At 29.7% G+C, this 72,089-nt stretch overlaps 3 protein-coding genes across 5 annotated transcripts; 1 reads left to right on the top strand and 2 right to left on the bottom strand.

Annotated features, from left to right (window-relative positions):
* Positions 1 to 22,294: 22,294 nt before the first annotated feature.
* LOC135924841 (pseudouridylate synthase RPUSD4, mitochondrial-like) lies at positions 22,295 to 27,349 on the top strand. The gene is made up of 8 exons (XM_065459966.1): positions 22,295 to 22,423; positions 22,464 to 22,508; positions 22,551 to 22,680; positions 22,725 to 22,832; positions 22,977 to 23,070; positions 24,883 to 25,015; positions 26,139 to 26,287; positions 27,094 to 27,349. The coding sequence occupies exons 3-8, from the start codon at positions 22,661 to 22,663 to the stop codon at positions 27,319 to 27,321; spliced, it is 732 nt and encodes a 243-aa protein (XP_065316038.1). The 5' UTR covers positions 22,295 to 22,423; positions 22,464 to 22,508; positions 22,551 to 22,660; the 3' UTR covers positions 27,322 to 27,349.
* A 3,657-nt stretch (positions 27,350 to 31,006) lies between these two features.
* LOC135925373 (uncharacterized) lies at positions 31,007 to 57,650 on the bottom strand. 3 transcript variants are annotated; one of them, XM_065460653.1, is made up of 6 exons: positions 57,496 to 57,650; positions 49,340 to 49,816; positions 40,940 to 41,037; positions 33,802 to 35,394; positions 32,672 to 33,623; positions 31,007 to 31,785 (listed from the first exon to the last, which is right to left on the bottom strand). In XM_065460653.1, the coding sequence occupies exons 1-6, from the start codon at positions 57,600 to 57,602 to the stop codon at positions 31,050 to 31,052; spliced, it is 3,963 nt and encodes a 1,320-aa protein (XP_065316725.1). In that variant the 5' UTR covers positions 57,603 to 57,650; the 3' UTR covers positions 31,007 to 31,049. The 3 variants fall into 3 exon arrangements, with proteins under 3 accessions (XP_065316725.1, XP_065316726.1, XP_065316727.1); XM_065460654.1 differs by having other exon boundaries at positions 33,817 to 35,394; XM_065460655.1 differs by lacking the exon at positions 57,496 to 57,650 and adding an exon at positions 51,204 to 51,225.
* Positions 57,651 to 70,138: 12,488 nt separating this feature from the next.
* LOC135923259 (dynein light chain 1, cytoplasmic-like) lies at positions 70,139 to 70,887 on the bottom strand. Its single transcript, XM_065457914.1, has 2 exons — positions 70,683 to 70,887; positions 70,139 to 70,319 (listed from the first exon to the last, which is right to left on the bottom strand). The coding sequence occupies exons 1-2, from the start codon at positions 70,865 to 70,867 to the stop codon at positions 70,196 to 70,198; spliced, it is 309 nt and encodes a 102-aa protein (XP_065313986.1). The 5' UTR covers positions 70,868 to 70,887; the 3' UTR covers positions 70,139 to 70,195.
* Positions 70,888 to 72,089: the final 1,202 nt, after the last annotated feature.

Here is a 72,089-nt window from a genome sequence, read left to right as displayed (position 1 = left end):
TTAAAAGGCACGTTTTTAGCCGATTTTTTAGAACGGCTAGCTCGATATTTTAGCCAGAAAAATATTGCCTCAGCCTGGAGATCGCGATAATATATGTTTAGACATTTAATCCTTCTATCAGCAAAATCTTCAGGTTCAAAACAGCCCTCTCTACTCAGAAGAACTAAGAGTACCCCTAACCCTAAAGGGTGGGGAGATATATCCTAATATTATGTTATAAAATTTCTGAATGAAATATTGAGTTAGCCTTTTTTAAAAATCTGCTCAAAGGGAGCCGTTAAAACACTTAGCTGCGATGAAAACCAAAGTTCCTAAGGCAAAAGTGAGCCAAGCCCTATGATTTCAAATCGACAATTTAATATTAATAACTACCCTAAGAATTTTTTTTAAATAGTAGTTTTCTGTTAATATGTACCATTTTTTTTTTTTTTATAAAATTATATATTTCATTAATTTTTTTTTAGAGAAAAATGTTTTATTGTATATTAAGGGGAAATATCTTGAAACAATTGCAAAAATTTTAATACACTTTAAAATTAAAAAATAAATTCTAAACCCAAATGCAAAAAATTTTAATGGAAAAACATGTTGTGCCATGAAAGCATCAATGTTTATAGAAAAAGCTGGGATATCTATACAATTAACAATTGCTGTCCTCGAATATATAAAAATTAGTTACCTATCACACGATTAACCTCGAATACCGAATCTGAAATAATTATATCAAGAAAATAAGCATAAATTGATCACGATTTGGCCTAATCATATAATTGATGTTGTTAAAGGGCTCGATTCGAACCGATACCGGTTTTTTAAAACGGTTAACTCAATATTTCATCCAGAAAAATATTATGCAAGCCCTAAAAATTTTGCTGCTCGTAGACGAAACAAAGGTTCTAAGACATATAATTATCGAAATCTCGAGACTTAAACACTATTTTTCTGGCTACAATATCGAGTTGGCCGTTTTAAAAAATAGGTTCGAAACGAGTCCTTTAACAACAATATATATAATGTATAAAAAGATATTATTAATAACTTAAGCCTAAAACCTATAAACATATTTATTTTTTTTAAAATAAATTGTATTTGGGTGATGTGCATGGTCCATCTTTTATATGTGTTATGATTAGGAATATGGGAATCAATGGGGATTTGGAATTTCTCAATCTTATATCTTTTGCTGAGGTTTAGAAAATATCCTATTTTATCCGAAATGTATTTCAGCAAATGTAAAGTAACTATCTCATGAATTTCAGACAATTTACAGCCATCGTATTTTGTATCTCAAGCAATATATACATGAAAATTTTGAATATAGGGTTAAGTGCGAAATTGTTGAAATTCACAATGTTGGGGAAGGACACGATTAGGTTAAAGTATGAAAAATTTGCAATATTGTCAGCTACCTTAAATGATAACATTTCAATTTTCGGTTAAAAAAATAGGGTATATTGCCTCATATAATGGGGTACATAGGACCATATTTAGGATGTAAGAAAAAAGTTATATTTTAACATGAAAACTAAAGGTTTAAATCTTAGATTTCGCGACAAAATTTTAGTTTTAATCTAGCTAATTGTATCTAAATTTGAATTATTCCCTAATATATGCATTCTCATAAATTATTATATGTGCTCTTCTCTATGATATAATATATTATTGCTTTCAAATATATATTTCATAAATTATTATTATATTTATGCATTATATATTTTAGGGGGGTTAAAACTTATGCAAAACATCACTTTAAATGAATATCGAGAGAAACAAGTTGAAATTTCGATTAACTACTTTGTTATGCCATGTAAAGCATCAGTGTTTTATTAAAGACCTGAGCTAATCCATTATAATTTAAAATACACACACCCTGAATGATGTCAATAATATATTTAAAGATTAGTTTACCTAGATCGGGATTATTCTCGATAACTAAATATGAATTATTATAAGATAATAAAGAAGTAAAAAAAATTGATTATTGACTATGGCCTATTCATATTGAAAATGAATATACATAAAAAAAATTTCTATAGAAGATTAGTATAAATTTTTTTTAATTGTTAATTACAATTATAATAATACAAGTAATTTTCAAATTTCAAATTGTTTCTTGAATTAGCTAAACTCGTAAAAAAATGAATTTTTTAAGCATTTTTTTCTTATATTTGGTGGCGTTTTTTTATATTTACAAAATCTTTAATTTAAATTGTGTCTAGGTAAGCATTTTTTTTAACTTCAAGATATATTTTATGGTGGGGGAAATCATCTTAAGAACTAAATAATTAATCACAAAATATATTTGTAGTTTATAGTTACTTTAAAATGTATTTTTTATAATTTTGAAGGAGAAGATGGTATATTTTAAAGATACAGATTTGAATATTTGGGGTTAGAATTTTTTTATTAAATTTGGTCAAAAGATTGAAGCGCTTTTTTTTCTATTTCACTTCCGAGTTTTTAAATACTATGTTAAATTTTATGTCGTATTTATACGTAAAAAGGCAAATTTACTATGGCTACATAATAACAAAGTTTTAAATCTTAGTTTTAGCCCCTTTAATAAGTTTATAGAGATATTTAAAGGAATATTTGAAAGATTATTTTATAAACTTTACCGTTTGCTAAGACTTTCATATTTAAAGTGATCTCGGATCTGGAAGAAATAGGGGAAGACCAGGGGGCACACCAGTTCAATTTAAAAAATTAACAGGGTATTTTGGCACAAATAATGACAGGGTATATAGGACCACTTATAGGATGTTGATACTAAGAAAAATAATTTAACAATGATCCTCTTTAATCTCGTTCCGACATTGTTTACCAATCGAGATGAATGACGATACAAAAAATCAAAATAGATGAGTTGACACTGGTGATAGAGGAGTGTGCTTAAACTTTTCGGTACCGCTTATACTTGTAAGTCATACTCCACACAAAATTAAAGAGAGGAAGAAAGAATAAGGCAAATATCGATATATTATATAGGATTACATTACGAAAACCTTAAATTAATCGATTGGGACTCATGTAACCCTGGTCTGTTATCCCCTAACAATTGTTTTTTCTTCTTTGTTAGAAATAGAAAAAAATTGGGTGAGGTCGGGTTTTGTTAATTAAACGGATAAATGATCGTCTTCTTGGGAATTCTTATAACTATTTAATGCTATATTTTAGAAGTTCCATATTCTCCTTTTACCCTGATAAATTAAAATACATTTTAAAATAGCTCTTACTCTCCATTAAATCAACAACTCTTATTTAATCGAGAATGGTTAAGTAAACAACTTTTACCTCTCGCGCAGCAGCGCAAATAACTGCAGCATTGCCCAATGGATGAGCTCATTCTCATATGTTTACCACGCCTCTAACTCGAGTGTAGTGTCCTACTAATTTTTTTATATAGCAAAGAGGTCGAAGGCCCTCATCATGACACATGAGTCACATGATTTATGATTTTATAAAAAAGCAAAATCTAATGGGTTTGGCCTCGAATTTTTACATGATTCATTTTAAAAATGTTCGTCAAACTTACGATAGACAATTGACATCTTAATGATAAGGATGACAAGTTTACAGTTTTCGAAATATCTCGGTATAGTAAAAAAAAAAGATATCTTTTATGAAAATGTTTACCTTCAAAATTATATAAAATAAATTATAAATCAAACCTGTAATAAGATTCAAATCTATAATTAAATAAAATATCAGTTGTTAAAGGATCTAGATACTTGCTAGATATATAAATGTGGTATCTGTATTTGTATCTAGATAGATTTTTGATTAAAATATCTGTATCTATATATTATTTTAGACGATATATCTGTATCTAGATCTATTTAAAAAGAATCTTTTGACAACTCTGATAAATATATATAATAATTATTAAAATATGAGTCAAAATCTGAAAATGGAGTGTCATCAGCTGATTTGTATCGATGTACCCTTAAAGAAATTAGTCGCCAGCCCTAGGTATTACTACATGTCATTGTATAGACCCCCCCTCCCCGCGTATTTATAAACCAAAATATATATCACGTGTCTTTTTTTTAAGTTTTGAAAAAAATACACATGTTTTGAGAATTGTAAAATAAAATAAATATCGATTGCATAAATAAATTATTTCCTTTTTCCAAATCAAAAAAAAGATTTATATTTATGATAAAAAAAAGTATAGACCATTAAACCCCTTATAATTTTTTCTTGAATTTTCCCGGCTAGGCCCGTTGGAGTTGATTTTGGAGTAAGTCGGACCGGGCTTTTCCGGTCCTCAATAAATACCCATATATTTTTTATAATTTTTTTCTTAAAATTACGAACGAATAATTCAATATTTAATTCTAAAAATATTTTATGAAACTGAATGAATATTTAAAAAAAACGCCAATTTGTTCAAGACATTTAAGAGGCGGGGGGGGGTGTGGAGGTTTGTAGATGAATTTCCTATCCACCAGGGGAAAAAATATGATTGGATTAAAAATTTCGTTATTTAATATTCTCTGAAATTTTTTTCTTCTAATTTGAAATAAATGCTTGGAAAAATTTTACAAAAATCTTTCTTTCTTTTCTTTCTTTCTTTCTTTCTTTCTTTCTTTCTTTCTTTCTTTCTTTCTTTCTTTCTTTCTTTCTTTCTTTCTTTCAGTGAGAATAAATGAACATTAAATTTTCAGTAATTGTCATATGATTTTTAAAACCGAGAATTTAATACAAATACTGCGAAAAATAAATTTTTTTTTAACCTGAGAGATCATCTGTAATAATTTAAAAATATATTTCATAAATTTTGTTATATTCATGTTTCATATTTGGGAGATAACTTAAATAAATTATAAAAAAAATTTAAATGAGTTTAAATGGAAAATTGAACTATATCAAACTTAAATTTTGATGAAAATATTGTTATGTTAGCCAATGAAAGCATCAATGTTTATAAAAAGACCTGAGCTACTCATTAATATAATAACCTTCAAATATATACAAATTAGTTTACCTAATACGGGATGAACCTTGGAAACTGAATGCGAATTATTGTATAAAGAAAATAAGCAAAAATATTGATTATGACATGGTCTAATCATATGAATGATTATGAATGGAATATACATATATAAATTTATAAAAATATTCTCCATAAAAATTGACATTGAAAGGCGAAAGATTTAAATGTTAATACAATTTAAACTATAATAAAGAATCAAAACTACAAATTATTTCTAAATTCAATTATCTTTAGAAACATTATATACCCAGATGGTGTCACTCATTCTCCTGACAAAGGGTCTCCCGCTGAACTGGTATTGTACTAGTTAGGATTTTGCAGCATCCAACCTCTCATTTTCTGCTATCGAAATGACAAAAGTCCTTTTTAAAAAAAAATGCAAATATGCTAAACCTCAAGATCACAGTGTTCATAAGAAACGTTGCTTACCAATACCTTCTGGCATATTTCAGGAAGTGAGGCCCTCAAGTTTATTAACGCCATAGGAAAAGAAAAGAGACATATCACTGGGGACTCCAAGGATTTTACCTTCTTCAACAGAGTATAAATTTTTTAAGTATTCTAATTCGTGAAGTAGGATGATTCACAAATTTTAGGATATCATTACCAGGGGGGATCACTGCTTTAGAAATATTTTCTATAATTGTCGAATCTTTTTGTGAGGTGTTTAGTTTTTTTATTTTAATATTAGGGATATTTCTGTCTGGAATTAACCAAAGAGCTTCCCCCCCCCCCCAAAAAAAAAATTTAAAAGGTCAAGTTACTAACCTAAAGTTCTTGACTATATAATAAAAAATTTATCTTCCATTTCTAATTAGATTTCAAAACTTTATTTTTAAGATTTCATCAATCATGGTATATATAACAGAGACCTGCAGGCCCAGAGTTCCCGCCCCTGCCAGGTGGTATTATAATTTTTTTTGAATTTACCCAGGCAGGACCTAAAGAAATTTTTTTTAAAAAAATAACCGGACCGTATATTTTAAAACCCATATATTTAAAATCGCCATTATTAGCTGTAAAAATCAAAAATAAATAAAATATGGCCGGGCCTGAATTTTTTTTATAAAATACAATCTGGGCTGAGCCGTACAAATTGTAACTGTTTTCGATATATATATTAATATTAAATATTAAAATATTATAATTAAATATATATGATACTTGTTATTTTTTAAAAAAAAAATAATTTCATTTACTTTCTCTACGCATTTTTTCATTTGCGTCCATTACTTTAAGTTAATAAATTTATTAAAATGATACAAGAATTAAATATATATCGAAAATTCTTTCATGAATTGAAATTGTATAATAATAATAATTAGAATTTGAATAAATCTCCGAGATAAAATTATTTCTAAACTGGAAATTAAGAGCGTTCTTTTCTCATTTAGATTTAACTAGTTGTTTTTTTTAGTAATTAATAGAAACTCTCATATATTACAGGTTTTCTTTTACTCAATCACAAGTGTGAAGTATGTTTCCTAAATCCCTCATCAATTCTATTTAGACACACTTTCTAAGACTTTTATAGAAGATCGGGGTTATATAAGCCATGTTTTTTTTACATTTTAAATACTGATATATCAAATCAATTATATTAATACTAGCCTAGATTGACGAAAATAATTTTTCTCAGGGAACTAATTACCTAATAATTTGATTATAGATCTGCAAAGTGGGTTTTTCCCATTCCTAGTCTGTTTAATTTTTTGGAATCAAGAGATGACACATGCTTTCTCACTTTAAATGCGGCCTAAAACTGCGTTTTATTTTACTTTTTAAACAATCGGCAAAATAGATGATTAAGGAGAAAGACAAGGAATAGTATGATCCGGAAATAAATAATTTTTTATATCTAATCTCACATATTTTCTTCCGTCTTATTCGTGTAAGTGCGTTGGAAATAATATTTTTTTTAAAAAAATGCCTTAATATATCTGACGCCATAATTTCGAATTAGCCCAGAAAAATATTGACCCTAAGGCCCGGGAATTCCTATAATATTATGTCTAGACTAGTATAGATTAAAAGACTCTTTTTCGAGCCCATTTTCAAAAAAGGCCAACTCAATACTTCATCCAGAAATGGCCAAGCCTGAAGATTGCTTATAGAAGGAACGAAGATCCTGGCAGTTATTTTTATCCATGAAAGCTAACGATGTTTATTAAAGACCCCAACATATCCATATAATTAACAATACCACGTTCACCTGATGCGTAAAAATTAGTTAACCTGTTTCGTCTTCCTCTTCTGTAACAAAACATAAATTATTATGCCAAAGAAAAATAAGTTTAAAAAAATTTGGATTTATGATACTTGGCCCTAAATTAGTGTTGATAAAAACTAACTCAAAATTTTACCTATACCTTCCTTCCTTCCTTCCTTCCTTCCTTCCTTCCTTCCTTCCTTCCTTCCTTCCTTCCTTCCTTCCTTCCTTCCTTCCTTCCTTCCTTCCTTCCTTCCTTCCTTCCTTCCTTCCTTCCTTCCTTCCTTCCTTCCTTCCTTCCTTCCTTCCTTCCTTCCTTCCTTCCTTCCTTCCTTCCTTCTTTCCTTCCTAAATGACCCAAATAGTGTTGTTAAAAGTAAGCATCGAGATTCGAGAAATAGATGTCCAAGCATTACTGCCACCTCTGTGCAAAATCTTTAGGCTTACAAAATGTTATTTTGGTTATAATCTTAATCGGACCGGTTTTTAAAAATCGACCCCAATCGGGCTTTTTAACAACACTAGACCCAAATTTAGAGATTTGGCTAAAAGAGATGTCCAATCCTTAGTGATAACTATGACCAAAACCTTCGAACTTGTTATAACTTTTTCCTGGATATAAAATAAACTTAACACTTCATCCAGAAAAATCCCAAGCCTGAAGATTTCGATCATATAAGGAACAAAGGTCCAGACATATGTTATCGAAATCTTGAAGTCTTATGCCATATTTTTCGGGCTTAAATACTGAGTTAGCTAAAAATCGGCTGTAAACGAGCCGTTATCAACATTAGGGCCTAATCATAATGAATATACATGATATAGTATAGAAGAGAAGATTAGCAAAATTTTTGAATTGGGTCCAAAGCGACAAGTTTCTAAATTCCAATATTTCCTTAATTAGCCAAACAACTAATACGCCAAAAATATGATTAGGTGGTAATCATCTTATTCACAAAAAAACTTAATATAGATACAACATAATTCATTATTTAAAAAAAAATTATAAATTCTATCCAACTTTTAAAAAATTGTAATTTTTCTTGGAGAAGATAATATATTTTATATATGATTGAATTACGGGTAAAATTTCATTCGATTTAGCAGTACAACGACAACTTCTTATAGTGAAATTTTTTTTTTTTTACACACGTTCAATTTTTAATATAATCGAATATTTTTCCATGTTAAATTTTATGTCTTATTTATGTAAAGGCAATGTTATACCTAGTCTATTTATATTAATAAAATTTTATATCTATGTATGGATAAGTATGTTGCATAATTTTTTCGTTTATTTTTTTTTGTAAAGAATCTATATTTGAAATGATCGTGTTTGGGAATTAAGTCCTGGGACCAAAGGACATGAATCTGTTTAAATTTTTTTAAATAAAATATGTAAATATTAATTTTTAAAAAAAATATGTTGTCTGCTGCCTTTAAACGGTAGCATTTCAATTTTTCGGGGCTAAGGGGCATATTGGTCCAAATAACGGGGCATTTATAGGAACTCATTTATGATCGTAACTGTATTTTAAACATGGAATCCTTGTAATTAATAAAAACGGGATAACACTAAAAATCTTAGAACCTAGATGTGGTATCTATTTTTGAATTATTTCATAATATATTATTTTCATTGCATTCTTAAATAATTTTTATATTTGTTCTCTATGGATACCTGAGTAGTCATCTGTAATATATTAATAATTTTAAAAATATATATTTCAGTAAATTTTTGTTATATATATATATATGTGTATATACATCACGTATTTAGGAGATAACTTATTTACGCAGATAAAATTTTTTTTATTTAATTAAATATCTAACAATGTATTAATAAAAATGGGTAAAACACTAAAAAAAAATTCTAGATATTATAATAATATTCTTATGCTAATCTAGATATTCTATCTATATTTGAAATTAATTCATAATATTTATATATATATAAAAGGATTCATGTCAGGATAAATTCATGCATTCGAAAATAATTTTTATATGTGTTCTTCATGGATACCAGAGTAGTCATCTGTAATATATTAATAATTTTAAAAATATATATTTCATTAAATTTTTGCCTATATATATATATAATATACGCATCACGTATTTAGGAGATAACAAACATGAAAATTTTTATTTCTTTAAAAATGATAATGGAACAAATTTTGTTAGAAATCTTGTTTCTGCTTTAGAGTCAGAATCAATGCTATATAAAAAAAAATACCTTAGCATTCCCTTATCAATTAATATAATACCCTCTCACTTGAAGGCATGAAAAATTAGTTAAACCTAGTTCGCTAGTGTCTCCGTAAGTCTAAATATGAATTATTGAATCAAGATATAAAAATATGCAAAAAAATTGATTATAACTTGGCCTGATCATCAAAATTGAATAAATATATATGTAAGTGTTGTTAACTTTGACCATCTCTACTGTGGTCTAGTCTCAAGCTTTTAGCCTAAAAAATTTAATTAAGCTTCTACGTCGAGTCTCAAGAAGATTGAGTCTATTTTTGGATAAATACTTAGGCTACTCTGTTTTATAGCTAGGTATAACGTAACAACACTATAATATAACTTTGAAGAACAAAAATATTCTCAAGAAGATTAGCCTAGAAGTTGTGTAATTTATAATGATTAGAATTATGATAAAATATTCATAAGTGACAAGTCATTTTCTGAAATTCAATTATTTTATAAATTAGACGCCAAACTAAATAGTTTGAATCTGGACTCTTCTTACCAAAAGACAGGAAAACTGAATTTTTTGTCTACGTTATCGTAAACAACCGTTAAAATGATGATTTTATGATAATATTTTAATGCTTAGAAATGATCCCTCCTTATCTTCATCGCTCCTACGTGGTTTCCCCAGTGGGGACAGAAGAGCAGATAAGAAAAATAGTTGAGTTGACGCTGTTGATATAGGAGTGTTGTTGAAGTTTTTAGCCCAAATATATTATTAGGTTGTTTAATACTTGTGCTATAAGCCATGCTTCAAAATTTATAAATTTAATTTTCCTTCCTTTTTTTTTTAGAAGCAAATGTTTATGTAAATAAATACCTGTTGAGGTCGAGGTTATATTGATATAAGATGAGATTAAAATAATTAAAGTGATGATTGATGGTCATCTTGGGTAATTATTATTTTATTAAGGGAAGACCGGGGTTAGATAGACCCCGGGGCTTGTCAGACCTTTTTAAAATCTCATTTTAAGATTAACTTGACTAATAGAAGGTTTTAAAATTTTCTCCTCTACTATCGCTTTTATTAGTATGCATACTATAGGGACAAAAAAAAATCTTTGAAATAATTAATTATCATAGCAAAATTTTAAACCTCTTTAATAAAAAGATTCTAATAGTATCTATTTGGCTTAGAGATTATTTCAAAACATGATTAGTCAATTTTAGAGCTAACAGGGCTTGCTAAATCGTGCACGTCAATAATGAATGACAGTTAATATGAAAAAAAGATGTCTTCAAATCTTGGAAAGAAGATGTCATGGCTGTGGCATGATTGGCATTTAGGATTGACATTAAGAAAATCATAATTTCTACTTAAGATCCTTATTTTTATATGTCCAAAAAATTTTTTTTTTTTTTTTTTTTTTTTTTTTCTCTTTAGCTTTCACCTTTTCTGGTGGTAAGCTCCTTCAACATCTCTCTCCACTTTATGTTATTCGTACAATCTCTTTTATCTATTTTATACTTCTTTATATTGGCTCTAACTTTATGGCCCCATTGAAGTTTTGGCCTTCCTCTTTTACGTTTGCCCATCACTTCCAATCTTTCAACTTTATTTCCTATGTAGTTCATAGGCCTTCTCATTGTGTGCCCATACCACCTAAGTCTGTTTACCATTAACTTAGTCTTAATGGGCACTACCTTTAAACTATTTAGTATTCTTGTACTGCGCACCTTATCCTTTCTTGTTACCCCAGCAATCATCCTCAGCATTCTCATCTCCATAGTTTGTAGACTTCTCTCGTCTGATTCTTTGGTTGGCCATGTTTCCGAACTATATAGAATAGTTGGTTGTACTATGGAACTGTAAATTTTTCCCTTTAATTTGTGTGGGATTCTTTTGTCAAATAGCACTCCAGATAAAGATCTCCACTTTAACCACCCTTGATTAATCTTATTCTTTATCTCTTTTTCTATTGTGCCGTTTGTTTGTATAGTGGAGCCCAAATATTTGCAGCTTTCAATTGCGGATATCTGCCAATCATTTATATTAATACTCTCCGTTTCATCTCCTCCTATCACCATATACTCCGTCTTTTCTCTATTTACTTTTAATCCGTGCGTTTCTAGGATATTTATCCAATTCACTAACCTTTCTTTTCATTTCATCCTTGGATTCGGCAAGTATCACAATATCATCTGCAAATATCATATTCCACGGGACTGTTTGAGGTATAGACTGTGCTAATACATCTATTACTGTAATGAAGAGAAGTGGGCTGAGAGCCGACCCTTGATGAACTCCTTCGGCTATTGTAAAGCCTGCTGAAGTACCTGTTGTGCTACGGACCATTGTTGTTATTCTTATATATTTTTCTGGAACTTTTTTGTGGCGTAGCGCCCACCAGATAAGTTTTCTTGGGATTCTATCAAAGGCCTTTTCTAGATCGAGAAAGACCATGTGTAGCTTTTTGTTCTTTTCCCTGTATTTTTCACTCATTTGCCTAATTGCATGGATAGCATCGGTTGTTGATCTTCCAGGCATAAAGCCAAACTGTGTCTCTCCTATTTCGATTATATCTCTTAATCTTTTTTCTATTATTTTTTCGTATAGTTTTAGACAGTGTGACATTAGTTTTATGCCCCTGTAATTTTGACAATTGTGTGGATCCCCTTTATTTTTGAAGATAGGAACTAGATAGCTCTGCCTCCATTTTTGGGGGACCTCTTCATTTCCAAGTATTTTATTGTACAGATTTGTGAGGAGATGTATTCCATCATCTCCTAGTGCTTTAAGGCTTTCTATTGGAATATCGTCTGACCCCTAGCTTTGTTGTTTTTCATATGCTTGAGGCATGTGATTATTTCTTGTTCTGTTATAGGTTGTACAAGGTTCTGACAAGGGGAGTGTTCGTCGAGATGCAATATGTGGGAATTAAAGTTGAGAAGCTCCTGAAAATATTCTTTCCATCTATTCATTATTTCTTTTTCCTTTATTATCAATTTCCCATCTTTATTTTTGATTACTTTCGGAGCTCCGTTTATATCCCTAGAGTTCTTTTCTCGCTGTTTGGCTAATCTGTATATTTTATTTTGCCCTTCTTTGGTATGTAGATCTTCGTACATGTCATCGTATGCCATAGATTTGGCCCTAGCCACCGCCTTTGTAGCTAATCTCTTGGATTTTTTGTATCTTGACTTGTCATCTGCATTTTTGGATTTGTACCATATTTTATAAAGGGCTTTTTTTCTCCTGTATAGTGGTTTGTACCTCTTGATTCCACCACCATAGTTCTTTGTGTGATTTGTTGCCTCCTCTTGTCAAGCCTAGCGTCAATTTTGCAGTGTCTATTAATCTGGATGAAAGGTCTGTCCATATTTTTTCACTGACTTGTGAGCAATTTATTGTTTCAATGTTTGCATTGATTGCAAAGGCATCTGTCATTGTTTTTAATTTGCCCCATTTGATGCATGGTTCCAGTTTTATCTTATTTTGAGTGGATTTATTTGAGATTTGTAAATCCATGACTAGTAGTTTGTGTTGTGCGGCGATATCTTCTCCTGAGATGACTTTGAAGTCTATTACATCTTTTAATCTTCTGCGAGAGATTAGCATGTAATCTATCTGTGTTTTCCTAGTACCACTTTCATATGTTATTAAATCTTCTTTTTCCTATAGTAGGTGTTGGTTAAGGCAAGGTCGAAGGCTTGCGCAAATTTCAGTACGTGCTCTCCTTCATCATTTCTTTCTCCGTATCCAAAACCACCATGATGCCTTTTGTAGCTATCTCTTGCTTTCCCCACATGCGCATTTAAGTCACCACCAATTATGACTAGGTCATCCTTAGGGATTTCCATTACGGCTTCATCAAGGATAGCTCTAAAGTCATCTTTCTCTTCTTCCTTGCAACCCGTTTGAGGAGCATATACTGATAGGATGTGTAGTATTGATTGACCAATGCAGAGTTTTATCTTCATTAGTCTATCAGAGATCCTGTTGACTTCTACAACTGAGGAGGTTAGATCTTGACTGAGGATGATGCCGACACCGTTCCTATTGCTAACAAGTCCATTATAGTACAATTTATACCCATCTCCAATCATCAAAGTCTTCTGTCCTTTCCATTTCGTCTCTTGTATGCACGCTATATCAACTTTTCTCCTGTTCAACATTGATGCCAATTCTCTCGTCTTACCTTTAAGCGTCCCAATATTCAAACTTGCCAGTCTTGTCTTCTTTGCTTTGACCTTTACTTTATTTTTCACAGGATGGAGGTCTACACCCTGCGCGTCGCATGGAGGGAACGCCCTAGCTTTCATATTCATATTTTCATTTGTGTCCTTCATTTTGTTTATTGGACAGGTATCCTTAGCACCCGGCTGTCCAGGCCTGTTGGTGACCGGGGTGTCATCTCTAGGCTCCAAAATTCATCATACCATATGTCTTTACACATCAGTCATCGAAGAAAAACTTGAAAGTTTTTATGGTTCTTACCAGGATTGAACCCGCGTCCTTGTTCATGCTCGTGTTTCCAAGCCTACATCTTACCCATTAGGCCACCCCGGCGAATGTCCAAAAATATATTTGTTAAATTATAATCCAAATTAAGTTTTCAATTTTAATATGTGTAATTAGCTTCAATTTAAAAGAATCATGATAATTTTGGAACAATAATAAAATAATAAAATTTATTCTATTACGTATATTATTAATAAATTTAAAAAAATGCATTTTATTATAGCATAAAAAAAATCTAATGGTTTAGGAAGCCCCATGCAGGGGTTTGCAACTTCGTTATTGGGGCTTGTTGGATCAAAATTTATACCTTTGCATAAAATAAGTTATCAAAAATATGATTATAATTTTGAAAAAATATTTATAAAGTATAGAGTATATTTATAGGTATCGATTCACATATTGTTCTTCATAATATCTATAAAAAAATACAGAAGTTTATTTTGCAAAAATCGGTTCTATTAACTCCTATTCCCCTATTATTTAATCCTGTTGTTTAGTTCTAGGTTCTCCTTAGTGCAAAACAATGTTAAATAAAAGTAAATTTTAGCATTTTATATTTCCCATGGACCTTTAAGTAAGTGGCTTTGCCTTACGAGCATAAAAAACTGCAGCTCACCCATTAATTTTGGATGGTTCTAATAGATTAACAAATTTCTATAACCAATTAGATGAATAGAGAATAGAGTTAGCATAAGGTAGCTCTGCTATTTATTCTAGAAAGGAGTAGATAAGATCTTACTGACTCTAAGCTAACAAATAAAGACAACTCTCCTCCAAATTTTATAAATTAAAAAAATATTAGTGATTAAAAAAAAAGTATGCGTAATAGAATGATATCCTGAAATCTGCATAGATACATAAAATATTATATAAAAATAATATATATAAATTAATATATAAATGAAATAATCAAACCTAGAAAATCCAAATTTAATATAAAAAATATAAATATTAATTGAAATTTGAGTTAAAATCAAGATTAGAATTGTAAAAATATTTCAATGAATTGGGTTTTATTAATGATTTATATTTTTATATTATATTAAAATAATATTTAAAAATTATAATATTTTTTGAAAATAATTGTCTATATTAATATAAGTCTAATTAATATTATATCCATTAATAAGATTTCATTCATTCGAAGAAGAGGTTTGTGTGCAGGACGAATTTAAGAGTTGAGAAATGATTGTTGGCATTGTCATATGCAGCATATTCCTAGAATTTAAAATCATTTCACATTCTTTTTTTGAAATTTGGTTTTAGAGTTAAGGCTTCCTCCTGTAGTGTCTACATAATAAGTCTTTCCTTAAAAAGTAATATCATCTAGTTTTTAAGGTTATTTATATCTGTATAGACAAGATTTTATTAATCTTTGTTTCAATGAATAAACATCATTTATAGTTGGGATGAGAATTTGCGCTCTGATTATTCTTTGAATATTGACAGTAATAAATTTTATATCAAATAATCTATCTATTTCATCATATAATTTTAAGAAACTTTGTAATTTATGATATTGTCATAGCTTCGCTGTTCACTGCAGATTGCTTAAAAAATATTGAATTTTTATATACCAACTATACTTATAGCTATTTTCAAGTAATCAATTATGAAAAAATATAATAATTCTTATTAATGAACATGGTTATCCTTTTATTTATCATATTTGAATGCAATCATATTATTCCATATATTTTAGATAGCACATGTAATAAGGCAATTAGCGTAAAATATTTTTTTAGATTTCTAAAGTTAAATATCAGAAATTTTAAAAAAAAAAAATAAATAAATTATTAAAAATTGTTTAATTTTTCTTTCTATTTAAACTTATTATTATTAATATTTAATAAAACAAATTTCCATTTGCTGAAACGTGAATAGAGAGTAAATCGAAATTTTTATAAGTCGATTTAAAAAATGTTGTTTATTTATATAATATATAATATTAATTTTTTTTTTGTCAAACTATTAAATTAGAATGACTAAATATTACATGTTCACCAAAATCATTCACATCATAATAAATTTTGCTAACGAAAACGTTGGTTAGCATTAAATTCAGGGTCAATGAGAATATATTGTATTTTTTTTTGAGATCGGTGGAATCTCTCGATTTTAAAATCCTCGGAAATGTATTCTAGCAAGTGTAAAGTAACTACAGTATTTACCCCTTAAATTTCAGCCAATTTCAAGTCATCAGACATTTTTAGTATTTTTTTTTTAGAATTTCCATGAAAAATCTATACATAAATTAATATAAATTAGAAAAGTGGCTTCTAAAGTTCATGGCAAAATTGGCTGAAATTTATGGGTGTAATATGCTCTACACCTGCTAGAATACATTTTCCGGTTAAATTAGGATTTTACTCGGTAAAGGATTTATAATCAAGAGATTCGGATCGGAATACACCCTATACGACATATATGTATGTAAAATTAACATAATAATAAAATGAATATTTTTAAAGAAACCTGACTTAACATCCAAATCTTTAATAATAAAAATAAAATATTATTGAAAATTGAAAATTTGATTTTATATCACATATTGAATTTTAAAATAATAAATTAAGAATAATTTGGATTATATACTAATATATATATATGAAAAAAAAAATTTCTTTCTTTCTTTCTTTCTTTCTTTCTTTCTTTCTTTCTTTCTTTCTTTCTTTCTTTCTTTCTTTCTTTCTTTCTTTCTTTCTTTCTTTCTTTCTTTCTTTCTTTCTTTCTTTCTTTCTTTCTTTCTTTCTTTTTCTTTCTTTCTTTCTTTCTTTCTTTCTTTCTTTCTTTCTTAAAATACTATTTTAAACATTTTTGTTAACTAATGTTTAATGTATATCAGATAAATTTTGCCTTCAAAATTACAATAGTTACCTGCGCTCTTCGTGATATCTGTGGAATCTATGAAATATTTAATAAAGATAATTAATTAATTTATATTCTCGTATATATATAATCATTATTATTACAATTATTATATAATAATATATATTATTAAATATTATTAAATATTTGGATTGTTTTTAAAATGAAAAATCGAACGAAAAAGCAAAGTTAAAATTTGTCTCAAAAACTTGTTACATATAATATAAGAAAAAATAAATAAAATTATCAATATAGCTTGATTATTTCCAGAAAAATGTGAATTATTAAGAAAAAAATGATATTAAAGAGTAGAGCTGGTGAGGAGTTCCTTTTGCCCATACACTAAGGGTTGGGGGGGGGGTCCTTCTCATACCCTAAGGAGGGGTTCTTTCTGCCTCTCCCCTAAGGGGGTTCTTTTTGCCCCACCCTTTGTCTCGTTACATAAAATGGGGATTGTATTCAATCTGTTTTTATTTTTCTTAGAATTTGAAGAAAAAAAAATCGTAAATGTTTTTTTTTGAAGATTTTTATTAGAAAAAAAAAATTCCTTGATTTTAATCATTGACGGATTTATTTATTTTGTGAATAAAAATCACCAAAGATTTGATTTAAATATAACATCCGGTAATTTTTTTTTATTGTTTTGAACAGCATTTTTAAACTCTAATTTTTCCAGTTAGGGTTAGGGTTAGTGTTAGGAGTTAGGGTTAGGGTTAGGGTTAGTGTTAGGAGTGTTTAGATCTTAAAACCCTATATTATTTTTTTCATATTTATATTGTTTTTTTCTGAATGGGCTTTTCTAATTTTAAAAGTTTAATTTTTGTTGGAAATTGTTATTTCGGCCGAGTAGAAAAATTCGAAGGCGGATTTTAATTTATATTAGTTTTGGTCTTGGATTTTATAATATAAAATTTTAATTTGATCTTTAAAAAGATCAACTGGCGAATTATCTGATAAGGGGAAATATTCTAAAACATGGTGTAATGTATTTCCGGTTAAAAAATATCATATTTTTTTTTTAAAAAAAGAAAGAAAGAAAAAGGAAGAAAGAAAGAAAAAGGAAGAAAGAAAGAAAGAGGAAGAAAGAAAGAAAGAAAGAAAGAAAGAAAGAAAGAAAGAAAGAAAGAAAGAAAGAAAGAAAGAAAGAAAGAAAGAAAGAAAGAAAGAAAGAAAGAAAGAAAGAAAGAAAGAAAGAAAGAAAGAAAGAAAGAAAGAAAGAAAGAAAGAAAGAAAGAAAGAAAGAAAGAAAGAAAGAAAGAAAGAAAAATAACACCTTTTGAAAATGAAAAAAATTCATTGATTTCTTATATAACATTAAATTTATACAGCTAAAAATCATAAATAATAAAAAATAAAATCTAATAAATAGGATACACATACTTATGGTAAAGTTTTGGCCGAAGCATTTATGGAACCATATATCACCCTTAACGTACGGAAAAACGTCTATTTCATATTTACTCTTCTCTAGTTCTCCAATAGACAAATCGTTATTATTCTTTTTAGTCTACAAACAAAACAAAAATAAATATTCATTTAGTAAAATTAAAATGTATTTTCTAACCAAAAATTCTTTTCTTGAAACAGAAATTTTCTTGTAGTGATAAATTTCTACATAATAGCGTTCAGCTATTGGATACTCATCCCAATTTAGGCTATAATTTCCATGAATTTTCTTCAGAGTTATATTTCTCTCCGTCTTACAGACACTCTTCGCTGACGACAAATCCTTTGTAGCACAGTAAATAGCTATAGAAAGGAACAAGATCTTATTTAATCCTCTTGATGCAAACATTATCCTATTTTTTTAGGAAAAATTAAAAAAAAATTTTTTAATAATAATAATTTTTTTTAAAAAAACAATTTCTTCTTCTTATATTATATATTATGCTAGTAATAAAATATAAGTTTATTATGTTTATTTTTTGATATTATTTTAGAAAAATATTTTTTGAAAATCCTGCAAAATTCAGATAAAACCTGTAAAATCTAGAATGGCCCTATCTCTATCTCTATTTTTATTTTGTAAAATTGTATTATTTTTTCTTCTAGTAACTTCTATAGGGGGAATTTTGTATATTGTTTTATTGTTGTTATGACTGTAATAAGCATCCTAAAATTATTTTTAGTTTTACTTTATTTTCTATATCATATAATTTATATTCGTTTTTTTTAAATATTTTGTTAGCTATCTTCCTTCTTCTGATTTTTATTTTTGCAGAATATGCAGAATCTGCAAAATTTTTTTTAAAAAAAATTTTATATACGTTTTTGAATAATATCGTTTCCGTTTTAGAAAGTAATGTAATAAATGATAAATTATATTATTTATTAATCTAATATTGAGCATGCGCATCTAATCTTGGGCGTTCGTTAAAAAAAACGTGGATAGATATCGAATTTAGATTAATTTAAGTATACGCGCTTAACAGGTCGATTCAACTCGGGACCGTAGTTAGAACCATTTCGTTTTTGAACATCAGGGAAGGGGGGCAACACAGTTTGCATCATTGAAGTTTCCGGAAGGGGGGGGGTAGTACAGTTTAAGATCAGCAAATCACGACTCCGGTCTATTTTTTAAAAATAAAAAGTTCGGTTATGGGTCGTTTTGGGCTAAAAAAAAATTTAAATATGAATAACATTAATAAATTTAAATATATTTTTTAAAAAAATTCTGGCACAAAAAAAATAAGGCCGCTAATATATTTTTTTTGATTTTAAATTTTTTTTTCTTATATTCAAACTTAAATTCGGGCTTGGCGGAAGAAATAATTTTTCATTTTCTTTTTCCGGTCGAGCTTTTCGGTACAAATAAAAAAAAGTATCGTTCGGTTTCGGGCCGGGCCGGGTTTGCTGGCCCGGGTTTGAAAAATTAGTCCCGATGCCTGTTAACCAAAGGTACCCTCAGTAATAAGAGATCATAGTCAGTCATTGACGTAGGGGTAAGTGGGTGGAATTCTTCCTGTTATTTTTTCCTCGTACACTAAAATGATACACGAGGTTCGCCATTTTTATATGCATGGGATTCATGAACAGCTGTTTGGAATATAAATTGGGATGACAAACACTACGCGATATATTATATTTAATCTAGAGACGAAACTAGGAAATTTGTGGGGAAATTGTATTTTTATTTTTTTAATTTCCCTAACCACCAAAATATTTGTCTTTATATTGTCTATTTGTTTTCTAATAAGTTTATTAATATAATATAAATCGGAGACCTCGTAGAGGTACCATTTGCTCGGCCCGGCTCGACTCGGCCCGACCCAACCCGACCCGGTTTGGCCCGACCCGGATTTTAAATTTTTTATAGCGAATATGGGAATTTTTGGAATCTTCCAGCTCGTAATTTATTTACCAAGAGCTATTCGTAAATTTTGTAAATTTTTTAAGATGCGATTTAACCGGATATATATTCCGGCATATCTTCTCCTGAGGTTATAATCTACATGCTAAATTCTCTGAATTCAATAAAATTGGAACAACCAATGGAGATATATATATATATATATATAATCTAGTTAATGTATTTATGCTTTCTGGGGCTAATTTTTAACCATAAATTCAATTCTATTTTGAATTGTATTTTAAAAATTTTTTTTACACATATCATATATTAGAACAAGTACATTCCAGTAGCATCACTAGGAGAATGGTGGAAGAGTGCAAAGAAGGTCTATCCCACTGAAAAATTTGAATAGATCCTTGAAACGAAGAAGGATTTTTTTTTAATGGCTCCCTAATATTCTCCACATGATGTAATCTAATTATAATTTTGTTTTTAAGAAAGCTATTTTTTTTCCTTCTTTGTAAAACAGTTTTGAGTTTTTTTGATATTATTACAAACTATATTATTATTTTAAAGACATACTGTTACCAACTAGAGGTGGTGCGAACAACATTAATATATAAAATCTTAATTGCTTTCATCATATCACTCTGGGCTCATTTTATAGTTACAAAATGATTCATTTCTAATATGGCATCCTTACCGTGTAAAATAACTCGAGGCTTCAATATATTTGCGTAATTATTTCTTCTAATGATTTTTAGCGCCTTTTGCTTTATCAATTTATATAACATAATAAATTTCTGATATGAGTGTTTAAACCGTGAGTGTCATGACTATGACAAGAAAGCGTTCATTATTTGTGTGGCTATGTAATTTAAGAGTATTACTCATGCTGCTGAGAGCATTTGATCATTGCAGAATTTAGACGAGAAATAACTTCTAGTAGTTCATAGATCCTTAAAAATGGGAGATAATCTATTATATCTCACAATAATTTTCTCGATTACTTATCTAGCTTCCATAATGTTATCTAGGTCTAACTACTATATAGGTTTATGATTATGATTTTTTTGATTTTACCTTTATATTCTCTTCTTCAAAAATTATTGATTTGGTTAGGCCTACAAATTTTTCCTTATTAGTAAATAACCTTTTGTCAATGTAGGTTGTTAAAAGTTATATTGCCTTGTGTGGTTTTTAAAAAACCCTATTAACAGATGTTAACCTTTTTTTTCTAATCACTTGAATTCTTTAGATAAAAAATTTTTTTTATATGCGTAATCGAAATATTAATATTTCAATGAATGGATAAATATTTTGTATTAAAAATATTATCTTAAGAAATGTCTTGTATTGTTTTACTTTCATTATTTGTAAGCTTAATAAATGACAAAATATGAAATTCAGAATAGTTCTTCTGCAAATTTCAATTAAAAAAATATAATATATTTATACAAAACACGGTTCGAAGGCCAGGTAAAAGCAGGCCGAAAACCCGCAAAATAGAGAACTATGAGGGACGAAGCCCCCCATAAATATTTTTTTAGTTGAGCCCCTTGAGATTGTAAAGGCTAGTGACACCCCTCCCCTGGCTACATTTACAAATAAGTTATATCATTGATGCTCTCTATTACATTAGGTAGTTAACCTTATATATTATTATATTAATGATAAATATCTACATATATAGTTATTATAAATCAAATAATAAATTCATAATTAATACAATTATATTGGTTTATATTGTATATATAATATCTCCAAGTGCTCAACTTCTTATTTTCCCGTTTATTTTTCCCGGTTTCCCCAATACTGAGATTCCATGGAATTTTACATAACTAGTCTATATTCATATATTACTATCGCGATGTTGACCTGACCTTAACTTATGGTTAAATTTAATTTTTTTCGGTCGATTTTTAAAAATGGTCCGATCAAAAATATAACTAAAATTATGAAAGTCTGAATATTTTGTCCATGCCTAATATGGACAGCTCAGTAATACCGTCTCACCTCTTTTCTGTATTGACAATTCTATAATTTTTAAGTTCAGAAAATACAAATATTATAAATTAAGTAATTTTAATTATATTATTATCCCTTTTATTTTAACCATTAAAATAATATTTATTTCTTTGAGAGTAATTGACCTATATCGCATGCACTCATTATTTTAAAAAATGAAAAAATTATTATGGGTAAGAAGATTTTCATCACATGTGAATGTCAAAACGCAGCCATCAGAAAGGATTTACCATTATAATCCACATCTTATAGAATGGAATGATAGGGAGAATTTATTACGACTAATAGTAGATAATATTATTTATAATAAAGGTATATTATTCCAAATTTTAAATGATAATATTGCTTCTAGACGGAATTATCGCTATCAATAAACCCTGTGGATTACCAATTTCGGGTACAAAAATTGTTAATAACAAATAAATATAAATTTTATTAGGGTCAAGTGCAACGATAACTGAGAAACATGACATAACTCCACCCGAAGTGTTAACTTTATCTGACATAGCTCCAGATTTATGTAAACATTTACAAATCAATGATATAATTATGGTTAAATCATTATTGAGGTATAAATAATGCATTGATATTAATTAATTTTCTTTTAATGAAGAAAATATTCTGGTATTATATTGTTATCCACTGATAAAATAATTGCTGAAAAGTTACAAAAAGCACTGTCCTATAATAAATGTCAAAAATTGTATAATCAAATATTCTGGTAAATGTTATGATATATTTACTTTAATATGTTATCATAATTTTTTTTAGCATATTACATTCTCTTTGGAAATTTGTATTTATATATATAACATTAATTGTTTAATATTCTTTTTGATTAGTCATATTTATTTGATTTTTTAAGGGCCTTATGTGTTGGTGTACCAGTTGCTGGATTTTCTAATGGGCAAAAGGATATTTACCTAAAAGAAATTAAGACCAAGGAAAATATTAATAGAGTAATTAATTTTTTTTAATGTCAAATTTTTCTTATTTTATATATTTTTAAGTAGAGTTACATATTTGACCAAAAATATGTTTCAGTAAATGACAAATATTTGACTGTCAAATTCAAATATTTTAAAGTCAATATTAACTTTAATTTGCATATAATAATAAAATTAATCAATAATATTAATTTTAAAATATTTTTTTAAAATTTATTGTCATTCAAATAACCAATATTTAACTCTCTTTGGCAGAGTTATTATTCTAATTCATAATCCATATTATCATTTACTTTAATATTTTTTAATGAATAATTGACCAATTTCTTTCTGAAGAAGTAGAATAAGTAATTGTTTGAAAAATGCCACTTGCATGGTTGGGCAAAGCTCATTCCACTCACTTGAGGCCTGAATTTGATTGTTTTTTATAGATGCTACTGCTTTCCATATAATTTTATATTTAACATGCTGCCTTTACTTCTTAAATTCATGATATCACTTGACATATTTTGATCATCACCACATTCTAAAATGCCTAATTCTTGTATTATATCACATACTTCATTAAATTTATTACAGGTGAAATGATTTACTTAGGGACCCAATAAAAAGTGGAAGGGAACCAAAACTTGTGAATAAAATGGGGAAATTAAAAATAAAGCCAAACGATTTATAAACTATTTTAGATTTTTTTAGGTCAAATACTCCTCTGGTCAATTGACCAACTTGCCAATCATGTTCCTTAAGGTCATGATTTTGCTTATAGGAGTATCATTTTTGAAAATTTCTATTGAATCAATTAGGGTATCTTTTATGTATATGTTATACTTCAATCACATAAATTAGCCAATATACGCATTGCCATAGTCAAATCGTGTAATATCTTTTAACCTTACAGAAAAATTATATTAAGTATAAGTTGATAAATATGACACATTTTGCCAAAAAAATATTCCAATATATAACGCCTATAAGAATTTTGCACTGATCATTATAATATATTTAAATGACATATGGAATATCGTCTGTATTGGAAAATTAATTTTTGGAAGTATAAGTGGTGGTAATACTGTATTGTATGGATAAATCATCAACAAAAAATAATACTATATCATACTGAGACCAGGCAAATTTTTTTTATTTAATCATCTTTATTTACAGATTCTATGAACCTTAAACCTCAATCTTGATAGCAATCATAAAGACTTACATTAAAGAATATAAACTTAAAATCAGCCACCACCCACCTTTAAAATAATTAACTTATACTGCAGTTCTTGGCCTTAGGCTCTTTTTCTGCTCCACTCTTTTTCTTAATGCCTATGGACATCTGTAACATTTTTCGAAATGTTGCATGTACAAGTACATGCGGCTTGCCCACAAACGTGTAAAGGGCTCCTCATATTTTTTTAACTTTACACCCCAATTAACTTATGTTCCAAATAGATGGAAATGAGGAAAACCTAGCGTAGCTCTGTTGTTTATTCAACGTCAGAGGGCATATGCACTATATATCACCGATCATGGAAATGACATATGTTATGGTATAGTTAAATTATAGATGCTTTACTAAAGTATAATAAAAATTGAAACCATTGGTATCTTTACAGAATTCAAAATTAGATATGATATCAGATCGGTAATCGGCCAATCTCAATTTAATATTGGGAATTTCGGATTGTATCGGCCTATAAAAAGTGGTATCGGTAAACCCCTACATTAGACATTATTCATAATGTTTTAAATATAGCATTACTTTGTAAAAATATTCCTTTTAAACATGATATTTTATCAATCTGTTCATTTAAAAAAAACACAAATCAGTATACGATGACAGATCAGATCAGTAATTCTCTCATAACCAGGAGGGAAGTTCACAAGCACGACATAGCCTGCGAATGTATTTCGCGCAATGACGATACCAATTCATCTTACTTTAAATTTTCCACTAATTCAAGTAAGATATTACAATAAAATGGCTCATATAAGTAAGTAAGCAAGCAAGACAAATTGCTCCCTCACCCCTCCCCCCACTCCTTTACCAAAAACACAAACTATTCTATATGCTGACAAAAATACTAAATTCAAATATATCCAGCCCTTATAATTAAAATGATAAAAAAAAATTAGTTGATATTATTAATATCTTTCATTGATTTAAAGGAATATTTATATATCAGATCAAAGCAATCGTATTTTTTTAAAAAAATATTGGTTATTGGCTTGTATTTTTTTACTATCAGCACGTTCCATGAAATGTTGTCTTAATTTATTTATGAAAATACAATTTTATATAAGTTTAAGATAATCTTATATAGTTGAAATGATAATTTTTTGAAGAAACTAAATAAATAATTGGATATTAAATTTATAGGCCAATAAGAAAATAAAAGAAGAAAGGGATGTCAATCATTTATTTTTCTATTTCTTTTGATTTTTATGATATTCCCTAAATGTTAATATTGATGAATTATATTTCCTGTTTTTTTTCCAATGAATATACTACATTATTATTTTTCCTATAGATGATATTGACCAATACCGTGTTAGTATCTGTTTGGTTCAATAATATTGGCCAATACCGTGTTAGTATTGGGTTGATATCGAAGTTATTAGCCAATACCGTGTTAGTATCATTTTGATATCAATGATATTAGCCAATACAATACTAATGTCGATGGTATTAGCCAATACTGTATTAAGTAAGGTACGATGGTTATTGATCACAATATCATTTTAGTATGGAATTTACTTCCAGCTCAGATTTGAGAGAAAAGGAAAAAATTATTTTAGCTCTCTTCTAAAAAATTTCCAGAGAGGGGGGAGGGTGGGTGAGTTATTTTGCACTAAGCCCATAATTTTTTTTAAAATTATTTTTGTCATTTTTAATAATTTTTTGCGAACCGTTTTTTCCACGAGGGGAAAAATAAAATGCCAGCAGTTGAATGAATGATTTAAAAGTTCCATTATTCATATGATTTTCCAGCTGATTCTATCGTTTATATTTATTTTAAAAATGGCCGGCTCATTCCGGAATGTTTTAATTGAAATATTTAACTACTAAGTGTTATTAATATAAGTTAAGCATCATTGCCTCAACATATTCGCTGCTCAGAAATTGTTATGCCCAATCCTCGGAGACCATTTCTACTCCCAGCAGCTGAAATTTCTGAACACTTTTAATAGCCGAGTCTTGATTCATCCATCCGAATGTGAATACAAATCGCAGGTTAAATTAATTTATATTTTTTTGAAAAATAAAAATAAAAAAAACTTTTTTTTTTCGTGGAACTATACTGGTCGGTTTAACCCAAAGACATGTAACGATACCTAGACTGACATAGCATTTGAAATTGTCGTTGAATGCGAATCAGCTGGACACGCCATTTTTGGTAAGCCATATAATAATTATTCTCGTGTGTTTAAAACTACTATTAAATTGATAACTCGCTCAATTATTTTCTCGATGATCAGGCTATTCTTTAATAAAGTTTGCCTCAGTTAAATAATGATAAGGGTTAAAATGGCGTCCCCAGCTGTTTTTCACTGATGTATACACTTTTAATGAATGTCATCGTCAGTCTAGGTATTATTATATGTCATTGGTTTAACCAAATATCTTGTCCAATATATCGATTAATTAAAATTCACCAAATATCTTGTCCAATATATCGATTAATTAAAATTCTTTTAATTTCCCGCCATTTTGGTCTATAATTTAGTTATATAAGATTTAGAATATTTCTAAAACAAAAGTGAGGTTAAAACTAAATGTTTTCCTTACACGATAAAATTTATTTAGCATAGGCGGGCCGGATCTAATTTTTGATTTTTCGGGTAGGCTGAGCTGAAAATTTTTGTCGGGAGTTCGGTCAAACTCGGACCTATAAAATTTGGACCGGGTCTAGCCTAAATATAATGTTTTAATATATATACGTAGGTAGTGAAGGAAGATATTATATAAACAAGTTATCGTAATGGGTCATAAAAAATAATTATTATTATCAACTCAAGTATAAAAAAATAAATATAAAGCATTTGCCTCCTCAAACCAAACGAGCTTTGTCGCCATTGTTTCCCAAAATAGACTCGCCTAATTCTTCTAGCGGCCAGACCTACGATATCCCTTGCATGCTTCATCTGGGTTCCTTGACTCTCAGAATTCCTTGGGTAAATGATAGCAATTCTGCAGAAGATTTAACTATCAGCTGCCCACCACCGCCCCTTTTCACCAAAACTAAAAGCTTATTGGAACTCGACTAAATTTTTCCTGATTAACTTTAATCGTGAAAGCAGATTGTTGTGTATATATATATAAATAATAATTTATAAAATAAATGAAAAATTATATTTTATAATTATTTCTTTAACATGATGTGCCAATCATGTCTAGGGACATTACTATGCGAGTTGGAATCCTTGAAACCTATCCAAAATATTTTTAAATTTAGAATTTTAAAAAATGATTGACAAAATTATTTATATTTGACATTGTAACCTTTACCTACTGAGAAGGGACAGTTTCAATCTCGCATTGCATATTTTGATATAAAAAAAATGGCATAAGGTTATATCTTAACCAGTGACATATAATAATAACTTGATTGACGGTGCATTCATAATAATGCATTTAAAAGCGTGCAAATCAGCTAGGCCTGCCATTTTGGTAACCCATATAGTAAATATTTCTCATGTTAAAGACTAATATTTAAATTGATAACTAGCTTCCTTTATTATCTCGATGATCAGGCAATTTCTTTAATAAAATTTGCGTCAGACATTGGAAATAAATTGAGGCTCTCTGTTAAAATTTTTTTAAATAATGATTATGGGTAATCAAAATGGCGTCCCCAGCTGTTTTTCATTGATGTAACACTTTTAATGAATGCATCATATTTTGGGTACCACTTCTTTGGTTTGCTTTTTTTAAAAAAAAAAATATATATAAATTTGATTAAGATATCTTAAGTAATACGCTTAAAACGAATCTCATTATATTCGGACCTCTGTATATAACCCCTAAATGACAAGTTAGGTGGCTATTAATTGACAGTTCATCATTTAAACATGCCAATTTATAGTTTTATATTTATAAATATAATAGAAGGTTGATGATGCAGCATAAGTTGCCGATAGTAATGTTAAACGGCTCGTTTTGGGCCGATTTCTAAAAACGGCTAACTCACTATTTTAGCCAGAAATATATTGTCTAAGCCTTGAGATTTCGATAATATATGTATAGACCTTGGTTCCCTCTATGAGCAAAATCTTAAGGCTTGCTTAATATTTTTCTGGATGAAGTATTGAGTTGAGCCATTTAAACAACACTAGTTGCTGAGAAGTTTTTATTTGTTTTGTTTTTTTAAAAAAAAAAACATTTGGATGTTAGCCTTATTAAAATATCATAAACGCGAATAATTTAAGACGTATTAAAAATAAATATTATTCATATATATATATATATATACGAGGGTAGCGTAACCATATTTTTATCCAAAAAATATTCTAATCAATCTTCAAGTTGAGACTTAAACTTAGAGGCTTAATTCATTTTTTTAAGGCCTAATAGCTTGACCAAGCCTCGGTAGAGATATTCAAAATTAGGTACCCTAACAACACCACGGTGTAGGAGAAGGAGGGAGGATGGGGTGGTATAGGTTTCTAATCATAAGGTATTGAGAAAAAATATTGTTTATATGAGAAACAATGATATTGAATAAAATAAGATTTATCTTCTTCTCCGTTTTATAGCGATCCAGGTTTACCCGGGCCAATTTTTCCCTCTGATATTTTAAAGGGAAACCCATTTTTTTTTAAAAGATGGATTTTAAAAACGGGAATAGACGTTATCTTAAATTTATCATCGCCCGCCTTACGTCGAGATCTACACAAAAAAAGGTGTTGGAAGTTTAAAATAGGCGCGACTTATAGCTGCCTAAAGGGGGATTGATGTCAGGAAAGGCATCCGATTGCTAAAAACCTTGCTACAAAATATCCTAATGATTAAATCAGGGGGAAAAACTGGCCAACCTGGTAATCGCCATTAAACAGAGAAGACACCGAGCAAATTTCACTCATATTTAGATATGCGATGCAATGTCAGTCATATTTAGATATACGATTTTGGATGTTGAAATTAGAAGTCTAGATATAAAAGAATTTTTTTTTAAAAAAAAATTTCTAATACCTAATTTGATCGATTCACAGAATAAAGAAACTTCAAAATTGTTGAAAATTTAGTATAAACGGAACTACGTAAGGTAGAAAATGGATTTCTAAAAAAATTGATACGATAATAGAAGTTATCTAAATGTCTCGATGTATATTGCCTACTTGTAGATTTCGACAAATATATGCCTAAACATTTGTTTCCTTCTACGAGCAAAATCTTCAGGGATGGCGTAATATTTTTCTGGATGAAATATTAAGTTAGCCATTTTTAAAAAATCGCCTAAAAATTAGCCGTTTAACAACACTAGTTTGAATGACCTCTCTTTTTTTTTAAAAAAAAATAAGAATAGACCGTGGGTTTTCCTTGATACAAGATAGACAACCAATTTATTTTCGAATTTATTACAATTTTAGAAAAATAAAATACGATTTTCTTCGAGTCATTAAAAGGTCCGAGGAATTATCCTAATTTAAAAGAAAGTCAAATTTATTATATAAATATAATTTGCGTAATGTTGTGGGCGCTCCGCTATAACAAAGCAACGCTTGGTTCTCTCAAAAAACTAGTGTTGGCACATTTGAAGCCGATTTTTCAAAAACAGCTGACTCAGTATTTTAGCCAGAAAAATATTTCCTACGCCTCGAGATTTCGATATTATATACGTCTTAAACCTTGGTTCCTTCTATGAAGCAAAATCTTCAGGGCTGGCGTAATATCCTTCTGGATGATATATTGAATTAGCCGTTTTCGAATATCGGCTCAAAACGAGCCATCTAACCGGGAAACAAAATGAATGGGGATGCCTACGAGCAGGACCATCCACGTTTTGGGGGGGGGGGGGGTAGGCCGCAATTACCTATAAGCGCAATAGGGCTAAGCTATTTCCTTAAGCCCCCCACCGGTAGAAGATTGATAAAAATGGCCATACCCGACTAAATAAAAGTTATGATTATAGGGGGGGGGTAGTATTAATTAGCACTGAGGCAAGCATATATTGACTAGACTAATTATCTTTACACCTTGAAGATAATCCATATTTGAAGATTCAATATCCATTCGCACTGCTGGGAAAAATACCAAACATCATAAAATTTGCAAATGATTTAAAAAAAAAATATGAAGCTATAAGATAAATCTACTAGAAATATACATTAGCTAAAAAGGCAAGATCAAATGGTTATTTTCTTGAATTATAATAAGGTATATTATTTAATTTTTGTGAATCCAAGCGGATACTTAGGATGTGGCAGTTGCGGCACACAAATTCATACAATATAAAATACGAAACTATTATAAGATCTAGCAAGAAGGTCTGTTACTTATGAGTAGCGTTAAACGGCTAAGTATTATGCAAGCCTTAAGATATTGCTCAATAGGTGGCAACAAAGGTTTGAACATTTATTAACGAAATCTCGACGCTTAGAACAAAACTCATCTGGCTAAAATACTGAGTTAGTCGTTTTCAAAAACCGGTTCGAATCGAGCCGTTTAACAACACTATTCGTGCCCACTTTGGAATTCGATACACCTCGTGGATGCATTTGTACACTGACATAATATGTCGCAATTTAGAGGAAACAAATAATTTTCTAAAAATTTTCATATTTTTTTGATTTGATAATAATAATAATATATTTATGATTAAATTTGAAAAAAAAAATTTAAATTTTACTTTCTCTAAATAATATAAATAAATAAATATTGACAAAATGAAAATGTGATACAAAATTTGTTTTTATATATAAAAAAAATTTATGTATATAAATAAACTACGCATCTAATTACCGACAACAATTTTTTTTTTCTAAATAGTTAATTTTCAAAGGTTTATCGAATTTTCCCGATTTTTGAGTTTGTACCACTTTGGGAGCAAATCTTGAAATTTGTAATTATTAAGGTTGATGATCACTTGGCCGAGAAAAACGTTCTTTCCAAATATTTCCCTGTGGTAGACTCCTATCTCGAGACTTCGATTTCTTAGTTCATCTATGTAAACGGGCCGGTATTCCAGCATTTCGTTGTAAATGGGGTTACCGGTTTTGTGCTTGACTCTCGTCTTCCTCTTGGAGGCTCGTGTTCTATCGGGCAACAGGTACACCTTGACGTAAGGGTTGGGGACGCTCATGGAATGCTGAGTTTCGTTAACATCAGATGTGAGTAGCGTGCTATGGGATCTATCGTGATGAGGGAATACGGTGCTCGAGACAGGGGTAACGTTAACGGAGGGAATCGTCTTGGATGTGGATTCTCTCCCGATGTTAGATGCGGAGGTTGTAGGCAGCTTCTTGTCGGAGTCCTGATAATCACTGGCAGACTCGGAATAAACCGGAACTACGCGAGTCGCAGATACGTCGGATCTGGGAGACGTATGGGCTTCCGATAATTTTATTTTAGAATCCCCTTGATCGTCATACTTATCCGCCATTTTATTGCGCCGGCGGTGAGGTAAAGGGGAAGTTTTGCTCAAAAGAACGGACATCAGATGAGATGTGCTAGAGGAGGCTTTTACGGTGGCCTGAGGAATCAACAGGTTTGTTTTAGACATTTCTGATTGGCTTAAAAAAAAATTTTTTTAACATGCATTATTCTTAGTAATTATTCCAGGAGAGAAACATATACTTTAAATAATAACAAAAATTTTTTTTAGTTTGTTGTAACTAATTTTAAATGTAACTGCCGCCCGTAACTTATTACTTTTTTTTAAAGGGGGTTATGTTATCTTGACGCTAAAAAAGTAACTGAATAAAATTTAAGAAAAAGGATTTAACCGCAGAAACGGGATTTGGTTGATAAGGAATTCCCAATGTATAAGATTTTCGAGATCTTACTAGTCATAAAAAATATTTAAAAAAGTATCTAACATTTTAAAAAGTAACTAACATTTTTTAAAGAAGTATTAATCTTCAAATGATATTCCTTTTCTCTTCTATGCGAAAAAAAAAGGGAGAATCAATGAATCCAAAAAAAATGATCATTGCAAGGGGTTTGCTGATGAGATCGACAACGATATTTAAAGCGTTTTCAAATTAAATGTCGAACCGGCCCAATATTTTTTTTACGGGTCGGATCGAACAACTTACATGTAATATAATACGGGTCGGGCTTAAAAACCGGAAAATTTTTTTTAGCCGCCGATCCTTAAAATATACCGACGATTTGTTGTTGTATCAAAATAAATATTTATTTTTAATGTATAGCTGCTTTTTGTTCGCAAACTATAACGTAAATTATTAGGATTTATTTGACTAATTTTTATTGGTCACATTTCGAATAAGGTAATTTGTACAATGTAACTGAATTACTTTTTTTTTGGACGATACTTTTTTAAAAATCAAAGTTACCTAAAATTCAGGTCTGTACATGGTTCTTAGAAAAAGAAAAAGTGGGTAATAGTGAAACCCGCTTGTACCCGTGTAAAAGAAAGGGGTTAAATATACTAACACGCTTATATCGTCGGTCCTATGGGGCGAAGCTGTTGAATTAACGGCCGAGGACGAGGTAGTATGCCTCCTTTTTCGTGCTTTGAGAGAGTCGGAACCGATGGCTCGTTTAAATTTAAATGCCGCGAAGGGTGAAATCGCGCCGGCAAAATGATGGCGAGAGCTCGTCGAGGGCGGGGACATGGTAGATATCCTTCCTCCTATGGAGTGACCGCTATGATTGCTCGGGAATTCTTGGGACGAGGGGGAGACGACTAGTCCGCGGCACTCAAGGATGTGGACCTCGAGGGATTTGTGGGTCAGCTTGTAATGCAAAGCGAGCGAGATCTCGCCGAATGCCAGTTCTAACGTTCTATCACGGCTGTGCGCGAAGCTGTCGAAGCGGGGAAGAATGTCCTGTTCGCCGCTGGTGAGAGAGTCGGTTGTCATGCGGTGATGAGCGGTGGACGGAGGGGAGGAGATCATCCCGCTCGTATGATCGATCCCCCCCAAGACAACGGAGTTGTGTACGGTGGTAACGGGGTATACTCCCGAGTGGCTTAATCTTTTGTCAGAGGATCGAGGGGAAGGTGAGGCTAGGGAGGCACGGGTTGGAGCCAGGGAGGCGAATGCTAGTTCTATGTCGGTGTCGGTGCTATGAGAAGATTTAACTGAGCTGGCAGTGGAGATCTGACGAAGAGCGGACATCTCCGACTTGGCGCGCCGTGTCTTATCAAACTGGTTACCCTGGTCCACCGCGATCTGTTTGCGGAGCGTAGAACGTTTTCCAGTTGTCGTCGCACTGCTGTTTCCGCTTTCCAACGAGGATTCGTAATTGGAATCTTTGGCAGCGGTATTGAAGCGGGTCCTGAGATAATTTTCTTCAGACTTTTTGTTTAAATATATTCCTTCGACGGGTTCCGGACTGCTGGTATCGCGAGTGTCGGATGATTTTTCCGATATTATTCCAAATTCTTTTTTTTTTTGAGGAATGTCGATTCATATATAAAATATATAAACGTAACAGAATTTGATTATAAACATAATAAAATTTGATTAGAAACAATGAGAAAAATTACCCTTCAAATTAACTTAAAATACTTGAATCACGTATTTTAAACACTTTTCAATTTTTAATTTCTTTTATCTAACCTGATAGAGAGTTACCTTCTTTCGAGCCACCCGAGATGGAAGTCTTGGAGCGATGAGAAGGGAACAATATACGGGAGAACAGATTGGTCCTCGGAACACAATGCCCCACTTGGAATTGTTCTGTAGCTTGGGGCATGTTGATCAATTGCTTGATCGAGCTAACGCACCTCGAGGTGGCGTTCTGTATGGACAGGTTCAGCTTATTCTTCATAGAAATAATGGAATCGCTCAATTTGCGTTGATTGCCTCTGGCTTTGTGAGTTTTGGATAGGTGGCTCGGTTGCGAATTATTGTGGGTCATGATTCCGAAATCCCCGCCTGAATTGTCGTCGCCACTGTCATTCTCGAATATCTTGTATAGCGGTTCGGGTAGCGAAAACCGGTAAGGAATTTTGGCGGACCGAGAGTTTGTCGTAGATTCCGAAACGCTGGAAACATTCTTAGATACAGGCTCATCGCTGCTCTTGTAGAGCTTGTTGAATGCGACCAACCTCACCAGGGAAACCTTTCGAGCCCTGGCGGGTAAGGCCAATTTCTCGTTAAAATTTTTAACAAGTGAGTGCTTCAAGTATTTTATCGGCGATGAACTGATGGAAGAAAGTTTTTTCCTGTATCTCAGCGGGATGATAACGTGAGATGACGGTTTGGTCTTAGAATCGGGTTTGGAAGCAGTTATAACTTCTATATCCAACGATTCGGAGTTGACGGGCATTTTGGTAGTACAAAGAGGGCGGATAGGGTGCGAATACGAGGCGGCCTTCATCAAGTAAGGTTGAGAAATGGAAGGGCAATCCGAGGCCTTAGTGATATCGGGCTTGAGGACCATACTAGGAGGTTCTAACATCTTAACCACACCCTGTTCGAGTCTAGGGATCGTGTTGGAAAATAACATATGGGTAAAATAATCATAGTCCAGAGTGAATATTCCCATGGAATTCATAGTAATACCGGCGGGGAATTTAGAAGATACGAGATTTTCCGGATTCGATTGAACTTTGGCGCTCAACCCGATGGCAGTGGAATAAGGATTCTCCTCATTTAGTTCGCAGCCTTTAGCGCTACCGTCTTCCCACCACCAAATCCGCCTTCTAGGTTGTTCGATCGCGGACCCAGATTCACTGTCGAAACTCTTGCGCTTGGTCCCGAAACCAAAGCTGAAACTATTTAGTAATGATCCTTCCGCATCCAACGAGCCTGTCGTCCCTCGGTATAACATAGTGTCGCTGTGAATGGCTTTTATACTATCCCCGATCCCTTTTTTATCCTCCAGGATATCTGGAACACTCCTAGTTTCTTCGATATCAGAAAGGGGCCGGTTTTCTATGATTACGCTATGGCGTGCCTTCACACCCATTTTGGCATCTTCATCGTCCATTTTCTCATCGTCGCCGTAATTCGTATATAGTATGTCCTCCCCTTGCGGCTTTGCGAATTCCTGGACAGGAGTCAATGACGAAATAGGGTCATCGCCTCGAGAGTTACTGTGATTGACGGGTTGACTCGTTTTAACGAGATGGAGATCATTTATGCTGTCGTGGTCCAGGGTGAACGAGATCCCCCCTAATCGTGTTGGGTCGACGTTTGTTAGGTTATCTTAATTGCAGAGTGGGGGGGGGGGATGTGAAGATGTTCATATATTTTTTTTGAGGAGCAAAAGCAAAAAGAGAATGGAATGGGAAGATTATAGGAAAAAAAAAGAAGCTCTTAGCTGAATTCTTTCAAAAAAAAATAATCGCTTTTGACAAATGATTATGGATCCACAGATTATCAGCATGAGTGATTTTATAAGAGTTTAAAAAAAAAAAACAAATTACTTTTTCATGTTCGGTTAATATCTAACTTTTGGTAAAAATTTTCATAGACAATTGGCAGAAGGTTTTAAGAAGAGTCATTTTTTCGGACTCCCGACTGACAGTTGGAGGTCGATCCGCGAGATTTCGGTTTCGGCTGCGCCGATCCCTACCGAATAGTGTTGGTTAAAAAGCTCGATTTGGGTTCGATTTTTCAAATCGGCCCGATTAAAGATTTTAGCTAAAATCTAATATTATTGTTAGCATCGAGATCTGTCAAATAGATGTTCGATCATTTTTTGACAGGTATCAGCAAAATCTTTAGGCTTACACTATGTCACCCGGATTTTTTTTTTCGCGCAATATTCTTTTGGCGCAAAAAAAATATCGGGTTACCCGTTTATTGGCAGAGTTTAAAAAATCCGATGCCGCTTCGGATTTCGAATTTTCCAATGAATTCCCGGGTAAAAAAATTTGATCAAAAAAAAAATCTTCAAAGATTTTCCGTTACTTTTTTGAAGAGCATTTTTGAAAGTTTGATTAAGAGTTTAGAAAAGATTCTACAATTTACCGGTTAACCCAATGACATGTATAATACCTAGACTGACGATTCATTCATTCATTTAAATGCATTTTTAAGCGTCGTCAAAAGCAAATCAGCTGCACCCGCCATTTTGGTAACGCATAATAGTAATTATTCTCATGTTTAAAAAACTACTATTAAATTGAATAACTTGCTTCCTTTAATTATCTCGATGATCCGGTAATTCTTTAAATAAAGTTTGCATCAGTTATAGGAATATATTAGGCTCTCGTAATTGGTGTATCCAAGATGGCGTCTCCAGCTGATTTTGCATTGATGTGTACACTTTTAAATGAATGTCATCGTCAGTCTAGGTATTATATAAGTCATTATGATCAAAATAACGTGATGTAAGCCCGAAGGTTTTGCACATAGGCTGGCAGAAATGCGATGCCCACGCATAAGATTATTTTAGCTAAAATCTTAGCATCTAGCGGTAGTGTTTGTTAAATTAAACTAATTTTAGTTCAACTATAAAACAGCGAAGCCATGTTTTTTATTCAAAAATATTCGAATCGATCCTGAGACTCGCACTCGACTTGGAAGGCTCGATTCATGTTTTTAGCGCTAAAAGCTTGACTGAGGTCACGATAGAGATTGATCAAAGTTAGGACGTTTAACAACACTAGACCCAAATCGGGTCTTTTTAACAACACCAGCAAGGGGTAATATGCCATAAAAAATATCTTTTCTAAAACCTATCTTATATTATTTTTTTAGTGGCGTTAAAACGAATAACAAATTTCGGAAAACGACACCGTACCTATAATAAGGTGTATATATCCTTTTCTTTCAAAATTCTAATTGATTTTAAAAAGCATCTGTCATATATGATTTTTGACGGTTCCGAGCGTCAATATTTGGCGGATATGAGAAGCGATGAATCTTACAAATATTGATGCTCAGGACCGTCAAAAAATGGGAAAAGTTAAATCAGAGGGAAAACTGGCCTACATCCTTTTAACTTTCCCCTATTTGAGGGAAAGTAGGATGTAACTGGATACCGCCTTTATAGCTTTGGTATCCCTATGCCTTTATTACTATTAATCAAAAATTTTCGATATTACAAATATAGAAAAGAAAACAATAATGTCTATAAACAGATAATATAAGATTATTTATATAAATAAATATCGTGGGGATGAATCGTTCTGATGTTTTATTATGGTTTTGAAGATTTTTGATTAATTTGTTGCAAGGTCACCAGAGTTAATTGAGATGGCGTCCCAATGGTATGATATCGTGGTTTCCATGCTGGGTAGATTGAATATTAAGGTAGGAGTTTCGATGGGATTCCCCCCCCCCCCGAAGAGAAAAACTTCCTCCTGCTGTAGTGTTAATTGTGCCGTTAGGATTCTGTCACCGAATAGGTCGAGATGTTCCCGCTGGGCCATCCAGGTTCGCGAGGGCTCATCGGCTGGGTTATCCTCCGATGGGATCCATTTAATATTTTGCGAGACACTGGTGAAGTTGGCTAATCCGAGTTTCTGTAAAATTTGCGTTACGACGATCTCTATGGACAGGGATCTTGATCCTCCTTTCCTACCGTTGACCGTGACTAAGGGCCAATATAGCGCCCATTCCTGCCGCCAACACCTCCTTAGACGGCGGCTCGACAAGTGTCTGCAAATATTCAGAACACTCCTACCAACAACTCGAGCTAGGACGAGATCTAGCGGCCAAGGTCCTAGGAGTCGTCAACCATTATGCATATACCATAACCGGGATGTCTAGGCTATTCTCACCATACTACATCACGATAAACAATGCAGCCCTCACTCCGGTCACTGACACTTACCTCGCCTTCCGAAAGGCTAGCATAATAATCGAGGCAATGAAAGAGCCCCTAGCCCTACGATACTATGTAAATACACCGGTCTATACGGACGCCTCGAACTCGCACATAGGGATTTGTCTATGGGACTCCGAATTCACATCCGTTTCTTACAACGAAGCCTGCCTCTTTTTCAACATCCCTAGTCACGCAATCGGGCATATCAACGCAAAGAAGGTGTTGGCGGCAGGAATGGGCGCTATAATGGCTCTTAGTCACGGTCAACGGCCCATGATTTTTACCGACTCTACTGTGACATGCTACTCTGGTGACCTTGCAACAAATTAATCAAAAATCTTCAAAACAATAATAAAACATCAGAACGATTCATCCCCACAATATTTATTTATATAAATACTCTTATATTATCTGTTTATAAACATTATTATTTTTTTTTCTATATTTGTATTATCGAAAATTTTTGATTAATAGTAATAAAGATAAAGATACCAAAGCCATAAAGGCCTAGGTATCCAGTTACATCCTACTTTCCCGCAAATAGGGGAAAATCGCCCTGGAGAAGAAACGGAGAAGATATGGGGTGACATTTTAGAAAAAAAAGAAGAGATAAAAAACAGAAAGAACGTCGAAAAAAAATGGTGAACTCAGCTGTTAAATGGCTCGATTTGAGCCGATTTTTATAAAACGGCTGACTCCATATTTTAGCCAGAAAACAATATTGCCCATGCCTCGAGATTTCGTTTAATTTCGATGTCCAAACATTTAGTGCCATCTATGAGCAAAATATTCAGGGCTTGCGTAATAGTTTTCTTAATATATTTTTTTTAGATGTAATTTGCAATTACATTCATTTTTTATTTATTTTTATTTAGAGATATTACATTTGTGTTCTTTAAAAGTATGGGATAAAAAAAAGAGAAGTATATCCTTAGTAAAGTCATTTGCTAACAATTTCGAAATACAAAAAAAAAGTATCGTTTTAAATTTGAAGTGTAACATTATTTTTAAAAACGATAGAAGTGTAACATGATAGATTTTAAAACGATACTTTTAAATAGTATCGTTTTAAACTTGAATTGTAACATGATAGATTAAAAACGATACTTTTAAATAGTATCGTTTTAACCTTGAAGTGTAACCTGATAGATAAAAACGATACTTTTATATTAGGTCGCGTATCACAAAATGGCCATTAAAAATTAAATTATTTTTTCAAAAAAAATAATAAAAGTTTCAAAATCAATTGACAATAATGAACTTCGCAATACAATTTTTTTTTTATCGATGTCCCAATAATACCTAAGGACTGACGATGCAATTCATTAAAGGCGTACATCAGTAAAAAAAACAGCTGGGGACGCCATTTTGGTTACCCCTGACGCAAACTTTATTAAAGAAATTGCCTGTTTCGTCGAGATAATAAAGATAACAAGTTATCAATTTAAATAGTAGTTTTTTTTTAAACACGAGAATAATTACTATATTATGGGTTACCAAAATGGCTGGTCCAGCTGATTTGCATTCAATGACGCTTTTCAAATGTAATATTATGAATATACCTTCAGTCTAGGTTATTATTATTCGTTCAAATCAATATTTAAAAAAAATTTTCGGGATATTATTTTCGAGTCAATGATCAAGAATCATGTTTTCGGGGAAAAAAAATTATTTTTCTCTTTCTTCTAAAAAAAAAAAGAAGATTAGATTAAAAGTTTGTTTTATATCACGTGATACAAAAAAAAATCGACATTTTTAAAATAAATCACTATAAAAATGAGAAAGAAAATTAAATAGTGGTATTAGGAAATGGGAGTTGCTTTATTCGACATTCTGTTTTTATATAAAAATTGAGTTGATATTATGACCTACCACCTGGTCCCCAGATATACCGAATTTGAAATATGTTGTAACCGATGACATATAATAATAACTTAGGACTGACGATGGAAAATCAGATTAAAAGATGTACATCGATAAAAAAAAACAGCTGGGGACGCCATTTTGGTTACCCGTGATAATCATTATTTTAAAAAAACATATTTTAAAACGAGCGGCAAATTTATTCCCTATATCCAGACGCGAACTTTTATTAAAAAAATTACCTGATCATCGGGATAATAATAGTAGATTTTTTAACATGAGAAATAATTACTACACGGGTTACCAAAATGGCGGGGTCCAGCTGATTCGCATTCAACGACGCTTTTCAAATGCCTTATTATGAATGCATCGTCCAGTCTAGGTTATCATCATATGTTTTTACGCCCGACCCGCTTCTTATTTCCTAAATCCTTTACTCCTTTTCCCAAAATCTTCAAAAATCCATCATTCCAGTCCCCGGGCGATGAGTAAGAGGACTCCGCCGTAGTGTGACGATTTTATTTTCTCCGACCAATCACGTGTCCGAGCTCAAAAAAAAATATCGCGCAATATTTTTGGCGCTAACTCGACATTGCTAAACTATGCCACCCTACCCTTTCAAAACTTTTCGGATGCATTATGTCTAAAGGCCGAAATTTAAGATGAGGGTCGAGATTCGTTTTACAGCTGATCAAATTTATTTGATATTTTTTTAATGGGGATCGATTCCCTTTATTTTTTAAATTATAATATGATTTTTAAGGAAAAGTTCAATCAGCTGTTAAATAATAAGCGGTATGGATTATAGACGATTAAGCCAAAAAAAAGAAGAAGAAAATCAGCTGTTAGATTGAGTAGCGCAAGTGTCCACCCGTCAATTCATGTCTCTAAATATTTTAAAAATAGAAAAGGGAACAAAAACATATATGAGTTTTAAAAAAGTTCGATCAGCTGTATAATAACCCGCCCCAGGGGTAAATCGGGATCATAGAGATTTAATCGAAAATCAGCTGTTAAATTGAGTGGCGTAAGTGTCCATTCTCTAAATATTTCAAAATAAAAAAAGGAACAAAATACTAATAATTTTCTACAATAAAAAAAAATAGAAACCTAGATCGATGTTGGGAGTAGGGTTTGAGGAGTGGAGAGAATATTTCCGGTTCGTAGGATTCTGATAGAACCATTCTCCTGATCGACAGGCGTAATCCCTTTTTTTTTAAAAAAATTATTTATTTGAAAATTAATATAGGACAAATATTTTATTGATTTTGTTTTTTTTTTATATATAAAAATTGCGGGAAATTAATCAGCTGGGCTGGTTTGGATATTTTTTTTTAAAAAAAAATAAATAAGCTAACTAGGACCCCAACCAGTTGAAATCACGTGATAAATTCTCCTTCTCGAAGGTCTGCAAGACTTCCGTTTTTTTCGCCTAATAATACCTAGACTGACTATCCATTCATTAAAAGCGTACATCGACGGAAAAACAGCTGGGGACGCCATTTTGGTTACCCATGACGCAAACTTTATTAAAGAATTTACCCGATCATCGAGATAATGACGGAAGGTAAGTTATCATTTTAATAGTAGTTTTAAACACGAGAATAATTACTATTATATGAGTTACCAAAATGGCGGATCCAGCTGATTTGCATTCGAAGACGCTTTCCAAATGCATTATTATGAATGAATGCATCGTCAGGTCTCGGTAGTTATTATATGTCATTGATATATATATATATATATATAATATTATAATTTCAATTTGGTAGTGCCCATCCAAAATGAAAAATAAACGAAATACAATTTTGATATGTTAATACATTAAGGTAGTAGTGGCTATCATTTAACCCCGTTCCTATAAAAGTAAAAATAGTAAAGTTAAAATAATATTTACAATTTTTTTTTTGTTAAATTAAACAGAAACACTTAATGAAATGGTATGTGATAATACAACAATTAACTTCCTTTTTATTTCTTTCCTCCCACGAAAAATGAAGGAACTCGACAAAATGCAATCAGTGAAAATGGTTTTAATAATTTAAGTGATAGTAAGGTAGCAAAAAATAATGGATATTATAAAGCATTTCGATTATTTTTCGTTCTTTCTTTCTTTCTTTCATTCTTTTCTTTCTTTCTTTCTTTCTTTCATTTCGATTATTTTTCGTTCTTTCTTTATTTATTTATCTTCCTTCCTTCCTTCCTTCCTTCCTTCCTTCCTTCCTTCCTTCCTTCCTTCCTTCCTTCCTTCCTTCCTTCTTTCCATCCTTCCTTTCTTTCCTTTCCTTCCTTCCTTCCTTTCTGTCTTACTTTCTTTCCCTCCTTTCATATTTTCTCATTAAAATCGATCGTTTTCCTTCCTCTTTCTCCAATTCCTCTTTTTTTGTCATTATTATTTTTATTTTTTTTTTTAAAAAAAAAAACAAACCATTCAAAATTCAAAAAAAACCGAACATTAAAAAGTTTGTCAATCCTTTTTAAAAAAATTTTTTTTATAGTAGTAGTAGATTTTTTTTATTCTCTCTTTTTTAATTTTTAAAATATCAAGAAAACGCCATTAAAAAAATATATTTTGGTTATAAAAAATAAAGATTTTTTTAAAAATTTATTATATTTTTTTTTGAAAAAAATTTTTTTAATGACTTTCAAAAATCATTTTTCGGGACAAAAATATAAAAATTTTTTTAAAAAAAAAATATGGCTTCTTGCAAATACGAGTTAGAGGTCTACAATGAGCAGGGGCAAAATGGCGTTCTTAATATCAAACATGAGGTGATCGATTTAAAAGGGTGAATAACTTTGGCCGAGTGGTTAACTGTTAGAGGTCTAAGATGGGCGGGGCAAAATGGTGTTCTTCATAATATAAATTCGCAAACATGAGGTGATCAACACATAAGGATAACTAACTTTGGCCGAGTGGTCTCACTATTCGAGGTCAGCGATAGACGGGGTTTTAACCCGAATGGCCGCCCATCCATTGTTTTATGAAATATTTCTAACCCGCCAACCGCCTTATGTTTAAAAATCTTTTAGCCCCCCCCCCCCCACCTCTTCCACTCCGGCTAGCGGAATTGATGGGCGAGTTGAGATTCGCACTTCGCGGGTTTGGGATAAAAGCTCGCTCCGCTAGCCTGGTTAAGAAGAAAAAAAATAACGAGCTGGGCAATTTGCGAGAAACATTTTTTTAGGGTCCAGACCGGATAGAGAATAATTTTACGGTTCGTCTTTCGGGTCTGGCCAAAGTTTTACGGTATAAATTAACGGGTCGGTTCAAAACCGGTTCGGTTTTAATCAATATAATATCGTCGAAAAAAAAGAAATTGCGTCGATCACCTTCCCATCCAATAAAATTAAGATATTTGGGAAATGATCTCGAAATCGAAAGAAAAACAATGGCGGATCTCTTGAGGGGTGGGGGGGGCGGGCGGTTTCCGGGACATTTTTGACCATTTAACCCATTCCCTTTTAAACCCGTCTGTTATAATATTCCAACTGTTTATAATCACGCCAATCCAAATCATAATCATTTTTTTCGCATTTTGGGTAGAGATCCATTTTTTTTTTATCTTCTTTGATTTATACGTTAAGGGGAATTTGGACAAAAAAAAATTTTTTCCTAAATTCAAAAAATAAAAACATATGGTATTTTCCCTAGCATCTATCATTCGCGACGCGAAAAACCCCGCTAGCCGATTTTTTTTTAAAAAAAATGGCTTCTAACTCAATATTTTAGCCAGAAAAAATAATATCGCCCACGCCTCAAGATTTCGCTAAGATGGGTCCGAAACCTTTTGTGACCATAAAAGTAAAATCGTTCAAGCTCGGATATCATTTTTCCGCATAAAATACGGACTTAGCCGTTTATAAAAAAAACGCGGCTCAAACGGAGCGATTTTTGAATCGCTTTACCTGATCGCTTATTTGAAAAATTTTTCGGATCGAATTTTTATCATTTTTCCCCGAAGGATTTATTATTCGATTCCTAATCATAATAATGGGATAAAATTTGTTATTTAAAAAAAAATTCCGGATATTTTGTCGGTTATATCATACCCGATCCTATAACCGATATTAGAAACCGGTTCATAAATTATTATTACGAGTTAAGATATAATTTGTATTTTAAAAAAAAATTTCGGATATTTTGCCGGTTATATCATACCCGACCCGATATTTTCGGATATTTTGTAGGTTATATCATATTCGACCCGATATTAGAAACCCGATCATAAATTATTATTACGAGTTAAGAGATAATTTGTATTTAAAAAAAATTTTCGGATATTGGTCTTATATCATACCCCTAAACGATATTAGAAACCGGTTCATAAATTATTATTACGAGTTATGATATAATTTGTATTTAAAAAAAAAATTTCGGATATTTTGCCGGTTATATCATACCCGACCCGATATTTTCGGATATTTTGTAGGTTATATCATATTCGACCCGATATTAGAAACCCGATCATAAATTATTATTACGAGTTAAGAGATAATTTGTATTTAAAAAAAATTTTCGGATATTGGTCTTATATCATACCCATAAACGATATTAGAAACCGGTTCATAAATTATTATTACGAGTTATGATATAATTTGTATTTAAAAAAAAAATTTCGGATATTTTGCCGGTTATATCATACCCGACCCGATATTTTCGGATATTTTGTAGGTTATATCATATTCGACCCGATATTAGAAACCCGATCATAAATTATTATTACGAGTTAAGAGATAATTTGTATTTAAAAAAAATTTTCGGATATTGGTCTTATATCATACCCCTAAACGATATTAGAAACCGGTTCATAAATTATTATACGAGTTATTCAGGATATTTGGTCGGTTATATCATATCCGACCCTATAACCGATCCCGATCATAAATTATTATACGAGTTAAAAGATTTATAAATATGATAAAATTTCGGATATTTTGTCGGTTATATCATATCCGACCCGATAACCGATAGTAGAAACCGGTTCATAAATTATTTCCACTAGCAAAGAGATCCAATATAGGCCACGATTAATTAATCTTTATTAAGCAACAACAAAAAAAACGTATATCGATCATATATAGTAGATTTTATTTTAGCTCATTATTTTAATTTTATATATTTATAGATATAATATATATAACACCAATTATCTATAATTATATAATGTTGTCATTAAAGGGAAAAATTTTTTTCGGATATTTTGTCGGTTATATCATACCCGATCCGATAACCGATATTAGAAAGCGGTTCATATATTATTATTTTGAGTTAAGAGATAATTTGTATTTTTAAAGAAAACTTCCGGATATTTTGTCGGTTATATCATATCCGAACCGATTTTAGAAACCGGTTCATTAATTATTATCGCGAGTTATAGGCCACAATTCATTCATCTTTATTAAGCAACAACAAAAAAAAACGTATATCGATCATATCTAGTACATTTTATTTCAGTTCATTATTTTAATTTTTAACACCAATTATCTATAATTACACAATGTTGTCATTAAAGGCAGAAAAAAAAAATTTTTTTTTTATCGCAGAGGAAAAATGGAATATTATTTTTTTTTAAATTATTTTCTTTACAAAAAAATAATAACACGTAAATTTATTATTTATAAATTTATACTAAAAATTACCTTTTCTATCATTTTTGTAAACTATTATCCATTCCCTTTTCCGCTCACGTGACCCGGCACCTTCCCCCCCCCCTCAGCAAATTCTGGAATTCTAAGCTTTTCTTCCTGGGCTTTCTAACATCTTACAACGCGCATCAAATGACATAATAATAATACCTAGCGAGGTGTTCGTTAAAAGAGTGCATCGATGAAAAACAGCTGGGGACGCCATTTTGATTACCCGTGATCTATATTCTGACGCAAACTTTTATTAAAATAGTAGTTTTATAACATGAGAATAATTACTATATGGGTTACCAAAATGGCGGGTCCAGCTGATTTGCATTCTACGACGCTTTCTAATGCGTTATTATGAATGCGTCGTCAGTCTAGGTATTATTACTATGTGTCATTGCCATGCATACACAGTTAGGCGCGAAATTCGCGCCGATGTATATAAAAATAGCATATATCGTATAATTTGTCGCGAATTTCGCATAACTATGAATGAATGAGGGAGAAGGTTAATAGATTTTAAAAAAACAAATGCGGTTCGAATAGCACGAAGGGTTATCGAATAGAATTGACGGACGATTCAAATTTTTATCAAAATCTTATTATAATAATTATCCCGAATTATTCGAATAATTAATCGAATATTCAAATTATCCGTCGAATAATCAAATTGTGGAATTAAACAATTTCGGTTTTTGTATTCGAAAAGAGCGAATAAATTTACTATTCGGATTCTAAATAAATCGAATATTTGATTCGTTTTCGAAATAGGCCTACATCGGAAAATGATGACTATGAGGATGGACTACGTTCCTTCCATTCTTTCCTCACACCGTTCTTCTCCTTCTGTCATGATTCCTCCATTTGCAGTTGATCCCCCTTTCCTCAATCAATCTAGATCTATCTATCATACCAATTATTATATAAATGATCTTGATTAAGGTGTCAGAAACGTCCGTCATGCTTCCCCTAACAAGATACTTAATTTTAAAATTTTCGAGGTAAACGGTGAAACGTTCTTGCAAGGAATACGATAATCTGGATAGGTTGCCCATTGGATGCATCGAGCATGATTCCAATATTTAGAAAAAAACACTAAAGGACCTTATATCAGCGCTCTCCCTCTTAACCCCTCTCCCCCCTATACGCTAAGACCGACCTGATGACTAAATTTAAAAAATGGATGCGGACTAATGTATCTTGACTAAAAAAGCCCCACCTCCACCCCACCGAAGTTATTTCAATGAGGCACCTGACTCGTTAGTGTCAGAGGCAGAGTTCGAAATGCTATCTAAAATTGATTTCTAAATTTCTTTTTTCGAAAATGTTATATATTTGGATGATTTTAATTTTAAAATTATAATTTTTTTATAAATAAATCTTTTGTGAATTTTAATGCAAAACAAAAAACAAAAAAATCTTTCATGATTTTAATCAAAAATTTAGGAGGAGAAGATTTTTTTTTGATTTTTTTAAAAATAAATCTCTCAATTTTCGATATTCCTAGACTTTTTTGCTGCTGAGGGCTCTTGGCCAAAAGGAGATATTTGACACCTAATTATCATTTCTTAACTATTAAATGAAGTTATAGTAAAATGTACAAACTTAGTTTTGTACCAGGATATTCTTTCAATTTATTCTTAGACTTTTTGGTTGCTGATAAGAGGGCCCTTGCCCTAGAGAAGATATATATCATTTCTTAACTATTAATGAAGTAATAATTATCATTTCTTAACTAATAAAAGAAGTACAGTAAAATGTACAAACTTAGTTTTGTTCCAGAAAATTCTTTCAATTTTTCGATATTCTTAGAACTTTTTGATTTGCTGGTAAGAGGGCCCTTGCCCTAGTGTAGATATATATCATCTCTTAACTATTAATGAAGTAAATGAAGTATATCAAATAGCAACTTAATTTCACGAAAAAAAATAAAATCGATATATACACCAAAAAAATAAAATAAGAAATTTGACAAATTAACGGGGGAATATTCTGAGATTTAATTATATTTTTTTCGTTTCGATCTGACACGCCTTTCAAATTTAGCGGAAGCGTTTTTCCATAAAGCGTTTCTTTAGTTTAAATCGGAGCGGATAACGCGAACTTTAAAATTCGAAACGCGTTATTTGAATCGCTCGTTCATAGTATTTTTTTTTCACGCCCCATCCCCATTTTTGTTCCGCCATTATAATTATAAAGGATAGTTTCTATTCTATTCTTTTCATTTCTTTCTCTCTTTCTTTCTTTTCATTTATTTTTTTCGCTATGTTTTATATAAATTAAAGGAAAATTAATATTATATTTAAAACTTAGATTGTGAATTTTTTTTAAAGCGTTCTTATAAAAAGCAATTAATGTTTCCACCGAATTAATATATATTATTATTTTTTTATATATATATTATAACAGTGTTCTCGTTTGAAATGAGCTTAGCTTTTAGGGGGGTGATTAATTCCCAAAAAAATGGGATTATGGAGGGATTTAAAATATTCCATACAAGCGAGAGAGAATTTTAAAAACAACTTTTGATTTGCCACAAAATAAAAGGAACGTGATTGGACAAAATTTAGGGAAAGAGAGAGATTTCGACCGATATTTTTTTTTATGATTTTACCATTCTCATCATTCCCTTAGCCAGAAGGTCTTCCGTTGAGGGAAGCGCCCAAATGTTTGCTCTCGGAGACCAATTAATATTAATTTTATATGTATATCGGAGACCTGCAGGGATACCATTTAAGCGGCCTGACCCGACCCGTCCCGGCTCGACCCGGAATTTCTTTATCAAAGATCTTTTCGGTCCGGTCCGGGTTATATATTTTTAGGCCCGACCGGATTTTTTAAAAAAATATATTGTATAGGTTCTGACTGATATATATATATGCCATTAGTAAACATAACTTTTAAAGGGGCTTACAAGTTTGATTGGCCGAAATAATGTTGTGATGGATTGGGGGCCCTAACCCTTTAGAACCCGTCACCATAGGCTATTAAGCTAATTTTAATAAAAAATGGATCTAGATACAGATACATCGTCTAAAATAATATCTAGATACAGATATTTTGATCAAAAATCTATCTAGATACAGATACAGATACCACATTTTTATATCTAGAATCCTTTAACAACTCTGAAAAAATAGAGATTTTTAAGTCTTGAAGTCAGAAGCAGAACTAATATAGAAAAAAAATTAAATTTACTCAAAAAAAAAATGTTCTAAATCTAATTAACTGACAAGTGAGAAATAAAATTGAGTTTTATAAATTTCATATTTATGAAAAATATAAATCTTGGCTTCAAATTAATATAATATATCTTTTCGGATATTGGGTGTCATAATGTCGGATGTATCGGCCGACCCCGCACGATATCGATTATCGGGCCAAAGTATCGGATCGGCTAAATAATGTGGCATCAGCTGATCTTCGTTTATTTTACGATTTTAAAATAAAATCCCTGCCCGGCCCTAACCCAGAGGTATATAATACTAATAATATCAATCGCTTTTGATAAAAAAAAATAATTCTTATTTTTATGAAATCTGATTGGCGGAGAGAGGATTCTTCCGGTCTCCTCCCGCCCCAAGCCATTGACGATTTTAATTTTAACCCCCATCCAAATTTCTTTTAAACCGAAAGTAGTCTCTAGATAAAGATACGAGAAAGCTACGAATTAATATGACACAGGAGACCTGTAGAGGTCAAAATTTTAGGCCAGGACCGAATTCCAGGTTTTTAAAAGTCATATGTCATTTTTTCGGTCCGCAAAGTTTGCAGGTCTTCGGTATAAAACAGCTAAATGAACTAATGTCGGCTTCTTAATCAAAAATTTTGGTTTTTTTTTTTAAAAAAAAATTATTAATTTTATATTTTTACATGAGTTTGTAGCACAACACGCAAACCCATCTATCGAATGAGGGTTGTCGATCAAAATTTCGCGCGTTCGACGAATCGTAGTCCCCGCCAAATTGTTCGGACCCGAAATGGCTAAATCTTCGAGTCAGATCCCTGAGGAATGTATGATCATTCTGGAGTTTTGCCTCACCCACGCCATTCGCGAAAGTTGGGTTCTCCTCCTCGTCGTCGATGTGGCCGTTGAGGATTGGTGAGCCCTTAAACTCCGCCGACTCGGGGTAGTCTCGTTGGGCGACGTACGCCGCGCCTCTCCCGTTGGTGGGTAGGTAATAGTGGCGGCACTCTTTGCAAACCTTAGCCAGGCACCTGGGGCATATCGCGCCGGTATCGAATATGTAACCCAACCTTTTACGGCATCGCCTGCAGGATCGGTCGCCATCCGCTCCCGGTCTAAGAGCCCCCCTCACCTTTAGGCGCTTTATCTCGGCCTTCAAATCTCTTTTTTTTTAAAAAAATAAATAAATATTGTAGTTAAAATTTAAAATTAATTTTAAATCTAGCCGTGTCGTTAAGGGCCAATTCCCAATTTTATATAAAAAAAATGGGGTTTGGTCCTGGCGGTTCCAGATAGGCTAAACCCCAGCTGGTTAGACCCAGGGGGGTCGGTCCAAACCATCTTACCTCCGGCTAGGTCGGATATAACTGTAAATTGCTAGTAAATCCCTTATAACTATCGATTGAATAAGTAAGTTTATTATAGAGTTTTACAAAAAAAAAGCTTAAAAAAAATGCAAACTCTTCTGGGTTTCCTAATGGTATATTTCGTAGACCATTAATATATATATATAACATATCAATTTATAAATACAAATAAGTTTAATAAAAATATAATTGGTATACAAAAAACGAAAAACAATTATTTTTCCTTCAACCTTTACCAACCAATTAACGACTAAATTAGATTTTTAATTTAAAGTTATTAAAACAATTTCTTTGCCCCTATCCTGTCCAATCATTTTTATCTAAAAAAAAAATATAAATATCGGTGATTGGTTGGTTTACTTTTGAGATTACATTTTTTTTTCCAATATTAATTAGATTCATTAATAAATATATTATTAAATTTTAATATAATAAAAATCATTAGGATTTTAGATGAATAAAATTAATCTTTTAAATCAGATCACACACACACACATATATATATATTATATTATATTAATCCATTTTTAATATATTTTTTTTCCTTTCTAATTTGATATTAATTCAAAAAAACTAAATTTTCCCAAATAATAATTTAATTTGGCAAAAATATAGGGTTATATTATACCAAAAATACTTAGTAAATTATTAGTAATTATTTTCATTTATTAGATTAGCGATAAACACCTCTTTTCACGCCTTAGTGCCTTTTTTTATTATGTAGGAAACCTTGGGAAAATTATGACGATTTCTAATTATTATTATTATGATGATTATTATTATAAATTTTATTTTTGATTATTTAACGAATATTAAAGATATTATTCGTTATTATAATTATTTATATAATATTTTTAATTGATGTTAGATTCCTTTTTCTGGTTGGTAAGCTCCTTCAATCTCTCTCTCTCTCCACTTTATGTTATTCATGCATGCTATCTCTTTTAATATAATTTATTATACTTCTACATATTGGATCTAACTTTATGGCCCCATTAACGTTTGCCCCATCATTTCCATACTCTCAACCTTATTTCCTACGTAGTTCATAGGCCTTCTCATTGAACAAGAAAATATCATCTATCCCATATAATAATGATCTTTCCAAAATATATATATACATATAAATAGTCATTTTCCTCTAAAAGCTTTAAAGGCAGAATTGTTAAAGTAAAAGCGATACTTTTTAAAGTAACGGTAGCTAATAGGAATAGCGGCATCGGTAGCGGTAACGCGCTCCTATCTAGAAAAAAGTAATCAAGCAATGAGCTATATATATATAAAAAAAAATTCACTTTAAAAATTTTATTTATAATTTTTAATTTTTAAATTTATATTTTAAAAACTTGCTTTATAAAATTATATTTAAATTTTATCGAGCAATTTTTGAAATTATAAAAAAACTTCAGGAAAGTTAGAGATAGACATGGGAGAGAATTTTGGAGAAACAGATGATAAACCACGTGATTCCACCTAGAAAAATTGATACTCCTAAATCCTCTTTCCCTTCATAAAATTTAGATTCATAAAATAAGCCAAGCATTCAACCCCCCCCCCCCCAAAACTCATTATAATAATCCATCCTTTTTCTAAATTTAGAATGTCCCACACCTAAAATTTCTAGATAATATTGGTGTGGTAGAAGAGCTACGTCAGATCAATGATTGACGGTACATTCATTAAAAGTGTACATGAATGAAAAACAGCTGAGGACGCCATTTTGATTACCCGTAATCATTATTAAAAAAAATATTTTATAAGGAGAGGCCAATTTACTTCCTATAACCTGACGCAAACTTTATTAAGGAATTTGCTCTGATCATCGAGATTAAAGGAAGCAAGTTATCAATTTTAATAGACGTTTCTTGACATGAGAATAATTGCTATGCGGGTTACCAAAATGGCGGGCTCCAGCTGATTTGCATTCAACGACGCTTTTCAAATGCATCATTATGAATGCATAATCTATGTAATTGCATCAGATAGATCAAATGTAATTAAAGCTAAATCAGAAACCAGGTGTTTCGCGAAAAAAACTAGCTCGTAAAGTGATAATCCATTTTAAAATTTCCTTTTGTCAATTAATCCTCTTATCTGTCAATCTTATTGCATCATCACTTCGGTACCGAGATATCCTACCTAACCTGTTCGCAGAATTGGCGACGAGGACTTTGGTACAATCATCAAGGAATGAAGGAGTCTTTAAAATTAGATCTTTCGGATGTCTATTGCATCTGCGCACAACAGATATTCGATATCAGTGTTACGTATTCAATATTTTATCCAGAAAAAAATATTACCCTTGCCTGAAAGATTGGTCTAAATATCTATTAGAGAAAATCTCGAGGATTAGGACTACACATTTCTGGATAAAATATTGAGTTAGAGTTGGGACTCATGAAGTTAAAATACCTGATCTCATATAAACTTAATTGGATCCAAAGAGAAGCTAAATGAGGTTAATCGGTAACGTTGACTAATTCTAGAAACAAAACGAGGATTCAATTCTAAAAAAAAATACTCAAATGCTACTTTGCACACCCAATTCAATTAAGCTAACCATTCATTTACATCATATTTTTGAATACTTTTTTTCACCGCGAATTCGCGCTAACCGTAAAATAACAGGGGGTTAAATTCTCTGTATTTTTCCCCTCAAACCCGGGATGGATTGGTTATCCGAAACCGAAAACCGGCAACTATCCGTATTCACCGGTTTTAATATTTATTTAATTTTTTTTTATAAAATAATCGATTTAAATAAGGTGTATTCGACCCTAATTTTAGGGGTGGGTAATAAATAATATTATATTATAAATTATCTATCGGAAACCAAATAAATTTAAATATTTTATTTAATATTTAATATATCGATTATTTTTTACCTATTTTTTCAATAAAAAATAAAATTAATTATATTTATTTATATATATAATTAATATATTTTTTTTTGATTTTTCATTTTACCTTTTGGATTTAAAAATAATATAATTTTTTTATATTAATAAATAAAATATATAAAAAAATATATCTAAATTAATTTTCGAATTAAAAAATGAGAAAGAAAAAATAAAAGGGGGGGAGGGGAAATTTTTTTAAAAAACGTGACAAAATAAATTAACGAAAATTCAATATGATTTCTACTTTCATCCCTCTTTTTAAGGGTTCGGTCGGAATCGCTGGTTTTTGATAGAGCCATAAAATGTAAAATATAAACGCGGAAAAAATGACTCCCTGGCGTATTGGCTGATTTTTTTTTGTTTTTGGCCAAAAATAAGGTTATTTAGATTATTCAAGGAAAACGTAACTGATCGATAGTGATGCTAAGTCTGTCGCGGGAGATGGGCTGACAGTTAATCTTAAGATAGCCTTACTGTGACATTCATTGAAGGGACCAATGAAATCAGGAGGAATGAACCCTGACCGGTCCGAAGATTCAAGGCATCTCTAACCCTAAGCCAAACTTATTTCTAAACTCAGCATGATCACACTAACCCCCGAACTAAACACCCCCTTAAGATTGTTTCAATTCCTGTTTTTTTCATTTTTTCAGCCAATTAAATAGGAGAATTGTGGAGGTCTTAGGGCTCGGCCATTTCTCTTGTTCTTAGTTTCTTGATAAAAATACCTTTTTAGTGACTGACATTATTTTTGATGATTTTTCGACACCTTTCAGCATGTAATGTTAGAATGTCGCTAACTCTAGGGAACTTTTCTAGCAACTCTTCATATTTATAAAAAAAAACAAATTCAATTTCTTCAATTTCTTCCATTTCACATTTGTATTTTATAATCATTCACATAACCAATCGATAACTAATAATAAATAATCCCATATCAATATTTATCAATAATTTTTCGATATTATTATTTGAGTCTATTATTATTATGAATTATTTGTCATTAATACTTTTTATTTCTACTAGTTTCTATTAATACTTATCATACATCATACAAAAATAAAATATTAAAAAGGCATGGGAACATACAAAAATATTATATTATTATTTTTGATTATAATTTATGGACATGTTTTGTGGTTTATTATATATATATGTATATTCAAATAATAGCAAAAAAAAACTTAAAATAACCATTAGCAAATTTAAAAGAGGTATAATTAGGTGGTGGTAAAAATCGCAAAATATTTTTCTTTTCTCTTTCTTTCTTTCATTCTTTCTTTTAATTTCGTAAAAATCGTGAAATGTCGCATCCATATAATAGTAATAATAATTTAAAAAAATGAGTGCTAGCGATTTGTTGCCTTTACGCTTTTGCGTCAGATAAGTCGCTTCGTTTAAATCCTATTTTTTGAGCCGAAGGCGTCGACAAGTCTAAAGGACGAGGCAAATCAGCTGATTTGACATACACACAAATACGAATTCTCGTAATATTTATCAAATCTATGTAACTCCACTCGAAACATCCAAAATCTAATTTTATGTATCAGTAGAACGATACCTTTGTGTACAGCTCCAAAAAGCGGGAATAGGGGGGTAGTAACAGTTATCCTTTACAAGACCGGAACAGTTATAACTATTTTTTTTTAGCTTGAACCGATTCGAACCGCTAAATGAAAAGGCTTTTAAACCGGTTCGAAGTCCAGGGAATACCCTAAATGTTTCGAAAGATTATTAGTTATATTTGTGGGCGCAATAAATAAATTAAATAATCTGTAGTGGCTTTTGTGTAAGGGTCTCGGGTGACCTTTCTCTGCACATAATTCTAATTCTTTTCATTATGCGAAAGAAGTCCAACCCGGTTTATAAAGGTTCAACTCGAACGGATATTACCGAAAGCATAACCCGTTATTTTTATCCAAACCGAAAATGGCTACGGTTCGAATAATTAGAGTTGTTGATTTGAGTGGCCAGATCAATCTTTCGGGTCGGTTAGACTTTTGGGTTCGATGGGAATTCGTCTCCTAAGATGGAATGAAAAATCTTAAAAAATGGGGTGGGGGTTGGCGAAGAGGGGGGGGGTTATAGCTGTGATATTTGGAATTGGTGAAAAGATTTCTTTTTGAATACAACAATAAGAAGCCAAAAATTTTGATCCTCCTCAATTTTGACCAAAAAAAAAATGAAGATATCGTATATCAGCTGATCCGATAAAAGAAAATATATAATAGGTATGGGTTTTTTGACCCCCCCCCCCCAAAAAAAAACAACTAAGAAAATACTTCTGTTTCTTTACGGAATATAATTAACACATGGAGATATCTTTGCAGCATTCATAGATATTTAAATTTATCGTGCAAATGGATAAGAAAAATTTCTTCGTCTTTTCTTTCCTTTCCATTCCTTCCCTCCATACGGATTTTAACGAGAGTGGATGGGAGGGTGGGGGGGGGGCTGCCCTTTTTTCAAAAGACAGCTGGCTCACTACTTTATTACATAATCTATCTTTGAATTTATTTTATCTTTTTTTTTAAAATAATATTATCATAATTATTATATTTATCGATAAAAAATTCAGGTGCTTCTTATATAGAAAAATAAAATAAAATAAAATAAAGCCAATTACAACAAAGAAAAAAATAAATAAAATAAAACCAAATTACAAACAAAGAAAAAAAAAATAAAATATTATAACACGTTCAAAAAAAAAAATTTACATTACAAAAAAATAATAAATTATCTAATTCAAATCAACGAGCTATTCGTATTCGAAAATTTCGGATAAAACCAGTTACGGATAACGGATATTTTTTTATTTGAATAAAACCCACAAGAAAGCATAAATCGTAGTTGGGTAATGCCACTCTAATCTATAAGGCGCGTTCGATAAGCAAGAAGACGATTTACAATATATGTCCCACTATGCCCCCACCTTTCTATTCCATTTTTTTTTAAAAAAAATGTTCTTTATTCTTTCGGTCAAAAGGAAGAAAAATAAAAAAAAATATTAAAATAATGTAATAAAAAAAAATTAACATAACGATAAAAATCAATATTTTATTGAAAAAAACGAAATAAAATTACAAATACAATATTATAATTTATTATCTATACAATAGATAGTAAAAAAAAAAAGAATAACATACCGAACGTCGACAGTTAAAAAGCAATTATTTATTTTAAAAAAAAACTTTTTGTTTAGAGGATGGATATGTCAAAGTTTGCTCAAAGAAGTTAATGATGTGTAACATGGTAGGTCTTTTTATTTTTAAAAACCTGCTTTTTTTAAAAAAAAATAACTGATAATGGCGTAATATTATTCATCCTTAATTTGTGTAAAGGCAATAATATTTGTTGTAAAGTTTAGCTTGCAATAAATTTAGATTTATAATTCCTATCTTCCTATTTTCTTCTTTTTAAAATATTCTAAGATAATAAGCGTAAGAAAATTATATATTAATTACATTAATTTGACCTAAGTATAACCCAATTATCAATCTTATTATTTTTAATTTAATTTGCATTTTAGTGGATTATATTTTTAATGCCGATTATAGTTATTGTGCATTTTATAGGCTAGCTTAAAATGGTTTAAAAAAATTCTTTTGTTAATTTTGTATAAATTGTTGATAAATTTTTTATTTTTTTTATACTTTTTATTTATTTTAAAAAAAATGATAAAACACTAAAATATTAAAACAAGTATAAAAGATATGTAAAATTACTAAATAATATAAAATAAATATATATATATGTTATAAATATCGAAGGCTCTAAAAAGGGCTTAATTTTATCATGAATATGTACCTAAAAAGTAAGTATAATTGTGTTTAAAAATTTATAGCTGGAGTTTTTGTTTAAGAAATAAGGAATATATGTTAAACTGGAATTTGAACGGGTCCAATTAGGATAAGGCTAACCATATATTGGAGCACCTACAGCCAAATTTTTCAAAATAACAATAGTTTAAGAAACAATTTGCTCCCAAATTAACGATAATTTTTGAAACTTAATAATAACTTTAACTCAAGTTGCCCCTTAAAAAATGCAAGATACCTATAAATAAAATAATAAACAGGGTTAAATTCATTCAAAAAAAAAATAAATGTTTGGAACTGGAATCAGAACTTCTTTTATATAAGTATTTTTTATTGTTTAAAATGGTGTTTGATTCCTTTTAATTTATTTATTGTTTAAATTTTTTTTGATTGCTTCGTCAGAATTAGAAGCATTGTAACAACATCAAATTTAGGCATCTGATCCTGCCTTTCAAAATTTTTGGAACCAGAAACAGTTTTTAAAAGAATATTCATAATCAAGACCCTATAGAGTCCATATTCAAATCTCTGAAAATAAAACTACATAAGTGCCAGAATCCAGAATGAATAAGATAAATCTATTAAATAAGAGAAAATTTAGATTTGCATATAGGTTTTTCAGTAATTAAAAAAATACTATTGTTAATATATATATTTTAAGGTAACAATTAATGAAATCTATAAATATTAATAGGATCAGGGGATGTTCAAAATTTTATATATTATAAAATCGTTTTAATTAATTTTATTGGCTTACACTAATCTTTGTGAATCTTTCCTTTGCAAATCGGCATTCCTTTTTAGAACATTTAGAATTTTATCTCGTTCTTTTTCATCAAGATGCTTTAGATCAAGAACTAGCATTTATATTATTACATAGCGCTAGTTTCTTAAACTTTTCCAAATTTTAAATTTTTGTTGAACCGAATTTATTAAAGGTGTATGAGATCAGCTGTAATAGTTTTTATTTTTGCTAACAATAATAATAGTAATTATTAACTATTTTATAGGTTTAAATGCCTTTATTTGAAAATTAATGGTATTGTTGTGTTCGATTAATTAAATAAATTTTACTCATAATAATAATAGTAATATAAATTTTATATATAATCCTTGCAATAGAAAGAAAATGTGCCTCGCTTTATCATGGATTTTATTTATTTTTTTTAAATTAATTTTAAATTAAATAAAAAAATTTGCTCCATTTACTCAGATTTTTTATACTTTTATACAATAAATATTGACTCAATTTTTTGAGATTTTTTAGTTACAAGATTCTTTTATTTTGTGATTCTTAGTTTTGTAAAAATTTTGATTTTAGTTAAATGATTATACTCGTCAATTAATTAAATTATTAATGATTTAATGGTTTTTCTATATATTGGATTCATTATAATAGATTATTATTTGTTAGTTGTATATTGAATTGGATTTGGTTAAATAAACTATAATAAAATGACAATTAAATTACGATTGATTCAATGAAAATAAATACTATACGAATTAAATAAGGTTAAATTATATAACTTCATATATTACGTTTTGAAAATACATAAATAAAATTAATATTTATGTTACAAATATATTAAGCCTGGCCAATTATGAGGAAATGTAAGCGATCATAAAAATTAGGTATTAAATTAATGTTCTTGTTAATTTTATATTTATTAATTACTATAAAACAGCCTATTTTATTTATTCAGGGGATTGTGGGGGGGGGGGGTAGGTGTTATTAGATTAATTTTATTTTATATGCAAATTCAGTTTCCGTAGGATTTAAAAATAAATGATAATTTTAAAAAAATATATAAATTTCAATGAATGCTTAGTGTATTACTATCAAATTTTTCTTTTATTACAAATTATTTATATTTTACTATAATAAAATGGCTATCTGGAGTCTTGGTCATCATGCTGGAAGATTTTTTAGAAAATCTTAAAATTAATAACTTTTTATACATTTTATTTTAATACTTAATAAATCATTTGCATTACATATTATTAATAATATAAGAAATTGGATATCATCAGAGTTGGGCAGTACCGCGAATACTAGTATCTAAGATATAAGATCCTTTTGCATTTGTAATCAGTAACTTTTTACATTTTTAATAAGATACTAATCTAAGATGCTTTATTCTGAAAATAATCCTATATCTTTTTCATTTTCTTGACAAAAAATACATATCCTTTTTAATATTCATGTTTAAAAATTTAGATATAGTATATATATCTTATTTTCTTCGGAAATCTTGTATTATTTTCTTTATTTTTTCCACCATATTAAAATATATTGACAACCAAAATTATCTGAAATTTTTTAAATTCATATTAAGACAAATAGATATAAAATAACAACACCAAAACGAAATAAGTAAAGATTATATTTTATATATAAATAAATGTAACTCAATAGAATAACACAATATTATATAATATTTTTTAATTTGTAGGATGATTAACACTCATGGTAGTGAAGAAGAAGGTAGTGAAATTTAAATTATGAAAATTAGTTCCCCTAGATCAAATCCCAAAAATTTTGGATGGGAATTTTTTATATAAAAGTAAAAAAAAATATTGTACAGTCTGAATATAAAACCTGTATAGACAAAAAAAGGATAAAGGGTTAAACACAAATTTTGTTAGACATATTAAAATATATATTTATATGTCGTTATAAGGGACATAAGTTATCTTAAAAATTCAAGTTTATTGTGTACCTTTAATAAAAGCTGCCAAAGATTTTAATTATAATGAAACTTTTTTGACATCTATATTACGATTTAGTCGGATGATATAAAAAATACTTTCATATATTAATAAGAGAAGCCCTAAATATAATATCAGAGTATATAATCAGGCTTAAACTATAACATCAATAAATTTAACATCTAATAAAGAAAATGATGATTATTTTTCTTTTGGAGAAACAAATTTTGCAGAGTTTGAACTGGAGGCTTTATATTATATTTAAAAAAGTCGAAATACATTTATTTTCAATGCTTAATTATTATCCTTTCATTAAGAAATTATTTTAAAAATATAATACTACAACCTTTATCGGCTCCAATTGAAAGGCTATTTAGTATTGGCACAATGTTAAGAACGATGAAACGGCAAAGGTAATGATAAATTATTTGAAAAATTTGACCATCTTATAAAATAATAAATCATTTTAAATACCCTTTTGCAAATTAATATTTCAACTTTCTTTAAAAGAGTCTCACTTCCCTATCTATGCCAAGAATGGGCTAATACTAATATTAAAATGTCTGATTATTATAAATAACTCATCATTAAATATTATATTAATTATTGTAAATATTTATTCTTATTATATGCGTATGTTAGGTTTTCACAAATAAATAAAAAATAACTGTATTCTATTTTATAAACTATTCTTATTTAATTGGTAATGATAATTTTAAAGTATCTTATATTTAAGATATTCTAATTTAGCAAAAGATACAAGTATCTTTTATCTTTTTGATATTTTTTTTATAAGAATTTGTATCTCTATCCAGATTCTTCAGCTAACAACAACTTTAAATGTTACATTTTGATAATCCTCTATTTTTTTTATAAAAAATAATGCTAATTGTTCGATCTAAAAGATATAAAATTTAATATCGTTTTAGTTAAACAATTTGTAAAGTGATTGAACGCATAATAATAAAAATTTTGAACCAAATAAAACCCGATTATAACTTTTAAGGCACAACTTAAATTTAACAAAAAAAAAAATAAAAACCAATTATATTAACAGACAAAATGTTCAATTCATACACTTTGTTCAAGAAGGCCATTTAAAAATTTATACATTTACTTCTAGTGACGATGGAAATCTACTACTCTAGGAATGCTAATGTTGTAAAACGGCTTGATTTGAGCCTATTTTTAAAGACTAACTAAATATTTTTGTAAGAAAAATATTGCATACCTTGAGGTTTCGCTAATAGATGTCTAAACCATTGTGCCATCCAGCATCTATATGAGCGGAGGAGGGGGCTGGGGTTAGATTCAGTTTGCCTCCAATTTTTATAAGGGGAGAGAGGTAAGGGGTAGGCATTTAGGTGGGGGGAGGTATAGGATAAAATTATTAAGGAGGGGGGGGGAGGGGTTATCATTAAATTTTTTAATTAAATATAGCAAAATGTATTGTTAAAAAATTAATAGTTTTATCATAGGCTTAGCCAAAGGGGGGAGGAGCAAGGGGAAATTCCCCTTCCCCTTCAGAAATTTATCACTTTTTGTAAATGTCATTTTTAGCTAATAAAAAATATCCCCTTTAGACCTCATGTATGCATATATCTTAAACAATAATTTGAAAGAAAGAATGTAAAAGTTGATATTTTTTTATAAAAATATTCATCGTAATTTATACATTTTTGGGAAAATAAATATAAATAAATAAAATGAACCAAAAATGTTTTTAATAGATGGAATATAAGCCAAAGATAAGTCTTAAGACAACAGTGATATGTATTATAATGTTAATATTAGATCCATAAAATTACTAAATAATATAACATATCAAATATAATTTTTTATAAAGTGAGTAATTTTAATTTATTTATCTAAATAAAAGTAAAATATATTTATAAAACTATTGATAAAATTAAATAAAAATATTAAAACACAATACAAACAGTGGAATATTATATGTCGTAGATTTTCAGTATATCTAATTTTATCAATTGTCATATGACAATCAAGTAATTTTTACCAATATAGCGAATTATATATTTTACAGAAAACTATAAAATATTGATAAGGACATCAGAAAATATCTTTTAAAGACATTGTGGGATGAATAATATGAAGATTAAATTTTAATATCAATTTTTACTAAAAATAAATAAATGGCGTTAAAGCAAATTGTTGCTATATTATTATCAAGAGCATTGATTAGTAAAACTTGTTAAATTATTAACTGTAATATATTCTCTAACTGTCAAATATGTCTGTAAAAGTAGAATTTTACCTAGCATTTTGTAACTAATTCTTTATAATAGAGGAATATCAACTATATATCTATTTACTTTTTATAAATAAATTTCTTATAATTGTTTGGGAATAAATTATTACCATGCTTTTATATTAATGTATATACAAGTAATTTATTATATTTTATGTAAACTAATAAAAATATAAATCATATTTGTTCCAGGCTTATTTTTTTATTAAAATTTTTAAAAATATAAATCATATTTGTTCCAGGCTTATATTTTTTTTATTAAAATTTGTAAAAATATTTTATGACTATATATAGACTAAAATAACCCGGCCGAAGGCCCCACCAATAGGGGGTCTGGAAGCGAAGCCCCCAATAATTTTTTAATCCCCTTCCCTCTTAGGAAAATCCTGGCTACGCCTATGAGTTTTATTATATATTAAAATACTATAAAATCTTAGACATTAATTTCCATATAAAACTATTTCCGCATAATTTTCTATTTGAAAGTATATTGGACATTCTATCAGCAAACTCATATTCGTGCCAAACAATTTATAATGATGCATTGAAGGTTTTTTCTCAAATGAATTCATGTTTTAAAAAATAACTCTTTTATATTCACAATATTTTATAGTGTGTGAGTAATAGATCATTAATAATTTGAGTTATTCTTTTTAAAATTTAAAAAGGATAGAGTACCATTATAATTCAATGCGATTAATAATGTATAAACGATAATTTTTTAAAGGTAATGGGCATAAGTTTGGAGGGGTAGCATCCAGTGAGTATTCTGTCATGTAGACGTTGTAGCTAATCGATGACCAAAATCTTCAGGCTCGCTTAATATTTTTTTGGGATTAAATATTGAGTTAGCCGTTTTTAAAAATAGTCCAAGATAAAGTCATTTAATAACTAACAATTGGCTTTTATTTTTATTAATCAATTAAAAAAATTAAGAAAATTCGCCTTTGTTTTAAAATTGAAAAATCTCAAAGACAAAAATTTACGAAATATATATATTATTATTTTTTTCAATTGATATAAATTGTAAAAAAAATTAACAGAATTTTTATTATTTTTTTTTAAAATAAATGGTTGTTGATACCAAGTTAGGTTAAAAAAAATTTGTTATCTTTTTTAAGTTTTGCGAACTTGGTGGGCCCTTTTTCGAAATTCTAAATCTTCATAATTTTAAAACTATAGTAAATTGAAATCATTTACGTGATAACGTGATAAAAGCGTCATCGCCCTCTGGTTGTGAATGTAACAGAGCTACGCTAGATTTTCCTCAAAAATCCAACAACCTGAATAATTAAAGGGAGGGGGAGAAAATGAGGATCTCTTCACATATTTGTGGGCAAGCCGCATATACACTTGTACGAAAAACAGTCCGAGATGTTGTTTAAACGTCTATAGGCTAATAACAAAAAGAGTTAGGCAAAACAAAAGCTTATACCGGAGAACTGCAAATATAATTTAATTACTTTAAGGGTAGGCGGTGGCTTATTTTAAGTTTAACATCTTAATTGTTATCCCTTAATGATTACTATCAAGAATTGAGAATATGTTCATATCAATTGAATTTCGAATTATACTCATAAAATAAATATATAGATGAACTATTCGATATACCGCAAATTTTTGAAATAGAGCGTGAAAATTGAAATCTCCAGTAAATAGATAAAAGCTAGTTAGTGATGAAATATGGATTAGCCGCAATCCCACACATCCTGTGTCACATACATTTTTTTAAGGTTACGGAAAAACAATGCTCTTTGAAGTGATAGACAGATTTATATAGCGAAAAAGTCTTTGATAAAAATTATAGAGGTTAGTATCCTAAATATACAAGGTTTACAGAAATATTTCTATTTCTCTTTCATATCTTTATCGGAAATGGAAAAGTAAATATTGACCAGGATAAATCATTTATTCCACAAAACGAAATATATGTTATGTCTGTCAATCATAAAAACATATGATAATCATCATAATACAATCCAAATAGAAAATGTAATATAAAATATATGAACTATAATAATAACATTTTGTATAGCATTTATCACAATTAACAAAATTTCTTGAGCTAAAAAAGATGTTCTTAAAAAATTTTCAAAATCCCAATTCATCTTAAATTAATTATTGTCTTTTTCAAAAAAAAAATAAATATTAAATTTATTTGAATAATTTAATTTAATAAAAAATAACTATCAAATTTATTCCCCAAAGCATATTTTTGTATTAATTTTTAATTAAATTTTTTCCAATATATGTATATATTTTTTTAAGGTAATACGTAAAATTACACATAAATTCTACCTTACAGGCATGATTTTTCTTATTATTTATTTATTAATAAAAAGTCATAAATTTGCTTGCCGAATATTTATATATATTTTTAAATAAAAAATAATATTAAAATTTTTAAGGTGGTATAAAAAATAATTTTAACTTTATTCGAGAATTTTTTTTGAAAAAAAATTACCGAGAGGCTCTGTTTTGCTTGCTTCTATGATGCGTTGTCGCTGTGTGGTTCGTTTTGTAGGGTTTTTTTAAAGGTTATGTAAATTAATATTCTTTGAAAGTCCGCTGATCTCTAAAGGCCATAACACATCCATGGCAAATTATTGAGCTGAGTTATGTTTTTGCATAATTTTTGAATGTTTATTTTATCGACAGAAAGAAAAAACACAGCAGGCTAATATTTTACAACACTCTCAATTGGTAGCTTTAAATTGATACCAGCGGCCAAAATTTTTGAAACATGCAGGACCATGTGCACTAAAACAATCATGAAATAGAAAGTTTCGAAGTGTTCGAAGATCATTTTGTAACCTAAAATCCCACGCAGATGGATAACTTATATAACTTTGAAATGCATAGAGCGATTTTTGCTACTTTAGTAGGTAAAGAATGGAACTATTTAAATAAAATCATCAAATATGAATTTAAAAATTAGTCTATAAATCATGTTTTATTAACAAAAAGGATGACTACGAAGAAATTGAGATTTATAAAATAATATAAAGTCAATTAAGTAACTGTTGTAATATTATATTTTTTAATGTAATTTTGATTTTTATATGTATATGTTGTAGAAAATGTTTATTATTTTATAATGTTTTAAAAATATACATTTTTTATATATATTTGAAATATAAAAAGATTTCGCAAAATTAATGGAATTTTTTAAAAATAATTATGAATATTTGATGAAATATTATATTTTAAAGATAATAAAATAAAATTTTAACAACGAATTGGGTTTAATTAAATATCCATAAAAAAATTAAGTTTAGATCGCGACAATTTGGTCACGACAGTAACATGGAGTAAAAATATAATAATGTAGTTTTCGACAAAAAATTTATCACGTATACGCTTTATTTAAAGCATAAAATAAAAATATTTTAAATAAACTTTAGGGCAAAAAAAAATCCAAAAATTTTTTTTATAAATTAATAAGAATTAATGAAAATATGAATATCCAAAATGAATAGAACAAATCTAGAAAAATTGATTTTCTATTAAGGAGAGGCATGCTTTGCTCCCCTCCCTCCCCTATATTCTGCGGCATTGTTTCTCACTTTACGATATATTATGCTTGAAACAATAATATTCTCATATGGTAAAAAACTTAAAAAGGATAAAGCGCGATTCCCAAAGGTTGTTAATATAGAAATTATTGGAATAAAAATTACAATGCGAAATTTCCAAATATTTTTCAATTTTTATTGCTCCTTTTTCTCAAGAATGTTTGATTGTAGGTAGCTAATGGATCAACAAACGAGTAATTCCAGACCAAATATTGTCCTCTCTTTCGAAGAATTTGAGAAATCTACCAGGACTTTCCCCACCGAATCTGAAAAGCCTGGAAATTGTAAAATAGGCTGAATTTGAGCTGATCTTAACTTAGGATGATAGAATCATAAATTTTTACAATATGACCTTTACATGAACGTAAATGAATATGTCTTTTATTTCCCACAACAGTTAAACTTCAACCGGAGCAAGTGACAGGTTGAGTAATTAGACAAAAAATGGCAAGAATGAGTTCATTTTGGTTTAGTTGTAAATGAAGATTAACAGAGGAAATAGTTTCAAGGAACATTTAACAAGGAGAGAATAATGGACGGTTATATAATTGAATTCCAGAAAAAATGATTTAAAGCAACTTGCTGTTTTAACTCTATCCTAATAAGGGTGATCAACCTTGGGGACTTCCAATCAATGATGGCACCATTAATGGACGGATAATGAGCATTTATTATATTTTATGATAAAAAAGAACTTAATACGAATGGTTATTGAAAGATCGGAAGGAGATCTTAATTTAATCTAATATTATTAGTAGGTAGAGAAGCTTGAGTTCAATCTATTTCACCAAATTTAAGATTTACAAATTTTTTTTCCAAAACTTTGATCACCTACTCATAAGTACTAAAGGTTATTTAATGGGGTTATTGGATATTTAAAAAAAGAGTCGATCTAATACACATAGTATCAGAAATTTTAATAAAATTCGAAAAGGAGAATAGTTTTATAGAAAGAACAGGTAAAATAAATCTGACAACTCAAAAAGATTCTCTAGAGTGGTATATTTAAATATGTTATATTATTTTTAGGTTTAAAATTTATACTTTTATATTAATTTTTCTTAATATTATGAAAATTCTTGCGTACATAAAAATAAAGATGTATATAAAAAAAATTATAGTAATTATTATTTGAAAATTATTAAATTTTAGTTATTTTTATTTTAGATGTAATATTGCACATGTTTTTTGATGAAGAGAAGGTGGTAGATTTTAGCTTTAAATAATATTTACGAAAACAGGCTAATTTTTGAAGAGAACGCCCTATGTGCTACACTTATGTTTAGAATCAATGATAAGAATTTAACAACATAAATTTTTTTACTCTGTTAATTTTGTAATTATATTTCATTATAACTCTTATGATTAATAATTAATTTACTAAGTAAAAAAATAAAATGCTTAATAATGGATGTAGACATTATTATTCTGACAAGTTATACTTTTGAAATCACTTTAAAATACTAGAAGTGTATATAATTAAAATTAAGTTAATATATAACTCAATTTACTTGTTATTATATTGATTGCTATTTGCTAATATATATTTTTAAAATAATTTATTTCATTTTATTTTTTAAATAATTTACATTCCTTCGTGCAGTTAAATTTCCTTTTCCTTTAAACTATTTTCATAGTTTTTTCTCAAAAGCAAACTCGTAAAATTTTCTCAAAAGGTATTTTATTATGATTCCTATGATTAAAATACAGACCTGTAATGAAACTCATGAATAAAATTAAATATGAGCATTATAATTTTATGATTATTAATTAATTTTCTATTTAGGAATTCGCTGGATCATGATACTTATCTAAAGGTAAAGGAAATTATAATTCATACGATGTTACTGTCACATGCCTGGCACTTACTAGTGAATTGCTGCTGACCTTCATCGCATAATAAATTTACTATATATTCCATTGATTTTTATAATTTTATTATAAAAGTAAAACCATATAGCTTACAGATAGATTATTTCAAATTTTTTTTTTAAAAAGTAATGAATTTATTATATATTTTAGGTACTCCTAATATCGATATAAGAAAGGTAACATTTATTTTATCTTTAAAATGATAGTTGTCATAAACTTGGCACTTATTAAATAGTGAATACAGTTGGCAAAGATCAAACAAAAATTTGTTATATATTCCATTAATTTTTATAATACTTTATAAAAGTCAACCATATAATTAACAATTTTTACATAAATTAAAATGCTTAGTAAATAAAAAAATATTATTTTTAAGGTACAACAAGAATTACAAAAAAGAAATACCATCAGAAATATTTATCACAAAATTGTTCTTATTTATTTTTATATGTAATATTTATAATTATGACAATGAATAAAGATATAGAATATCAGCATGTGTTAAAAAATTTTTCCTATTTTTGCATATATACAAATTATTACACTTTTAAAGATCAGACTTTGCTTTAATTTATTAAATATAATTTAATAAATCACATTTTTATTTGAATAATTAACACTAGTTTTATTTCTAAACAAATATAGTATTAACCATAAATATTTAATCAAGTGTTTATTATATTGCATAGGTGCAAATTGATAAGTTGAACTCCTAAAGTTATATACAATGGTATTAAAATGAAGATGAATTTTTTTAAAGGGTTATTATAATCAAAATGTAATAACTTGTAATAAATTACAAATCACCCAATAAATTACTAGCTATCCTACTATATATGGGATTATGAATTGTATACCCAATTTTAAATTATTTTAGTTAGCTTAAAGGTTTATCTAAGATAATCAGCTTGTAATTTCAATATCACCATTCACTTGATTTTTTTTAAAAATTGAACTCAATGAGATATTTAAATCTCCATACCTTATATACCCCTAGATTATCTTATCCTTTGACATTTACATTGCAATAACCAGTATTGAAAATTCCAAAAGTATTATAATTTTTGGGAAACAATAATTTTTCTATTAAAAGGCTTATTTTATGTTTTTCTATAAAGTTTTTACATAAATTTGTCAATGAATAGAATTAATATATTTTTTTTACAACCTACCATTATTAATCAATGAGTAAAATTATAATTTGGTATTTAAAAGAAATTTTTTTAAGCTGACCCAAATAAATTAAAAAAAAAATTAAAATATAAACTGGACTATGTACCCATGTCAGACTGAACCTGCAGATCTGATATATATACATAATTTTTATAAAATTAATCAAACTCAGAGTTTGAATATGATTTAATTTGAATAAAGATTAAAAAAATCATAACAATTTTCCAAATGCTCATTCATGAACCAAGACTATAATGTTAACCTAATCAATGCAAAAATTTTTTTAAAATCAATCATTAAAAATCGAATGTAGGCAATGATTCCCCACTTTTACCTATATATATATTGCTTTATTTAAATTATCACTCTAAATATTAGGATCTCTGATTAGAGATCAAAAGTATATTATCCATCTCTAGATATAAAAAATTACCAGAGAAATGTTTCGGTAAGAGTTCTTCTGTAGGGTTTCACGATCTCTCACCAAAATGTTATTTATTAGGAAATCACCAGAGTTGTTAAAAGATACTTTTTAAATGGATCTAGATACTGACACATCATCTAACATAATATCTAGATATCGATATTTTAATCAAATATCCATCTAGATACAGATACAGATACCACATTTTTTATATTGTATCTAGATCCTTTAACAACTCTGGAAATCACTCACGAATAATTAGATATATATATTAGTGATCTGCATCGGGCCTAATTTTTCAAGCTCGGCCCAGCCCGAATCCGAAATTTTCTTGAAAAGACTTGCCTACCCGGCCCGAACCCGACATTTTTTAAAAACCGGCGCCCGACCCGAATTTATTTAAATATAGAAAATTAATTTTTATAATTAATCAAAATAAAAGACACGTGTTACATATTTTAGATATATTTAAAAAAATTTCCAAGGTCCAACCTGCCCCGGTCCAAATTTTTTTAAAAATATTTAAATAGAATTAGGCCCGAGCCCGGCCCAAAGTCAGGCCGGGCCTAACTTTGCAGATCTCTAATATATATATAACATAATCCGAACCCTCACAATGCCATTATATTCCTCATGATTCACTCATAAAAATACCTTCGGAGTTTCGCTGAATGCAAATCAGATGGTGAAACGCCATTTTTTTTAGTTTTCCCCATAAAAGAATTTCTGTAAAACATATGGATCTCTGTTAAAAAAAAAAGAAGAAAGTTTTCCCCTAAAATTTTAATGGCGAATTATTTACAAGGAGAAACCAAGATGGCGCGCCATAAACTGATATGCATTAATACGAAATTTTAAAATGAATAAATTGTCGGTCTAGATAAATATTGGCCACGTATACAAATTTATTTTAACCGGCCTAAAAAATCCGTTAAACCAAGGTTTTAGCGGAAGACTATCACTTATGGCCCCAGGGGTGGTTTTTTTTTTCCTTAAAATGATAGCGGCTCAAATTTGGAAGAAACTAATCTAGATTAAAACACCTCAATGTTAACGGATTTTCTCCGGCAAGTGGCACGAAGAATGAGCTGGAATTAGCCGAGATTTAGTCATTACTCAACTATAGACCTCCCCCCCCCCCTTCCGGCCCTCTTCTGTCTTCCCCCAGGAAAATTACACTAGGCCTATTGACGACATATAAATGTAAAATTAGTATATCTACCATTTTTATTAAAATTTTTTGAAACTATTTGCGAAATAAATTATTAATATTTTTTTATAAAAATAGTTTATTATGATAATAAAGGTGTCTTTATCATGTATAGATTTTGTAAAATCATTCTTAAAAAAAAAACATTAATATGATAATAATTTTTATTTAAAAAAAATACATTATTTTTCAATAAGAAACTGAATTACTATTATTTAGTATATGTCACGATTTGAACAAAAGTATGGCATCGTTGCCAACATAGAAATACATGAAATTCATAGCCGTGTAGCTGATGGAACTTCCAAAATTTTTGCCGACCACACATTGCCACGTCGGGTTATGACGGCTAAAAAAAACATTTAGATAAATAAATAAAAATAATAGGAAGAAAATTTCTAAATCACTCTGATTGGAGGGGATTAAATTTATCCTAGCATTTAGGTTTAGCCTATATCTAGACTACATGATGCAAGGCTTGGACGAGATTATTAAAAAACCAAAAAAATAGGATCAAATCTCTTACAATCCATTCTTTGTGAATGATAATGGAATTCAGAGAATATGATATATCTGAACATGGATAGGCTCCAGTGCTTGAAATGTTTTTAGGTTCCTTTTTTTTGGAACTTGACACAATTTCAACAGATTATTCCAAATTCCAGTTTCTAAAACTGGAAGATTAATGGATCAAATAGCAAATTTAACTTACACGTCCATCCTTTTCTTTATAGCCATCGCGATATCCTTCTCCAATTCATGCTCGCTGATGGCCCTTTCGGCGAAATGCACGGCATCCCTTTGCATGACATCTGACATGTCGGCTGCCACTAAATTGACTTCGCGAGATTCCGTTTTCGATTTACCTTGTGGGAAAAACCTCCAAAAATTTTTCATCGTAAAAGAAATTTTTAAACTAAAAAAGAAATCATTTCCCTCCACTAAAAAATCATTAAAAATTTGTGAAGATAATTTAATTTAATATAATGAAAATTTCTCGTGATGACTTAATAAATAAATATTAACTGCGTTTAATATGTAAGTTAGAATTACGTATTTTTATACTGCTAACGAAATTATATTATAAATTGATGTAAAAGAAAGAAGATATCATATCAGAATTAACATTTTTTTTGTTAGTTAAAAATTTGAAACTATTCAAAAAAAAAAAATTTTAAGCATATTTTTTGCCAAAAATAAAACTTTACTTTTTTATCATTTCCGGCAATTCCAGGCACACGCAGTCTATGGAACGGAGGGGTCCTATCTTTATTTTTAAAGATCTTATATATTTCATTTTAAAAATTTGATCCAGATTTTCCACGAATTTAATAATTAATATTTTATGTAAATAAGTTATAAACTACTATAAACTATCCTATCCCAAGAAACTAAGCCTATCTGTTGATGTTTTTTATTCACCTCCTTTTTTATAATCGTTTAATATAAACTATTTAACCAGATACATCTGAGGGATTCTTAGGGCATACTTTTATTGGGCTCAGCAGGTATAGGTTTCTAAGATACGGTATTCTTTGCTCATCGTAATTTATTTTAAATGCGTTCTAGAGGTCAAATATTATCTTGTTAAATTGAGATTTTTTTTTCCCAGAAGATTCTTAATTAATTAATTAATTAAAAATTATTTTCCCCAAAAAAATTTCCTTCTTAAATCGTGAGGGAAATTGTACTAAAACATCTTTCAGAACTTCTAGCTCAATTCGACTTACACGATGAACAGAAAGCAAAATTTCTGAGCCAGAAAATATTGCTGTTTTGAATTGATTAGCACAATCTAGGGATTTTCTTATACTGAAAGTAATTCACTTTCCATCATGTTACAAATTTTTTGGCTCTCAATAAACTATAGATAATGAAGGGGTACATTTCTTTAATGAATAAAACGAAGTTAGCAGATGATTAGAATTTTTTTTCCTGAAACATGGTTTAATTTTATGGATTCTAATTTAAAGGTCCGGCAGAGTAGAAGAACTCCCCGAAAGGTTCAGAATAAATAACTCGATGCTCAGAAAAATACGAATTGAACAGGTTATAAAAACTGAAGCGCTCAGATTAAAAAAAAATGAAACAGTCGGAACTAAGAGCTTAAATTGCTCAG

This window comes from Gordionus sp. m RMFG-2023, chromosome 2 (assembly GCF_954871325.1).
Source record: "Gordionus sp. m RMFG-2023 chromosome 2, tfGorSpeb1-WG-v2, whole genome shotgun sequence".
Lineage (NCBI taxonomy): Eukaryota > Metazoa > Nematomorpha > Gordioida > Chordodea > Parachordodidae > Gordionus > Gordionus sp. m RMFG-2023.
This window is presented reverse-complemented; position numbering and strand designations above follow the sequence as displayed.

Excerpts from the sequence above, each read along its gene's own strand:
- LOC135924841 (XM_065459966.1), top strand. The coding sequence starts at position 22,661 with ATGGTTAAATCATTATTGAG. Across the intron at positions 22,681-22,724 it reads ATGGTTAAATCATTATTGAG|AAAATATTCTGGTATTATAT; the intron begins GTATAAATAATG and ends CTTTTAATGAAG. Across the intron at positions 23,071-24,882 it reads CCAAGGAAAATATTAATAGA|TATACGATGACAGATCAGAT; the intron begins GTAATTAATTTT and ends AACACAAATCAG.
- LOC135925373 (XM_065460653.1), bottom strand. The coding sequence starts at position 57,602 with ATGCTAGTTCTTGATCTAAAGCATCTTGATGAAAAAGAACGAGATAAA. Across the intron at positions 49,817-57,495 it reads AAAGATTCACAAAGATTAGT|AGATTTGAAGGCCGAGATAA; the intron begins GTAAGCCAATAA and ends TTAAAAAAAAAG. Across the intron at positions 31,786-32,671 it reads AGGACCGACGATATAAGCGT|CCAATCAGAAATGTCTAAAA; the intron begins GTTAGTATATTT and ends TTTTTTTTTAAG.
- LOC135923259 (XM_065457914.1), bottom strand. The coding sequence starts at position 70,867 with ATGAAAAATTTTTGGAGGTTTTTCCCACAAGGTAAATCGAAAACGGAA. Across the intron at positions 70,320-70,682 it reads ATAAAGAAAAGGATGGACGT|CCGTCATAACCCGACGTGGC; the intron begins GTAAGTTAAATT and ends TGTTTTTTTTAG.